The following is a 71,504-nucleotide window of genomic DNA, read 5'->3' as shown; positions in this document are numbered from 1 at the left end:
CTCGATACGCAGGATGGTTCCCAGAGCCAAGGTGGCACCACTGCCAAGTCGGGCTCTTTTTGTAGTACCAAGTGCGTCCTGCAATTTGCCATCCAGAAGAGGGGCAGTTGAGTTTTGTTTGCCAGAGGAAAGGGCCGAGGTTTGTGTTTGGGGGCATATGGCTGGGAATGACCGGCTGGCCCCTGAAAATCCACGATACGCCGGATGGTTCCCAGATCCAAGGTGGTACCATTACCAAGTCGGGCTGGTTTGATAGTCCCAAGTGGCTCCTGCAAACTGCCATCCAGAATCGGGGCAGCTGAGTTTTGTTTGCCAGGGAAATGGGCCGTTGTTTGTGTTTGGGTGCCTGTGGCTGGGAGTGTTCGGCTGGTTCCTGAATATGTACGATACGCAGGATTGTTCCCAGATCCAAGGTGGCAGCAGTGCCATGTTGTGCTGGTGTGATAGTCCCAAGTGGCTCCTGCAATCTGCCATCCAGAAGTGGGGCAGCTGATTTTTGTTTGCCAGAGAAAAGGTCCGTGGTTTGTTTTTGGGGGCATATGGCTGAGAGTGGCCGGCTGGCCCCTGAAAATCCACGATACACAGGATGGTTCCCAGATCCAAGGTGGCACCTGTGCCAAGTCGGGCTGATTTGATAGTACTAAGTAGCTCCTGCAATCTGCCATGCAGAAGCGGGGCAGCTTACTTTTGTTTGCCAGGGAAACGGGCCGAGGTTTGTGTTTGGGGGCCTATGGCTGAGAGTGACCGGCTGGCTCCTGAAAATCCATGATACGCAGCATGGTTCCCAGACCCAAGGTGGCACCAGTGCCAAGTGGGGCTGGTTTCACAGTGTCAAGTGCCTCCTGCAATCTCCCATCCAGAAGCGGGGCAGCTGAGTTTTGTTTGCCTGTGAAACGGGCCGTTGTTTTTAATTGGGGTCTGTGGCCGAGAGTGTTCGGCTGGCTCCTGACAACCCACAATACGCAGGATGGTTCCCAGACCCAAGGTGGCACCAGTGCCAAGTCGGGCTGTTTTTATAGTACCAAGTGCGTCCTGCAATTTGCCATCCAGAAGAGGGGCAGTTGAGTTTTGTTTGCCAGAGAATAGCGCCGTTGTTTGTGTTTGGGGGCTTGTGGCTGGGAGTGGCCGACTGGCTCCTTAGAATCTGTGTTACGCAGCATGGTTCCCAGACCCAAGGTGGCACCAGTGCCAAGTTGGGCTGGTTTGATAGTACCAAGTGGCTCCTGCAATCTGCCATCCAGAAGCGGGGCAGCTTACTTTTGTTTGCCAGGGAAACGGGCCGAGGTTTGTGACTGGGGACCTATGGCTGGGAGTGACCGGCTGGCTCCTGAAAAGCTACAATAGGCAGGATGGTTACCAGACCCATGGTGGCAGCAGTGCCAAGTTGGGCTGATTTGATAGTACCAAGTTGCTCCTGCAATCTGCCATCAAAAAGTTGGCAGGCGAGTTTTGTTTTCGAGGGAAAAGCGCCATTGTTTGTATTTGGGGGCCTGTGGCTGGGAGTGGCCGGCTGGCTCCTTTGAACCCACGATACGCAGGATGGTTCCCAGACCCAAGGTGGCACCAGTGCCAAGTCGGGCTGGTTTGATACTACCAAGTGCGTCCTGCAATCTGCCATCCAGAAGCGGGGCAGCTTACTTTTGTTTGCCAGGGAAACGGGCCGTGGGTTTTGATTGGGGGCATATAGCTGAGAGTGGCCGGCTGGCTCCTGAAAATCCACGCTAGGCAGCATGGTTCCCAGATGCAAGGTGGCACCAGTGCCAAGTCGGGCTGGTTTGATGGTGCAAAGTGGCTCCTGCAATCTGCCATCCAGAAGCGGGGCGGCTGATTTTTGTTTGCCAGAGAAAAATTCCGTGGATTGTTTTTGGGGGCATATTGCTGGGAGTGGCCGGCTGGCTCCTTAAAATGCTCGATACGCATGATGGTTCCCAGGCCCAAGGTGTCACCACTACCAAGTCGGCCTGCGGTTTTAGTATCAAGTTCATCCTGCAATTTGCCATCCAGAAGAGGGGCAGTTGAGTTTTGTTTGCCAGAGAAACGGGCCGAGGTTTCTGTTTGGGGACATATGGCTGAGAGTGGCCAGCTGGCCCCTGAATATCCACGATACACAGCATGGTTCCCAGATCCAAGGTGGCACCAGTGCCAAGTCGGGCTGGTTTGATAGTACCAAGTGTCTCCTGCAATCTGCCATCCAGAAGCAGGGCAGCTTACTTTTGTTTGCCAGAGAAATAGGCCTAGGTTTTTGTTTGGGGGTCTGTGGCTAGGAGTGGCCGGCTGGCTCCTAAGAATCCACGATACGCAGGATGTTTCCCAGACCCAAGGTGGCACCAGTGCCAAGTCGGGCTGGTTTGATAGTACCAAGTGGCTCCTGCAAACTCCATCAAAAAGTTGGCAGGCGTGTTTTGTTTTCCAGGGAACAGCGCCGTTGATTTTGTTTGGGGGCCTGTGGCTGGGAGTGGCCGGCTGGCTCCTTAGAATCCACGATACGCAGGATGGTTCCCAGACCCAAGGTGGCACCAGTGCCAAGTCGGGCTGGTTTGATTACACCAAGTGGCTCCTGCAATCTGCCATCCAGAAGTGAGGCAGCTAAGTTTTGTTTGCGAGAAAAAAGGGCCGTGGTTTTTGTTGGGGGCCTGTGGCTGGGAGTAGCCGGCTGGCTCCTTACAATCCACGATAGGCAGGATGGTTCCCAGACCAGAGGTGGCACCAGTGCCAAGTCGGGCTGGTTTGATAGTACCAAGTGGCTCCTGCAATCTGCCATCCAGAAGCGGGGCAGCTGAGTTTTGTTTGCCAGAGGAAAAGGCTGTGGTTTGTGTTTGGGGGCCTGTGGCTGGCAGTGGCCGGCTGGCTCCTGAAAATCCACGATACGCAGCATGGTTCCCAGACCCAAGGTGGCACCAGTGCCAAGTGGGGCTCGTTTGACAGTGTCAAGTGCCTCCTGCAATCTCCCATCCAGAAGCGGGGCAGCTGAGTTTTTTTTGCCAGGGAAACGGACCTTTGTTTTTGATTGGGCTCTGTGGCCGAGAGTGGTCGGCTGTCTCCGGACAATCCACAATACGCAGGATGGTTCCCAGACCCAAGGTGGCACCAGTGCCAAGTCGGGCTGGTTTGATAGTACCAAGTGTCTCCTGCAATCTGCCATCCAGAAGCGGGGCAGCTGAGTTTTGTTTGCCAGAGAAAAGGGCCGTGGGTTGTGTTTGGGGGCATATGGCTGGGAGTGGCCACCTGGCTCCTTAAAATGCACGATACGCCGCATGGTAACCAGACGCAAGGTGGCACCAGTGCCAAGTCAGGCTGTTTTTGTAGTACCCAGTGGCTCCTGCAATTTGCCATCCAGAAGCGGGGCAGTTGAATTTTGTTTGCTAGAGAAAAGGGCTGTGGTTTGTGTTTGGGGGCCTATGGCTGAGAGTGGCCGGCTGGCCCCTGAAAATCAACGATAGGCAGGATGGTTCCCAGATCCAAGGTGGCACCAGTGCCAAGTAAGGCTGGTTGTATGGTTCAAAGTGACTCCTGCAATCTGCCATCCAGAAGCGGGACAGCTGAGTTTTTTTTGCCAGAGAAAATGTCCATGGTCTCTTTTTGGGGCATACGGCTGGGAATTGCCGGCTGGCTCCTTAAAATGCTCGATACGCAGGATGGTTCCCAGAGCCAAGGTGGCACCACTGCCAAGTCGGGCTCTTTTTGTAGTACCAAGTGCGTCCTGCAATTTGCCATCCAGAAGAGGGGCAGTTGAGTTTTGTTTGCCAGAGGAAAGGGCCGAGGTTTGTGTTTGGGGGCATATGGCTGGGAATGACCGGCTGGCCCCTGAAAATCCACGATAGGAAGGATGGTTCCCAGATCCAAGGTGGTACCATTACCAAGTCGGGCTGGTTTGATAGTCCCAAGTGGCTCCTGCAAACTGCCATCCAGAAGCGGGGCAGCTGAGTTTTGTTTGCCAGGGAAATGGGCCGTTGTTTGTGTTTGGGGGCCTGTGGCTGGGAGTGTTCGGCTGGTTCCTGAATATGTACGATACGCAGGATTGTTCCCAGATCCAAGGTGGCAGCAGTGCCATGTTGTGCTGGTGTGATAGTCCCAAGTGGCTCCTGCAATCTGCCATCCAGAAGTGGGGCAGCTGATTTTTGTTTGCCAGAGAAAAGGTCCGTGGTTTGTTTTTGGGGGCATATGGCTGAGAGTGGCCGGCTGGCCCCTGAAAATCCACGATACACAGGATGGTTCCCAGATCCAAGGTGGCACCTGTGCCAAGTCGGGCTGATTTGATAGTACTAAGTAGCTCCTGCAATCTGCCATGCAGAAGCGGGGCAGCTTACTTTTGTTTGCCAGGGAAACGGGCCGAGGTTTGTGTTTGGGGGCCTATGGCTGAGAGTGACCGGCTGGCTCCTGAAAATCCATGATACGCAGCATGGTTCCCAGACCCAAGGTGGCACCAGTGCCAAGTGGGGCTGGTTTCACAGTGTCAAGTGCCTCCTGCAATCTCCCATCCAGAAGCGGGGCAGCTGAGTTTTGTTTGCCTGTGAAACGGGCCGTTGTTTTTAATTGGGGTCTGTGGCCGAGAGTGTTCGGCTGGCTCCTGACAACCCACAATACGCAGGATGGTTCCCAGACCCAAGGTGGCACCAGTGCCAAGTCGGGCTGTTTTTATAGTACCAAGTGCGTCCTGCAATTTGCCATCCAGAAGAGGGGAAGTTGAGTTTTGTTTGCCAGAGAATAGCGCCGTTGTTTGTGTTTGGGGGCTTGTGGCTGGGAGTGGCCGACTGGCTCCTTAGAATCTGTGTTACGCAGCATGGTTCCCAGACCCAAGGTGGCACCAGTGCCAAGTTGGGCTGGTTTGATAGTACCAAGTGGCTCCTGCAATCTGCCATCCAGAAGCGGGGCAGCTTACTTTTGTTTGCCAGGGAAACGGGCCGAGGTTTGTGACTGGGGACCTATGGCTGGGAGTGACCGGCTGGCTCCTGAAAAGCTACAATAGGCAGGATGGTTACCAGACCCATGGTGGCAGCAGTGCCAAGTTGGGCTGATTTGATAGTACCAAGTGGCTCCTGCAATCTGCCATCAAAAAGTTGGCAGGCGAGTTTTGTTTTCCAGGGAAAAGCGCCATTGTTTGTATTTGGGGGCCTGTGGCTGGGAGTGGCCGGCTGGCTCCTTTGAACCCACGATACGCAGGATGGTTCCCAGACCCAAGGTGGCACCAGTGCCAAGTCGGGCTGGTTTGATACTACCAAGTGCGTCCTGCAATCTGCCATCCAGAAGCGGGGCAGCTTAATTTTGTTTGCCAGGGAAACGGGCCGTGGGTTTTGTTTGGGGGCATATAGCTGAGAGTGGCCGGCTGGCTCCTGAAAATCCACGCTAGGCAGCATGGTTCCCAGATGCAAGGTGGCACCAGTGCCAAGTCGGGCTGGTTTGATGGTGCAAAGTGGCTCCTGCAATCTGCCATCCAGAAGCGGGGCAGCTGATTTTTGTTTGCCAGAGAAAAATTCCGTGGATTGTTTTTGGGGGCATATTGCTGGGAGTGGCCGGCTGGCTCCTTAAAATGCTCGATACGCATGATGGTTCCCAGGCCCAAGGTGTCACCACTACCAAGTCGGCCTGCGGTTTTAGTATCAAGTTCATCCTGCAATTTGCCATCCAGAAGAGGGGCAGTTGAGTTTTGTTTGCCAGAGAAACGGGCCGAGGTTTCTGTTTGGGGACATATGGCTGAGAGTGGCCAGCTGGCCCCTGAATATCCACGATACACAGCATGGTTCCCAGATCCAAGGTGGCACCAGTGCCAAGTCGGGCTGGTTTGATAGTACCAAGTGTCTCCTGCAATCTGCCATCCAGAAGCAGGGCAGCTTACTTTTGTTTGCCAGAGAAATAGGCCTAGGTTTTTGTTTGGGGGTCTGTGGCTAGGAGTGGCCGGCTGGCTCCTAAGAATCCACGATACGCAGGATGTTTCCCAGACCCAAGGTGGCACCAGTGCCAAGTCGGGCTGGTTTGATAGTACCAAGTGGCTCCTGCAAACTCCATCAAAAAGTTGGCAGGCGTGTTTTGTTTTCCAGGGAACAGCGCCGTTGATTTTGTTTGGGGGCCTGTGGCTGGGAGTGGCCGGCTGGCTCCTTAGAATCCACGATACGCAGGATGGTTCCCAGACCCAAGGTGGCACCAGTGCCAAGTCGGGCTGGTTTGATTACACCAAGTGGCTCCTGCAATCTGCCATCCAGAAGTGAGGCAGCTAAGTTTTGTTTGCGAGAAAAAAGGGCCGTGGTTTTTGTTGGGGGCCTGTGGCTGGGAGTAGCCGGCTGGCTCCTTAAAATCCACGATAGGCAGGATGGTTCCCAGACCCAAGGTGGCACCAGTGCCAAGTCGGGCTGGTTTGATAGTACCAAGTGGCTCCTGCAATCTGCCATCCAGAAGCGGGGCAGCTGAGTTTTGTTTGCCAGAGGAAAAGGCTGTGGTTTGTGTTTGGGGGCCTGTGGCTGGCAGTGGCCGGCTGGCTCCTGAAAATCCACGATACGCAGCATGGTTCCCAGACCCAAGGTGGCACCAGTGCCAAGTGGGGCTCGTTTGACAGTGTCAAGTGCCTCCTGCAATCTCCCATCCAGAAGCGGGGCAGCTGAGTTTTTTTTGCCAGGGAAACGGACCTTTGTTTTTGATTGGGCTCTGTGGCCGAGAGTGGTCGGCTGTCTCCGGACAATCCACAATACGCAGGATGGTTCCCAGACCCAAGGTGGCACCAGTGCCAAGTCGGGCTGGTTTGATAGTACCAAGTGTCTCCTGCAATCTGCCATCCTGAAGCGGGGCAGCTGAGTTTTGTTTGCCAGAGAAAAGGGCCGTGGGTTGTGTTTGGGGGCATATGGCTGGGAGTGGCCACCTGGCTCCTTAAAATGCACGATACGCCGCATGGTAACCAGACGCAAGGTGGCACCAGTGCCAAGTCAGGCTGTTTTTGTAGTACCCAGTGGCTCCTGCAATTTGCCATCCAGAAGCGGGGCAGTTGAATTTTGTTTGCTAGAGAAAAGGGCTGTGGTTTGTGTTTGGGGGCCTATGGCTGAGAGTGGCCGGCTGGCCCCTGAAAATCAACGATAGGCAGGATGGTTCCCAGATCCAAGGTGGCACCAGTGCCAAGTAAGGCTGGTTGTATGGTTCAAAGTGACTCCTGCAATCTGCCATCCAGAAGCGGGACAGCTGAGTTTTTTTTGCCAGAGAAAATGTCCATGGTCTCTTTTTGGGGCATACGGCTGGGAATTGCCGGCTGGCTCCTTAAAATGCTCGATACGCAGGATGGTTCCCAGAGCCAAGGTGGCACCACTGCCAAGTCGGGCTCTTTTTGTAGTACCAAGTGCGTCCTGCAATTTGCCATCCAGAAGAGGGGCAGTTGAGTTTTGTTTGCCAGAGGAAAGGGCCGAGGTTTGTGTTTGGGGGCATATGGCTGGGAATGACCGGCTGGCCCCTGAAAATCCACGATAGGAAGGATGGTTCCCAGATCCAAGGTGGTACCATTACCAAGTCGGGCTGGTTTGATAGTCCCAAGTGGCTCCTGCAAACTGCCATCCAGAAGCGGGGCAGCTGAGTTTTGTTTGCCAGGGAAATGGGCCGTTGTTTGTGTTTGGGGGCCTGTGGCTGGGAGTGTTCGGCTGGTTCCTGAATATGTACGATACGCAGGATTGTTCCCAGATCCAAGGTGGCACAAGTGCCATGTTGTGCTGGTGTGATAGTCCCAAGTGGCTCCTGCAATCTGCCATCCAGAAGTGGGGCAGCTGATTTTTGTTTGCCAGAGAAAAGGTCCGTGGTTTGTTTTTGGGGGCATATGGCTGAGAGTGGCCGGCTGGCCCCTGAAAATCCACGATACACAGGATGGTTCCCAGATCCAAGGTGGCACCTGTGCCAAGTCGGGCTGATTTGATAGTACTAAGTAGCTCCTGCAATCTGCCATGCAGAAGCGGGGCAGCTTACTTTTGTTTGCCAGGGAAACGGGCCGAGGTTTGTGTTTGGGGGCCTATGGCTGAGAGTGACCGGCTGGCTCCTGAAAAGCTACAATAGGCAGGATGGTGACCAGACCCATGGTGGCACCAGTGCCAAGTTCGGCTGGTTTGATAGTACCAAGTGGTTCCTGCAATCTGCCATCCAGAAGCAGGGCAGCTGAGTTTTGTTTGCCAGAGAAAAGGGCCTTGGTTTGTGTTTGGGGGCATATGGCTGGGTGTGGCCAGCTGGCTCCTTAAAATGCACGATATGCAACATGGCTCTCAGACCCAAGGTGGCACCAGTGCCAAGTTGGGCTGGTTTGATAGTACCAAGTGGCTCCTGCAATCTTCCATGATCACGTGGAGAAATACTTTCTGGTTTCAGCCTCATGCTCTTTCTTCTCTCCCTCAACTTCTCTATCACCTCTCATCTGGTTCACATGCGCTGTCTTCAAGGTCCACAGGCTACTTTTCACAGAATCTTCTGGCCTGATGAAGTAAGAATGATGAATAGAACAGAGCTGGGATCTATTTTCCAGTTTGGATAAAATGCATTCTGCACACAAATCCAAGGAGAACGGGCTGCCCCGATGCCCAGAAAATCTTTCACTCCTGCTAGTGTTCTACGTCAACCGCAACTTAGTCTGAAAGAAAAGCTTTTTCTCTGAGAGCATCTGAGAGGTTTGCATGAAGCACTGATATCTGACATATGCAATTTTGAATAGGAGAGGAAAAAGAAAATGGCAAGGAGTTTTTAATTTTAGTGGTTTCAATTTTAATTTCCGTGCACTTTTTCAAAACTTGTCAGCTCAAATGCCCATCAACATCTTTTAGTCATCTGTAAGTCAGTATTCATATAAAATGTGCTTCAAATCCAAAGAATTTCAAATTTGCACTCCAAGCTTCTATGCCTAGATTTATGATTTCCTACACATATTAGATGAAAGGAAGGCCTTTTTTACTGTGGGAGTGCTGGAACACTGGAACAGGTTGCCCAGAGAAGTTGTGGGTGTCCCATCCCTGAAAGTATTCAAGGTCACCTTGGACGGGGCTTGGAGCAGCAACAAAGGAGAAGCTTGATGGTAGAGAAACAAAGTTGGACTATAGAAGAAACTCGGATTGAAGTATAGGATCAAGTTTTCTCTCAGCTCTTGGGGTAAATTCAAAGTTGTACAAAATGACATTTATCTGTGCTATTCACTACTGTAACAGAAAGTTTCATGAAAACTGTACAGAAGATAGTAAATTTTAAAAGAGATAAGAATTACAGCATAAAATCCATGGGATAGGTTACAACATGAGACACTCTCTAAGAGAAAATCTCTGTGTTTCAGCACTTCATCGGGGTAAGATTTCATGAAGTGCCAAAGAAGGCGGCAAAATATCATTCGGGACATTATTTACTGGAATTCAGCCTGGCCATTAGTAGGAACTGCCTTTGAACATATCATGTAGATATACCACACACACTTTCCCTTCACTGAAAAATTACTGTTTACAACAAATAAGCAATTGACGATCAAAATTGATTGAAAGCATCTTAAACATGTCAAGTATTTCATTGTAGATGATCTGTGATCCAAATGCTTCTTCCACCTTCGAGAGGGACAGAAGAATTCTTCCATATCATGATGGTTTAAAATTGTATCAACCAATGTTTTCTGCTGAAAAGATATCATCTATTTTTTTCTATTTTTGGAAGAAAATATTCCTAGACATACAACAGGTGAGAACTAAGTAATTTTAAAGAAACAAATGAAATGAAAATATTCTGTAAATAGAATGAAATGAAAAGCTGTGTTTTAAATAGGAGCTAAATATTAAACAGAATTTTTGTACCAGGCATTTGAATTACTGCACCAGCTCTTTTGCCCATCAAGAGAGGCATTTAGCATTTCAGTCTTTTCCAAGGTGTTCATGATCTGCTATGCTGATCTCTGTGTGTGCCTAGGTGTGTGTGGAGGGGGGGGCATATGAAGGGGAGTGTGTATGTTTGCTTTACAATTGTTGTGGCAGATTCATGCCTCAGCTCCACATTTTGTTTTAAAAAGGTCACACCGAGTGGATATGAAGTTTACTATCAACAAGAGATCGATTCCCAAATCATCCATTTGACTCTCCCTTATAAATCATGTGCTTTGTTGCATATTTTATCAAATATACTTTCAAGCCAGATGGAGGAAGGAGGATGTGGGAATCCCTCCACCATCTTGCAACTTTTATGTAAGTAGGTTTTCAAGAAAATCATCATTTCTCTTTTAAATATGTCTGGAACAGGCATGATGGTAGTGTCAACCTGTTGGAGTTTTTGTTGCTGGAAGAAGTTGTACAAAAGGATTGGTTTTTACATTGACCAGTTACTGAATCAAGCGCAGGAATACATTGGAAATTTAGCTGGGGGTTCCTTTTCCCAGCAGACTACTTCTAGAACGAGCTTGTACACTGAAGCTGACTCTTTTGCTCTCTTTTTGTTTCTTTCCTATTTTCTTGGCTTCTTTGCCACTATCTAGACAATTTTGGAACTTTGTTCCCAACTAAAATGGTTTCAATAGTCTGATTGTGATCATACATTTTTACAAGGAATTTTTAAAATCTTTCCTCGAGTCCAGAAAGTCAAGGACTTAGATCTTTTTCTTCCCTTATCAATATTGCCATGAAATTGATAAATAAAGACCAACTCTTTATTTTTGTTTTTAACCCACGTAGATAATTCCCATCCATTAATCCATTTTGTGGACCAATAGCTGCCATTCTGATGGAAGCTGTCACTTCTTAACAATAGGCATTCTGTGACTATGTTGACAGCACTTTGGGTGAAGATCCTAACTGGTCTTAGATATACATAGGGAGAAATTTGCTCAGCCAGTGTCAGTCTTAAGCATGCGTATCAGAAGATCTTTCTAGAGCTGGGAATTTTCCCATGAAAGGGATTCAGTTAGGGAAGAGACACTTGTGCCAGAGTTTTACATTCTTCTTGAACACTGCTTAAGGAACTTAGATGCCATGTCCATTTGGATCTCTGTCTGCACAGAACTTTGTCATGCCAGTGCTTTGAAATGCATCTTGAAGAGAATTCACTAGCACAGAATGAAAGAGAGTGGAAGGGGTTGGTGGGGCTAACCAGGCCCAACCCCCCTGCCTAAACCAGGATACCTAGAGCCTCTTGCCCAGGATTCTATCTGGGTGTACTTTTAATGTCTTCAAAGATCCAGGCTCCACAATCTTTCTGGGCAGTCTGTGCCGTGGTTCAGTCACCCTGACAGTAAAGAAACATTTACTGATGTTCAAAGGCAATCTCCTGTATTTCAGTGTGTGCCCACTGCCTCTTGTCTTTACCCTCAGCATCACTGAAAAGACACTGATTCCCTCCCCTTTGCACTATTGCTTCCATATGTATGTGTGATGCCATGTAGAGGTATGTCAAAAACCTCCCTGAAGCCCAGGCAGATAATATTCCCTTCATCTACCAGTCAAGTTGATTCATCAGAGGAGTTTAAAGTGATGTTCAGCATGAAATTCCCCTGAAAAATCATGCTAACTACATTATTTGGTCATCTGTCATGTGCCTGGCAAGGATTTCCAGGAAGAGCTGCTTCATCAACTTCCTGGGGATAAAAAAGAGGCTGGCTGGTTTGTACTATGGCGAGTCCTCTTAATTGCCTTTTTTGAAGATGGGTGTCATATGCTAACATCCACTCTTTAGCCTCTCTTGTCGTCTACATCTTAGCAAAACGCTTTTCCACTATGTCTGGCTAGGAAAAACTGTGCCAGCACAGAAAACATCTCCCATCGTGTTCTAGAAGTTGCACGGATGTCTGCCAAGTGTTTGGCAGGAAGAAAAGAAAAGTTGTCCAAAACAGCTTCCAATCGAATGTTCCTGTGATTGGAAAAGTCAGGAGAGTGCAAAGGTACTGTTTTCTATCAGTTGGCAAGGTGCGCACACAATCCCAGTGTTGTACAGCTTGCTTCTTCACCTTCCCGAAGCTGCCGCTCTCGCCGGCTGCCGGAGCCCAAGAAGCGGCTTCTTCGCGCAAAGACGATTGTGCCGCTCACAGGGCTCTCCTTAGCGCGGCTTCTGCCGAAAGACGCCCGGCAGCGGCTCTTACCTCCGGAGAGCACCCTACCTTCGTCTTTAGCTCCTCTTCTCATCTACACCTCGGCAAAAAGCTTCTCCACTATGTCTGGCTAGGAAAAACTGTGCCAGCACAGAAAACATCTCCCATCGTGTTCTAGAAGTTGCACGGATGTCTGCCAAGTGTTTGGCAGGAAGAAAAGAAAAGTTGTCCAAAACAGCTTCCAATCGAATGTTCCTGTGATTGGAAAAGTCAGGAGAGTGCAAAGGTACTGTTTTCTATCAGTTGGCAAGGTGCGCACACAATCCCAGTGTTGTACAGCTTGCTTCTTCACCTTCCCGAAGCTGCCGCTCTCGCCGGCTGCCGGAGCCCAAGAAGCGGCTTCTTCGCGCAAAGACGATTGTGCCGCTCACAGTGCTCTCCTTAGCGCGGCTTCTGCCGAAAGACGCCCGGCAGCGGCTCTTACCTCCGGAGAGCATCCTACCTTCGTCTTTCGCGTCTTTTGTAGTCTACATCTTAGCAAAACGCTTTTCCACTATGTCTGGCTAGGAAAAACTGTGCCAGCACAGAAAACATCTCCCATCGTGTTCTAGAAGTTGCACGGATGTCTGCCAAGTGTTTGGCAGGAAGAAAAGAAAAGTTGTCCAAAACAGCTTCCAATCGAATGTTCCTGTGATTGGAAAAGTCAGGAGAGTGCAAAGGTACTGTTTTCTATCAGTTGGCAAGGTGCGCACACAATCCCAGTGTTGTACAGCTTGCTTCTTCACCTTCCCGAAGCTGCCGCTCTCGCCGGCTGCCGGAGCCCAAGAAGCGGCTTCTTCGCGCAAAGACGATTGTGCCGCTCACAGTGCTCTCCTTAGCGCGGCTTCTGCCGAAAGACGCCCGGCAGCGGCTCTTACCTCCGGAGAGCACCCTACCTTCGTCTTTAGCTCCTCTTCTCATCTACACCTCGGCAAAAAGCTTTTCCACTATGTCTGGCTAGGAAAAACTGTGCCAGCACAGAAAACATCTCCCATCGTGTTCTAGAAGTTGCACGGATGTCTGCCAAGTGTTTGGCAGGAAGAAAAGAAAAGTTGTCCAAAACAGCTTCCAATCGAATGTTCCTGTGATTGGAAAAGTCAGGAGAGTGCAAAGATACTGTTTTCTATCAGTTGGCAAGGTGCGCACACAATCCCAGTGTTGTACAGCTTGCTTCTTCACCTTCCCGAAGCTGCCGCTCTCGCCGGCTGCCGGAGCCGAAGAAGCGGCTTCTTCGCGCAAAGACGATTGTGCCGCTCACAGTGCTCTCCTTAGCGCGGCTCCTGCCGAAAGACGCCCGGCAGCGGCTCTTACCTCCGGAGAGCATCCTACCTTCGTCTTTCGCGTCTTTTGTAGTCTACATCTTAGCAAAACGCTTTTCCACTATGTCTGGCTAGGAAAAACTGTGCCAGCACAGAAAACATCTCCCATCGTGTTCTAGAAGTTGCACGGATGTCTGCCAAGTGTTTGGCAGGAAGAAAAGAAAAGTTGTCCAAAACAGCTTCCAATCGAATGTTCCTGTGATTGGAAAAGTCAGGAGAGTGCAAAGGTACTGTTTTCTATCAGTTGGCAAGGTGCGCACACAATCCCAGTGTTGTACAGCTTGCTTCTTCATCTTCCCGAAGCTGCCACTCTCAGGAGGTAAGAGCCGCTGCCGGGCGTCTTTCGGCAGAAGCTGCGCTAAGGAGAGCACTGTGAGCGGCACAATCGTCTTTGCGCGAAGAAGCCGCTTCTTGGGCTCCGGCAGCCGGCGAAAGCGGCTGCTTCGGGAAGGTGAAGAAGCAAGCTGTACAACACTGGGATTGTGTGCGCACCTTGCCAACTGATAGAAAACAGTACCTTTGCACTCTCCTGACTTTTCCAATCACAGGAACATTCGATTGGAAGCTGTTTTGGACAACTTTTCTTTTCTTCCTGCCAAACACTTGGCAGACATCCGTGCAACTTCTAGAACACGATGGGAGATGTTTTCTGTGCTGGCACAGTTTTTCCTAGCCAGACATAGTGGAAAAGCGTTTTGCTAAGATGTAGACTACAAAAGACGCGAAAGACGAAGGTAGGATGCTCTCCGGAGGTAAGAGCCGCTGCCGGGCGTCTTTCGGCAGAAGCCGCGCTAAGGAGAGCCCTGTGAGCGGCACAATCGTCTTTGCGCGAAGAAGCCGCTTCTTGGGCTCCGGCAGCCGGCGAGAGCGGCAGCTTCGGGAAGGTGAAGAAGCAAGCTGTACAACACTGGGATTGTGTGCGCACCTTGCCAACTGATAGAAAACAGTACCTTTGCACTCTCCTGACTTTTCCAATCACAGGAACATTCGATTGGAAGCTGTTTTGGACAACTTTTCTTTTCTTCCTGCCAAACACTTGGCAGACATCCGTGCAACTTCTAGAACACGATGGGAGATGTTTTCTGTGCTGGCACAGTTTTTCCTAGCCAGACATAGTGGAAAAGCGTTTTGCTAAGATGTAGACTACAAAAGACGCGAAAGACGAAGGTAGGATGCTCTCCGGAGGTAAGAGCCGCTGCCGGGCGTCTTTCGGCAGAAGCCGCGCTAAGGAGAGCACTGTGAGCGGCACAATCGTCTTTGCGCGAAGAAGCCGCTTCTTGGGCTCCGGCAGCCGGCGAGAGCGGCAGCTTCGGGAAGGTGAAGAAGCAAGCTGTACAACACTGGGATTGTGTGCGCACCTTGCCAACTGATAGAAAACAGTACCTTTGCACTCTCCTGACTTTTCCAATCACAGGAACATTCGATTGGAAGCTGTTTTGGACAACTTTTCTTTTCTTCCTGCCAAACACTTGGCAGACATCCGTGCAACTTCTAGAACACGATGGGAGATGTTTTCTGTGCTGGCACAGTTTTTCCTAGCCAGACATAGTGGAAAAGCGTTTTGCTAAGATGTAGACTACAAAAGACGAGAAAGACGAAGGTAGGATGCTCTCCGGAGGTAAGAGCCGCTGCCGGGCGTCTTTCGGCAGAAGCCGCGCTAAGGAGAGCACTGTGAGCGGCACAATCGTCTTTGCGCGAAGAAGCCGCTTCTTGGGCTCCGGCAGTCGGCGAGAGCGGCAGCTTCGGGAAGGTGAAGAAGCAAGCTGTACAACACTGGGATTGTGTGCGCACCTTGCCAACTGATAGAAAACAGTACCTTTGCACTCTCCTGACTTTTCCAATCACAGGAACATTCGATTGGAAGCTGTTTTGGACAACTTTTCTTTTCTTCCTGCCAAACACTTGGCAGACATCCGTGCAACTTCTAGAACACGATGGGAGATGTTTTCTGTGCTGGCACAGTTTTTCCTAGCCAGACATAGTGGAAAAGCGTTTTGCTAAGATGTAGACTACAAAAGACGCGAAAGACGAAGGTAGGATGCTCTCCGGAGGTAAGAGCCGCTGCCGGGCGTCTTTCGGCAGAAGCCGCGCTAAGGAGAGCCCTGTGAGCGGCACAATCGTCTTTGCGCGAAGAAGCCGCTTCTTGGGCTCCGGCAGCCGGCGAGAGCGGCAGCTTCGGGAAGGTGAAGAAGCAAGCTGTACAACACTGGGATTGTGTGCGCACCTTGCCAACTGATAGAAAACAGTACCTTTGCACTCTCCTGACTTTTCCAATCACAGGAACATTCGATTGGAAGCTGTTTTGGACAACTTTTCTTTTCTTCCTGCCAAACACTTGGCAGACATCCGTGCAACTTCTAGAACACGATGGGAGATGTTTTCTGTGCTGGCACAGTTTTTCCTAGCCAGACATAGTGGAAAAGCGTTTTGCTAAGATGTAGACTACAAAAGACGCGAAAGACGAAGGTAGGATGCTCTCCGGAGGTAAGAGCCCTGCCGGGCGTCTTTCGGCAGAAGCCGCGCTAAGGAGAGCACTGTGAGCGGCACAATCGTCTTTGCGCGAAGAAGCCGCTTCTTGGGCTCCGGCAGCCGGCGAGAGCGGCAGCTTCGGGAAGGTGAAGAAGCAAGCTGTACAACACTGGGATTGTGTGCGCACCTTGCCAACTGATAGAAAACAGTACCTTTGCACTCTCCTGACTTTTCCAATCACAGGAACATTCGATTGGAAGCTGTTTTGGACAACTTTTCTTTTCTTCCTGCCAAACACTTGGCAGACATCCGTGCAACTTCTAGAACACGATGGGAGATGTTTTCTGTGCTGGCACAGTTTTTCCTAGCCAGACATAGTGGAAAAGCGTTTTGCTAAGATGTAGACTACAAAAGACGCGAAAGACGAAGGTAGGATGCTCTCCGGAGGTAAGAGCCGCTGCCGGGCGTCTTTCGGCAGAAGCCGCGCTAAGGAGAGCACTGTGAGCGGCAGAATCGTCTTTGCGCGAAGAAGCCGCTTCTTGGGCTCCGGCAGCCGGCGAGAGCGGCAGCTTCGGGAAGGTGAAGAAGCAAGCTGTACAACACTGGGATTGTGTGCGCACCTTGCCAACTGATAGAAAACAGTACCTTTGCACTCTCCTGACTTTTCCAATCACAGGAACATTCGATTGGAAGCTGTTTTGGACAACTTTTCTTTTCTTCCTGCCAAACACTTGGCAGACATCCGTGCAACTTCTAGAACACGATGGGAGATGTTTTCTGTGCTGGCACAGTTTTTCCTAGCCAGACATAGTGGAAAAGCGTTTTGCTAAGATGTAGACTACAAAAGACGAGAAAGACGAAGGTAGGATGCTCTCCGGAGGTAAGAGCCGCTGCCGGGCGTCTTTCGGCAGAAGCCGCGCTAAGGAGAGCACTGTGAGCGGCACAATCGTCTTTGCGCGAAGAAGCCGCTTCTTGGGCTCCGGCAGTCGGCGAGAGCGGCAGCTTCGGGAAGGTGAAGAAGCAAGCTGTACAACACTGGGATTGTGTGCGCACCTTGCCAACTGATAGAAAACAGTACCTTTGCACTCTCCTGACTTTTCCAATCACAGGAACATTCGATTGGAAGCTGTTTTGGACAACTTTTCTTTTCTTCCTGCCAAACACTTGGCAGACATCCGTGCAACTTCTAGAACACGATGGGAGATGTTTTCTGTGCTGGCACAGTTTTTCCTAGCCAGACATAGTGGAAAAGCGTTTTGCTAAGATGTAGACTACAAAAGACGCGAAAGACGAAGGTAGGATGCTCTCCGGAGGTAAGAGCCGCTGCCGGGCGTCTTTCGGCAGAAGCCGCGCTAAGGAGAGCCCTGTGAGCGGCAGAATCGTCTTTGCGCGAAGAAGCCGCTTCTTGGGCTCCGGCAGCCGGCGAGAGCGGCAGCTTCGGGAAGGTGAAGAAGCAAGCTGTACAACACTGGGATTGTGTGCGCACCTTGCCAACTGATAGAAAACAGTACCTTTGCACTCTCCTGACTTTTCCAATCACAGGAACATTCGATTGGAAGCTGTTTTGGACAACTTTTCTTTTCTTCCTGCCAAACACTTGGCAGACATCCGTGCAACTTCTAGAACACGATGGGAGATGTTTTCTGTGCTGGCACAGTTTTTCCTAGCCAGACATAGTGGAAAAGCGTTTTGCTAAGATGTAGACTACAAAAGACGCGAAAGACGAAGGTAGGATGCTCTCCGGAGGTAAGAGCCCTGCCGGGCGTCTTTCGGCAGAAGCCGCGCTAAGGAGAGCACTGTGAGCGGCACAATCGTCTTTGCGCGAAGAAGCCGCTTCTTGGGCTCCGGCAGCCGGCGAGAGCGGCAGCTTCGGGAAGGTGAAGAAGCAAGCTGTACAACACTGGGATTGTGTGCGCACCTTGCCAACTGATAGAAAACAGTACCTTTGCACTCTCCTGACTTTTCCAATCACAGGAACATTCGATTGGAAGCTGTTTTGGACAACTTTTCTTTTCTTCCTGCCAAACACTTGGCAGACATCCGTGCAACTTCTAGAACACGATGGGAGATGTTTTCTGTGCTGGCACAGTTTTTCCTAGCCAGACATAGTGGAAAAGCGTTTTGCTAAGATGTAGACTACAAAAGACGCGAAAGACGAAGGTAGGATGCTCTCCGGAGGTAAGAGCCGCTGCCGGGCGTCTTTCGGCAGAAGCCGCGCTAAGGAGAGCCCTGTGAGCGGCACAATCGTCTTTGCGCGAAGAAGCCGCTTCTTGGGCTCCGGCAGCCGGCGAGAGCGGCAGCTTCGGGAAGGTGAAGAAGCAAGCTGTACAACACTGGGATTGTGTGCGCACCTTGCCAACTGATAGAAAACAGTACCTTTGCACTCTCCTGACTTTTCCAATCACAGGAACATTCGATTGGAAGCTGTTTTGGACAACTTTTCTTTTCTTCCTGCCAAACACTTGGCAGACATCCGTGCAACTTCTAGAACACGATGGGAGATGTTTTCTGTGCTGGCACAGTTTTTCCTAGCCAGACATAGTGGAAAAGCTTTTTGCCGAGGTGTAGATGAGAAGAGGAGCTAAAGACGAAGGTAGGATGCTCTCCGGAGGTAAGAGCCGCTGCCGGGCGTCTTTCGGCAGAAGCCGCGCTAAGGAGAGCCCTGTGAGCGGCACAATCGTCTTTGCGCGAAGAAGCCGCTTCTTGGGCTCCGGCAGCCGGCGAGAGCGGCAGCTTCGGGAAGGTGAAGAAGCAAGCTGTACAACACTGGGATTGTGTGCGCACCTTGCCAACTGATAGAAAACAGTACCTTTGCACTCTCCTGACTTTTCCAATCACAGGAACATTCGATTGGAAGCTGTTTTGGACAACTTTTCTTTTCTTCCTGCCAAACACTTGGCAGACATCCGTGCAACTTCTAGAACACGATGGGAGATGTTTTCTGTGCTGGCACAGTTTTTCCTAGCCAGACATAGTGGAGAAGCTTTTTGCCGAGGTGTAGATGAGAAGAGGAGCTAAAGACGAAGGTAGGATGCTCTCCGGAGGTAAGAGCCGCTGCCGGGCGTCTTTCGGCAGAAGCCGCGCTAAGGAGAGCCCTGTGAGCGGCAGAATCGTCTTTGCGCGAAGAAGCCGCTTCTTGGGCTCCGGCAGCCGGCGAGAGCGGCAGCTTCGGGAAGGTGAAGAAGCAAGCTGTACAACACTGGGATTGTGTGCGCACCTTGCCAACTGATAGAAAACAGTACCTTTGCACTCTCCTGACTTTTCCAATCACAGGAACATTCGATTGGAAGCTGTTTTGGACAACTTTTCTTTTCTTCCTGCCAAACACTTGGCAGACATCCGTGCAACTTCTAGAACACGATGGGAGATGTTTTCTGTGCTGGCACAGTTTTTCCTAGCCAGACATAGTGGAAAAGCGTTTTGCTAAGATGTAGACGACAAGAGAGGCTAAAGAGTGGATGTTAGCAAATGACACCCATCTTCAAAAAAGGCAATTAAGAGGACTCGCCATAGTACAAACCAGCCAGCCTCTTTTTTATCCCCAGGAAGTTGATGAAGCAGCTCTTCCTGGAAATCCTTGCCAGGCACATGACAGATGACCAAATAATGTAGTTAGCATGATTTTTCAGGGGAATTTCATGCTGAACATCACTTTAAACTCCTCTGATGAATCAACTTGACTGGTAGATGAAGGGAATATTATCTGCCTGGGCTTCAGGGAGGTTTTTGACATACCTCTACATGGCATCACACATACATATGGAAGCAATAGTGCAAAGGGGAGGGAATCAGTGTCTTTTCAGTGATGCTGAGGGAAAAGACAAGAGGCAGTGGGCACACACTGAAATACAGGAGATTGCCTTTGAACATCAGTAAATGTTTCTTTACTGTCAGGGTGACTGAACCACGGCACAGACTGCCCAGAAAGATTGTGGAGCCTGGATCTTTGAAGACATTAAAAGTACACCCAGATAGAATCCTGGGCAAGAGGCTCTAGGTATCCTGGTTTAGGCAGGGGGGTTGGGCCTGGTTAGCCCCACCAACCCCTTCCACTCTCTTTCATTCTGTGCTAGTGAATTCTCTTCAAGATGCATTTCAAAGCACTGGCATGACAAAGTTCTGTGCAGACAGAGATCCAAATGGACATGGCATCTAAGTTCCTTAAGCAGTGTTCAAGAAGAATGTAAAACTCTGGCACAAGTGTCTCTTCCCTAACTGAATCCCTTTCATGGGAAAATTCCCAGCTCTAGAAAGATCTTCTGATACGCATGCTTAAGACTGACACTGGCTGAGCAAATTTCTCCCTATGTATATCTAAGACCAGTTAGGATCTTCACCCAAAGTGCTGTCAACATAGTCACAGAATGCCTATTGTTAAGAAGTGACAGCTTCCATCAGAATGGCAGCTATTGGTCCACAAAATGGATTAATGGATGGGAATTATCTACGTGGGTTAAAAACAAAAATAAAGAGTTGGTCTTTATTTATCAATTTCATGGCAATATTGATAAGGGAAGAAAAAGATCTAAGTCCTTGACTTTCTGGACTCGAGGAAAGATTTTAAAAATTCCTTGTAAAAATGTATGATCACAATCAGACTATTGAAACCATTTTAGTTGGGAACAAAGTTCCAAAATTGTCTAGATAGTGGCAAAGAAGCCAAGAAAATAGGAAAGAAACAAAAAGAGAGCAAAAGAGTCAGCTTCAGTGTACAAGCTCGTTCTAGAAGTAGTCTGCTGGGAAAAGGAACCCCCAGCTAAATTTCCAATGTATTCCTGCGCTTGATTCAGTAACTGGTCAATGTAAAAACCAATCCTTTTGTACAACTTCTTCCAGCAACAAAAACTCCAACAGGTTGACACTACCATCATGCCTGTTCCAGACATATTTAAAAGAGAAATGATGATTTTCTTGAAAACCTACTTACATAAAAGTTGCAAGATGGTGGAGGGATTCCCACATCCTCCTTCCTCCATCTGGCTTGAAAGTATATTTGATAAAATATGCAACAAAGCACATGATTTATAAAGGAGAGTCAAATGGATGATTTGGGAATCGATCTCTTGTTGATAGTAAACTTCATATCCACTCGGTGTGACCTTTTTAAAACAAAATGTGGAGCTGAGGCATGAATCTGCCACAACAATTGTAAAGCAAACATACACACTCCCCTTCATATGCCCCCCCCTCCACACACACCTAGGCACACACAGAGATCAGCATAGCAGATCATGAACACCTTGGAAAAGACTGAAATGCTAAATGCCTCTCTTGATGGGCAAAAGAGCTGGTGCAGTAATTCAAATGCCTGGTACAAAAATTCTGTTTAATATTTAGCTCCTATTTAAAACACAGCTTTTCATTTCATTCTATTTACAGAATATTTTCATTTCATTTGTTTCTTTAAAATTACTTAGTTCTCACCTGTTGTATGTCTAGGAATATTTTCTTCCAAAAATAGAAAAAAATAGATGATATCTTTTCAGCAGAAAACATTGGTTGATACAATTTTAAACCATCATGATATGGAAGAATTCTTCTGTCCCTCTCGAAGGTGGAAGAAGCATTTGGATCACAGATCATCTACAATGAAATACTTGACATGTTTAAGATGCTTTCAATCAATTTTGATCGTCAATTGCTTATTTGTTGTAAACAGTAATTTTTCAGTGAAGGGAAAGTGTGTGTGGTATATCTACATGATATGTTCAAAGGCAGTTCCTACTAATGGCCAGGCTGAATTCCAGTAAATAATGTCCCGAATGATATTTTGCCGCCTTCTTTGGCACTTCATGAAATCTTACCCCGATGAAGTGCTGAAACACAGAGATTTTCTCTTAGAGAGTGTCTCATGTTGTAACCTATCCCATGGATTTTATGCTGTAATTCTTATCTCTTTTAAAATTTACTATCTTCTGTACAGTTTTCATGAAACTTTCTGTTACAGTAGTGAATAGCACAGATAAATGTCATTTTGTACAACTTTGAATTTACCCCAAGAGCTGAGAGAAAACTTGATCCTATACTTCAATCCGAGTTTCTTCTATAGTCCAACTTTGTTTCTCTACCATCAAGCTTCTCCTTTGTTGCTGCTCCAAGCCCCGTCCAAGGTGACCTTGAATACTTTCAGGGATGGGACACCCACAACTTCTCTGGGCAACCTGTTCCAGTGTTCCAGCACTCCCACAGTAAAAAAGGCCTTCCTTTCATCTAATATGTGTAGGAAATCATAAATCTAGGCATAGAAGCTTGGAGTGCAAATTTGAAATTCTTTGGATTTGAAGCACATTTTATATGAATACTGACTTACAGATGACTAAAAGATGTTGATGGGCATTTGAGCTGACAAGTTTTGAAAAAGTGCACGGAAATTAAAATTGAAACCACTAAAATTAAAAACTCCTTGCCATTTTCTTTTTCCTCTCCTATTCAAAATTGCATATGTCAGATATCAGTGCTTCATGCAAACCTCTCAGATGCTCTCAGAGAAAAAGCTTTTCTTTCAGACTAAGTTGCGGTTGACGTAGAACACTAGCAGGAGTGAAAGATTTTCTGGGCATCGGGGCAGCCCGTTCTCCTTGGATTTGTGTGCAGAATGCATTTTGTCCAAACTGGAAAATAGATCCCAGCTCTGTTCTATTCATCATCCTTACTTCATCAGGCCAGAAGATTCTGTGAAAAGTAGCCTGTGGACCTTGAAGACAGCGCATGTGAACCAGATGAGAGGTGATAGAGAAGTTGAGGGAGAGAAGAAAGAGCATGAGGCTGAAACCAGAAAGTATTTCTCCACGTGATCATGGAAGATTGCAGGAGCCACTTGGTACTATCAAACCAGCCCAACTTGGCACTTGTGCCACCTTGGGTCTGGGAGCCATGTTGCATATCGTGCATTTTAAGGAGCCAGCTGGCCACACCCAGCCATATGCCCCCAAACACAAACCAAGGCCCTTTTCTCTGGCAAACAAAACTCAGCTGCCCTGCTTCTGGATGGCAGATTGCAGGAACCACTTGGTACTATCAAACCAGCCCAACTTGGCACTGGTGCCACCATGGGTCTGGTCACCATCCTGCCTATTGTAGCTTTTCAGGAGCCAGCCGGTCACTCTCAGCCATAGGCCCCCAAACACAAACCTCGGCCCGTTTCCCTGGAAAACAAAAGTAAGCTGCCCCGCTTCTGGATGGCAGATTGCAGGAGCTACTTAGTACTATCAAATCAGCCCGACTTGGCACAGGTGCCACCTTGGATCTGGGAACCATCCTGTGTATCGTGGATTTTCAGGGGCCAGCCGGCCACTCTCAGCCATATGCCCCCAAAAACAAACCACGGACCTTTTCTCTGGCAAACAAAAATCAGCTGCCCCACTTCTGGATGGCAGATTGCAGGAGCCACTTGGGACTATCACACCAGCACAACATGGCACTGCTGCCACCTTGGATCTGGGAACAATCCTGCGTATTGTACATATTCAGGAACCAGCCGAACACTCCCAGCCACAGGCCCCCAAACACAAACAACGGCCCTTTTCTCTGGCAAACAAAACTCAACTGCCCCTCTTCTGGATGGCAAATTGCAGGACGCACTTGGTACTACAAAAAGAGCCCGACTTGGCAGTGGTGCCACCTTGGCTCTGGGAACCATCCTGCGTATCGAGCATTTTAAGGAGCCAGCCGGCAATTCCCAGCCGTATGCCCCAAAAAGAAACCATGGACCTTTTCTCTGGCAAAAAAAACTCAGCAGTCCCGCTTCTGGATGGCAGATTGCAGGAGTTACTTTGAACCATACAACCAGCCTTACTTGGCACTGGTGCCACCTTGGATCTGGGAAACATCCTGCCTATCGTTGATTTTCAGGGGCCAGCCGGCCACTCTCAGCCATAGGCCCCCAAACCAAAACCTAGGCCTATTTCTCTGGCAAACAAAAGTAAGCTGCCCTGCTTCTGGATGGCAGATTGCAGGAGACACTTGGTACTATCAAACCAGCCCGACTTGGCACTGGTGCGACCTTGGATCTGGGAACCATGCTCTGTATCGTGGATATTCAGGGGCCAGCCGGCCACTCTCAGCCATATGTCCCCAAACAGAAACCTCGGCCCGTTTCTCTGGCAAACAAAACTCAACTGCCCCTCTTCTGGATGGCAAATTGCAGGATGAACTTGATACTAAAACCGCAGGCCGACTTGGTAGTGGTGACACCTTGGGCCTGGGAACCATCATGCGTATCGAGCATTTTAAGGAGCCAGCCGGCCACTCCCAGCAATATGCCCCCAAAAACAATCCACGGAATTTTCCTCTGGCAAACAAAAATCAGCTGCCTCGCTTCTGGATGGCAGATTGCAGGAGCCACTTTGCACCATCAAACCAGCCCGACTTGGCACTGGTGCCACATTGCATCTGGGAACCATGCTGCCTAGCGTGGATTTTCAGGAGCCAGCCGGCCACTCTCAGCTATATACCCCCAAACAAAACCCACGGCCCGTTTCCCTGGCAAACAAAATTAAGCTGCCCCGCTTCTGGATGGCAGATTGCAGGACGCACTTGGTAGTATCAAACCAGCAAAACTTGGCACTGGTGCCACCTTGGGTCTGGGAACCATCCTGCGTATCGTGGGTTCAAAGGAGCCAGCCGGTCACTCCCAGCCACAGGCCCCCAAATACAAACAATGTCGCTTTTCCCTGGAAAACAAAACTCGCCTGCCAACTTTTTGATGGCAGATTGCAGGAGCCACTTGGTACTATCAAATCATCCCAACTTGGCACTGGTGCCACCATGGGTCTGGTAACCATCCTGCCTATTGTAGCTTTCCAGGAGCCAGCCGGTCACTCCCAGCCATAGGTCCCCAGTCACAAACCTCGGCCCGTTTCCCTGGCAAACAAAAGTAAGCTACCCCGCTTCTGGATGGCAGATTGCAGGAGCCACTTGGTACTATCAAACCAGCCCAACTTGGCACTGGTGCCACCTTGGGTCTGGGAACCATGCTGCGTAACACAGATTCTAAGGCGCCAGTCGGCCACTACGAGCCACAAGCCCCCAAACACAAACAACGGCGCTATTCTCTGGCAAACAAAACTCAACTGCCCCTCTTCTGGATGGCAAATTGCAGGACGCACTTGGTACTATAAAAACAGCCCGACTTGGCACTGGTGCCCCCTTGGGTCTGGGAACCATCCTGCGTATCGATCTTTTTAATGAGACAGCCGGCCACTCCCAGCCATATGCCCCCAAACACAACCCACGGCCCTTTTCTCTGGCAAACAAAACTCAACTGCACCGCTTCTGGATGGCAGATTGCAGGAGCCACTTGGTACTATCAAACCAGCCCGACTTGGCACTGGTGCCACCTTGGGTCTGGGAACCATCCTGCGTATTGTGGGTTGTCAGGAGCCAGCCGAACACTCTCGGCCACAGACCCCAATTAAAAACAACGGCCCGTTTCACAGGCAAACAAAACTCAGCTGCCCCGCTTCTGGATGGGAGATTGCAGGAGGCACTTGGTGTAATCAAACCAGCCCGACTTGGCACTGGTGCCACCTTGGGTCTGGGAACCATCCTGCGTATCGTGGATTCTAAGGAGCCAGCCGGCCACTCCTAGCCACAGGCCCCCAAACAAAAACCTAGGCCTATTTCTCTGGCAAACAAAAGTAAGCTGCCCTGCTTCTGGATGGCAGATTGCAGGAGACACTTGGTACTATCAAACCAGCCCGACTTGGCACTGGTGCCACCTTGGATCTGGGAACCATGCTCTGTATCGTGGATATTCAGGGGCCAGCCGGCCACTCTCAGCCATATGTCCCCAAACAGAAACCTCGGCCCGTTTCTCTGGCAAACAAAACTCAACTGCCCCTCTTCTGGATGGCAAATTGCAGGATGAACTTGATACTAAAACCGCAGGCCGACTTGGTAGTGGTGACACCTTGGGCCTGGGAACCATCATGCGTATCGAGCATTTTAAGGAGCCAGCCGGCCACTCCCAGCAATATGCCCCCAAAAACAATCCACGGAATTTTCCTCTGGCAAACAAAAATCAGCTGCCTCGCTTCTGGATGGCAGATTGCAGGAGCCACTTTGCACCATCAAACCAGCCCGACTTGGCACTGGTGCCACATTGCATCTGGGAACCATGCTGCCTAGCGTGGATTTTCAGGAGCCAGCCGGCCACTCTCAGCTATATGCCCCCAAACAAAACCCACGGCCCGTTTCCCTGGCAAACAAAATTAAGCTGCCCCGCTTCTGGATGGCAGATTGCAGGACGCACTTGGTAGTATCAAACCAGCAAAACTTGGCACTGGTGCCACCTTGGGTCTGGGAACCATCCTGCGTATCGTGGGTTCAAAGGAGCCAGCCGGTCACTCCCAGCCACAGGCCCCCAAATACAAACAATGTCGCTTTTCCCTGGAAAACAAATCTCGCCTGCCAACTTTTTGATGGCAGATTGCAGGAGCCACTTGGTACTATCAAACCAGCCCAACTTGGCACTGGTGCCACCATGGGTCTGGTCACCATCCTGCCTATTGTAGCTTTCCAGGAGCCAGCCGGTCACTCCCAGCCATAGGTCCCCAGTCACAAACCTCGGCCCGTTTCCCTGGCAAACAAAAGTAAGCTACCCCGCTTCTGGATGGCAGATTGCAGGAGCCACTTGGTACTATCAAACCAGCCCAACTTGGCACTGGTGCCACCTTGGGTCTGGGAACCATGCTGCGTAACACAGATTCTAAGGCGCCAGTCGGCCACTACGAGCCACAAGCCCCCAAACACAAACAACGGCGCTATTCTCTGGCAAACAAAACTCAACTGCCCCTCTTCTGGATGGCAAATTGCAGGACGCACTTGGTACTATAAAAACAGCCCGACTTGGCACTGGTGCCCCCTTGGGTCTGGGAACCATCCTGCGTATCGATCTTTTTAATGAGACAGCCGGCCACTCCCAGCCATATGCCCCCAAACACAACCCACGGCCCTTTTCTCTGGCAAACAAAACTCAACTGCACCGCTTCTGGATGGCAGATTGCAGGAGCCACTTGGTACTATCAAACCAGCCCGACTTGGCACTGGTGCCACCTTGGGTCTGGGAACCATCCTGCGTATTGTGGGTTGTCAGGAGCCAGCCGAACACTCTCGGCCACAGACCCCAATTAAAAACAACGGCCCGTTTCACAGGCAAACAAAACTCAGCTGCCCCGCTTCTGGATGGGAGATTGCAGGAGGCACTTGGTGTAATCAAACCAGCCCGACTTGGCACTGGTGCCACCTTGGGTCTGGGAACCATCCTGCGTATCGTGGATTCTAAGGAGCCAGCCGGCCACTCCTAGCCACAGGCCCCCAAACAAAAACCTAGGCCTATTTCTCTGGCAAACAAAAGTAAGCTGCCCTGCTTCTGGATGGCAGATTGCAGGAGACACTTGGTACTATCAAACCAGCCCGACTTGGCACTGGTGCCACCTTGGATCTGGGAACCATGCTCTGTATCGTGGATATTCAGGGGCCAGCCGGCCACTCTCAGCCATATGTCCCCAAACAGAAACCTCGGCCCGTTTCTCTGGCAAACAAAACTCAACTGCCCCTCTTCTGGATGGCAAATTGCAGGATGAACTTGATACTAAAACCGCAGGCCGACTTGGTAGTGGTGACACCTTGGGCCTGGGAACCATCATGCGTATCGAGCATTTTAAGGAGCCAGCCGGCCACTCCCAGCAATATGCCCCCAAAAACAATCCACGGAATTTTCCTCTGGCAAACAAAAATCAGCTGCCTCGCTTCTGGATGGCAGATTGCAGGAGCCACTTTGCACCATCAAACCAGCCCGACTTGGCACTGGTGCCACATTGCATCTGGGAACCATGCTGCCTAGCGTGGATTTTCAGGAGCCAGCCGGCCACTCTCAGCTATATGCCCCCAAACAAAACCCACGGCCCGTTTCCCTGGCAAACAAAATTAAGCTGCCCCGCTTCTGGATGGCAGATTGCAGGACGCACTTGGTAGTATCAAACCAGCAAAACTTGGCACTGGTGCCACCTTGGGTCTGGGAACCATCCTGCGTATCGTGGGTTCAAAGGAGCCAGCCGGTCACTCCCAGCCACAGGCCCCCAAATACAAACAATGTCGCTTTTCCCTGGAAAACAAATCTCGCCTGCCAACTTTTTGATGGCAGATTGCAGGAGCCACTTGGTACTATCAAACCAGCCCAACTTGGCACTGGTGCCACCATGGGTCTGGTCACCATCCTGCCTATTGTAGCTTTCCAGGAGCCAGCCGGTCACTCCCAGCCATAGGTCCCCAGTCACAAACCTCGGCCCGTTTCCCTGGCAAACAAAAGTAAGCTACCCCGCTTCTGGATGGCAGATTGCAGGAGCCACTTGGTACTATCAAACCAGCCCAACTTGGCACTGGTGCCACCTTGGGTCTGGGAACCATGCTGCGTAACACAGATTCTAAGGCGCCAGTCGGCCACTACGAGCCACAAGCCCCCAAACACAAACAACGGCGCTATTCTCTGGCAAACAAAACTCAACTGCCCCTCTTCTGGATGGCAAATTGCAGGACGCACTTGGTACTATAAAAACAGCCCGACTTGGCACTGGTGCCCCCTTGGGTCTGGGAACCATCCTGCGTATCGATCTTTTTAATGAGACAGCCGGCCACTCCCAGCCATATGCCCCCAAACACAACCCACGGCCCTTTTCTCTGGCAAACAAAACTCAACTGCACCGCTTCTGGATGGCAGATTGCAGGAGCCACTTGGTACTATCAAACCAGCCCGACTTGGCACTGGTGCCACCTTGGGTCTGGGAACCATCCTGCGTATTGTGGGTTGTCAGGAGCCAGCCGAACACTCTCGGCCACAGACCCCAATTAAAAACAACGGCCCGTTTCACAGGCAAACAAAACTCAGCTGCCCCGCTTCTGGATGGCAGATTGCAGGAGCCACTTGGTGTAATCAAACCAGCCCGACTTGGCACTGGTGCCACCTTGGGTCTGGGAACCATCCTGCGTATCGTGGATTCTAAGGAGCCAGCCGGCCACTCCTAGCCACAGGCCCCCAAACAAAAACCTAGGCCTATTTCTCTGGCAAACAAAAGTAAGCTGCCCTGCTTCTGGATGGCAGATTGCAGGAGACACTTGGTACTATCAAACCAGCCCGACTTGGCACTGGTGCCACCTTGGATCTGGGAACCATGCTCTGTATCGTGGATATTCAGGGGCCAGCCGGCCACTCTCAGCCATATGTCCCCAAACAGAAACCTCGGCCCGTTTCTCTGGCAAACAAAACTCAACTGCCCCTCTTCTGGATGGCAAATTGCAGGATGAACTTGATACTAAAACCGCAGGCCGACTTGGTAGTGGTGACACCTTGGGCCTGGGAACCATCATGCGTATCGAGCATTTTAAGGAGCCAGCCGGCCACTCCCAGCAATATGCCCCCAAAAACAATCCACGGAATTTTCCTCTGGCAAACAAAAATCAGCTGCCTCGCTTCTGGATGGCAGATTGCAGGAGCCACTTTGCACCATCAAACCAGCCCGACTTGGCACTGGTGCCACATTGCATCTGGGAACCATGCTGCCTAGCGTGGATTTTCAGGAGCCAGCCGGCCACTCTCAGCTATATACCCCCAAACAAAACCCACGGCCCGTTTCCCTGGCAAACAAAATTAAGCTGCCCCGCTTCTGGATGGCAGATTGCAGGACGCACTTGGTAGTATCAAACCAGCAAAACTTGGCACTGGTGCCACCTTGGGTCTGGGAACCATCCTGCGTATCGTGGGTTCAAAGGAGCCAGCCGGTCACTCCCAGCCACAGGCCCCCAAATACAAACAATGTCGCTTTTCCCTGGAAAACAAAACTCGCCTGCCAACTTTTTGATGGCAGATTGCAGGAGCCACTTGGTACTATCAAACCAGCCCAACTTGGCACTGGTGCCACCATGGGTCTGGTAACCATCCTGCCTATTGTAGCTTTCCAGGAGCCAGCCGGTCACTCCCAGCCATAGGTCCCCAGTCACAAACCTCGGCCCGTTTCCCTGGCAAACAAAAGTAAGCTACCCCGCTTCTGGATGGCAGATTGCAGGAGCCACTTGGTACTATCAAACCAGCCCAACTTGGCACTGGTGCCACCTTGGGTCTGGGAACCATGCTGCGTAACACAGATTCTAAGGCGCCAGTCGGCCACTACGAGCCACAAGCCCCCAAACACAAACAACGGCGCTATTCTCTGGCAAACAAAACTCAACTGCCCCTCTTCTGGATGGCAAATTGCAGGACGCACTTGGTACTATAAAAACAGCCCGACTTGGCACTGGTGCCCCCTTGGGTCTGGGAACCATCCTGCGTATCGATCTTTTTAATGAGACAGCCGGCCACTCCCAGCCATATGCCCCCAAACACAACCCACGGCCCTTTTCTCTGGCAAACAAAACTCAACTGCACCGCTTCTGGATGGCAGATTGCAGGAGCCACTTGGTACTATCAAACCAGCCCGACTTGGCACTGGTGCCACCTTGGGTCTGGGAACCATCCTGCGTATTGTGGGTTGTCAGGAGCCAGCCGAACACTCTCGGCCACAGACCCCAATTAAAAACAACGGCCCGTTTCACAGGCAAACAAAACTCAGCTGCCCCGCTTCTGGATGGGAGATTGCAGGAGGCACTTGGTGTAATCAAACCAGCCCGACTTGGCACTGGTGCCACCTTGGGTCTGGGAACCATCCTGCGTATCGTGGATTCTAAGGAGCCAGCCGGCCACTCCTAGCCACAGGCCCCCAAACAAAAACCTAGGCCTATTTCTCTGGCAAACAAAAGTAAGCTGCCCTGCTTCTGGATGGCAGATTGCAGGAGACACTTGGTACTATCAAACCAGCCCGACTTGGCACTGGTGCCACCTTGGATCTGGGAACCATGCTCTGTATCGTGGATATTCAGGGGCCAGCCGGCCACTCTCAGCCATATGTCCCCAAACAGAAACCTCGGCCCGTTTCTCTGGCAAACAAAACTCAACTGCCCCTCTTCTGGATGGCAAATTGCAGGATGAACTTGATACTAAAACCGCAGGCCGACTTGGTAGTGGTGACACCTTGGGCCTGGGAACCATCATGCGTATCGAGCATTTTAAGGAGCCAGCCGGCCACTCCCAGCAATATGCCCCCAAAAACAATCCACGGAATTTTCCTCTGGCAAACAAAAATCAGCTGCCTCGCTTCTGGATGGCAGATTGCAGGAGCCACTTTGCACCATCAAACCAGCCCGACTTGGCACTGGTGCCACATTGCATCTGGGAACCATGCTGCCTAGCGTGGATTTTCAGGAGCCAGCCGGCCACTCTCAGCTATATGCCCCCAAACAAAACCCACGGCCCGTTTCCCTGGCAAACAAAATTAAGCTGCCCCGCTTCTGGATGGCAGATTGCAGGACGCACTTGGTAGTATCAAACCAGCAAAACTTGGCACTGGTGCCACCTTGGGTCTGGGAACCATCCTGCGTATCGTGGGTTCAAAGGAGCCAGCCGGTCACTCCCAGCCACAGGCCCCCAAATACAAACAATGTCGCTTTTCCCTGGAAAACAAATCTCGCCTGCCAACTTTTTGATGGCAGATTGCAGGAGCCACTTGGTACTATCAAACCAGCCCAACTTGGCACTGGTGCCACCATGGGTCTGGTCACCATCCTGCCTATTGTAGCTTTCCAGGAGCCAGCCGGTCACTCCCAGCCATAGGTCCCCAGTCACAAACCTCGGCCCGTTTCCCTGGCAAACAAAAGTAAGCTACCCCGCTTCTGGATGGCAGATTGCAGGAGCCACTTGGTACTATCAAACCAGCCCAACTTGGCACTGGTGCCACCTTGGGTCTGGGAACCATGCTGCGTAACACAGATTCTAAGGCGCCAGTCGGCCACTACGAGCCACAAGCCCCCAAACACAAACAACGGCGCTATTCTCTGGCAAACAAAACTCAACTGCCCCTCTTCTGGATGGCAAATTGCAGGACGCACTTGGTACTATAAAAACAGCCCGACTTGGCACTGGTGCCCCCTTGGGTCTGGGAACCATCCTGCGTATCGATCTTTTTAATGAGACAGCCGGCCACTCCCAGCCATATGCCCCCAAACACAACCCACGGCCCTTTTCTCTGGCAAACAAAACTCAACTGCACCGCTTCTGGATGGCAGATTGCAGGAGCCACTTGGTACTATCAAACCAGCCCGACTTGGCACTGGTGCCACCTTGGGTCTGGGAACCATCCTGCGTATTGTGGGTTGTCAGGAGCCAGCCGAACACTCTCGGCCACAGACCCCAATTAAAAACAACGGCCCGTTTCACAGGCAAACAAAACTCAGCTGCCCCGCTTCTGGATGGGAGATTGCAGGAGGCACTTGGTGTAATCAAACCAGCCCGACTTGGCACTGGTGCCACCTTGGGTCTGGGAACCATCCTGCGTATCGTGGATTCTAAGGAGCCAGCCGGCCACTCCTAGCCACAGGCCCCCAAACAAAAACCTAGGCCTATTTCTCTGGCAAACAAAAGTAAGCTGCCCTGCTTCTGGATGGCAGATTGCAGGAGACACTTGGTACTATCAAACCAGCCCGACTTGGCACTGGTGCCACCTTGGATCTGGGAACCATGCTCTGTATCGTGGATATTCAGGGGCCAGCCGGCCACTCTCAGCCATATGTCCCCAAACAGAAACCTCGGCCCGTTTCTCTGGCAAACAAAACTCAACTGCCCCTCTTCTGGATGGCAAATTGCAGGATGAACTTGATACTAAAACCGCAGGCCGACTTGGTAGTGGTGACACCTTGGGCCTGGGAACCATCATGCGTATCGAGCATTTTAAGGAGCCAGCCGGCCACTCCCAGCAATATGCCCCCAAAAACAATCCACGGAATTTTCCTCTGGCAAACAAAAATCAGCTGCCTCGCTTCTGGATGGCAGATTGCAGGAGCCACTTTGCACCATCAAACCAGCCCGACTTGGCACTGGTGCCACATTGCATCTGGGAACCATGCTGCCTAGCGTGGATTTTCAGGAGCCAGCCGGCCACTCTCAGCTATATGCCCCCAAACAAAACCCACGGCCCGTTTCCCTGGCAAACAAAATTAAGCTGCCCCGCTTCTGGATGGCAGATTGCAGGACGCACTTGGTAGTATCAAACCAGCAAAACTTGGCACTGGTGCCACCTTGGGTCTGGGAACCATCCTGCGTATCGTGGGTTCAAAGGAGCCAGCCGGTCACTCCCAGCCACAGGCCCCCAAATACAAACAATGTCGCTTTTCCCTGGAAAACAAATCTCGCCTGCCAACTTTTTGATGGCAGATTGCAGGAGCCACTTGGTACTATCAAACCAGCCCAACTTGGCACTGGTGCCACCATGGGTCTGGTCACCATCCTGCCTATTGTAGCTTTCCAGGAGCCAGCCGGTCACTCCCAGCCATAGGTCCCCAGTCACAAACCTCGGCCCGTTTCCCTGGCAAACAAAAGTAAGCTACCCCGCTTCTGGATGGCAGATTGCAGGAGCCACTTGGTACTATCAAACCAGCCCAACTTGGCACTGGTGCCACCTTGGGTCTGGGAACCATGCTGCGTAACACAGATTCTAAGGCGCCAGTCGGCCACTACGAGCCACAAGCCCCCAAACACAAACAACGGCGCTATTCTCTGGCAAACAAAACTCAACTGCCCCTCTTCTGGATGGCAAATTGCAGGACGCACTTGGTACTATAAAAACAGCCCGACTTGGCACTGGTGCCCCCTTGGGTCTGGGAACCATCCTGCGTATCGATCTTTTTAATGAGACAGCCGGCCACTCCCAGCCATATGCCCCCAAACACAACCCACGGCCCTTTTCTCTGGCAAACAAAACTCAACTGCACCGCTTCTGGATGGCAGATTGCAGGAGCCACTTGGTACTATCAAACCAGCCCGACTTGGCACTGGTGCCACCTTGGGTCTGGGAACCATCCTGCGTATTGTGGGTTGTCAGGAGCCAGCCGAACACTCTCGGCCACAGACCCCAATTAAAAACAACGGCCCGTTTCACAGGCAAACAAAACTCAGCTGCCCCGCTTCTGGATGGCAGATTGCAGGAGCCACTTGGTGTAATCAAACCAGCCCGACTTGGCACTGGTGCCACCTTGGGTCTGGGAACCATCCTGCGTATCGTGGATTCTAAGGAGCCAGCCGGCCACTCCTAGCCACAGGCCCCCAAACAAAAACCTAGGCCTATTTCTCTGGCAAACAAAAGTAAGCTGCCCTGCTTCTGGATGGCAGATTGCAGGAGACACTTGGTACTATCAAACCAGCCCGACTTGGCACTGGTGCCACCTTGGATCTGGGAACCATGCTCTGTATCGTGGATATTCAGGGGCCAGCCGGCCACTCTCAGCCATATGTCCCCAAACAGAAACCTCGGCCCGTTTCTCTGGCAAACAAAACTCAACTGCCCCTCTTCTGGATGGCAAATTGCAGGATGAACTTGATACTAAAACCGCAGGCCGACTTGGTAGTGGTGACACCTTGGGCCTGGGAACCATCATGCGTATCGAGCATTTTAAGGAGCCAGCCGGCCACTCCCAGCAATATGCCCCCAAAAACAATCCACGGAATTTTCCTCTGGCAAACAAAAATCAGCTGCCTCGCTTCTGGATGGCAGATTGCAGGAGCCACTTTGCACCATCAAACCAGCCCGACTTGGCACTGGTGCCACATTGCATCTGGGAACCATGCTGCCTAGCGTGGATTTTCAGGAGCCAGCCGGCCACTCTCAGCTATATACCCCCAAACAAAACCCACGGCCCGTTTCCCTGGCAAACAAAACTAAGCTGCCCCGCTTCTGGATGGCAGATTGCAGGACGCACTTGGTAGTATCAAACCAGCAAAACTTGGCACTGGTGCCACCTTGGGTCTGGGAACCATCCTGCGTATCGTGGGTTCAAAGGAGCCAGCCGGTCACTCCCAGCCACAGGCCCCCAAATACAAACAATGTCGCTTTTCCCTGGAAAACAAAACTCGCCTGCCAACTTTTTGATGGCAGATTGCAGGAGCCACTTGGTACTATCAAACCAGCCCAACTTGGCACTGGTGCCACCATGGGTCTGGTAACCATCCTGCCTATTGTAGCTTTCCAGGAGCCAGCCGGTCACTCCCAGCCATAGGTCCCCAGTCACAAACCTCGGCCCGTTTCCCTGGCAAACAAAAGTAAGCTACCCCGCTTCTGGATGGCAGATTGCAGGAGCCACTTGGTACTATCAAACCAGCCCAACTTGGCACTGGTGCCACCTTGGGTCTGGGAACCATGCTGCGTAACACAGATTCTAAGGCGCCAGTCGGCCACTACGAGCCACAAGCCCCCAAACACAAACAACGGCGCTATTCTCTGGAAAACAAAACTCAACTGCCCCTCTTCTGGATGGCAAATTGCAGGACGCACTTGGTACTATAAAAACAGCCCGACTTGGCACTGGTGCCCCCTTGGGTCTGGGAACCATCCTGCGTATCGATCTTTTTACTGAGACAGCCGGCCACTCCCAGCCATATGCCCCCAAACACAACCCACGGCCCTTTTCTCTGGCAAACAAAACTCAACTGCACCGCTTCTGGATGGCAGATTGCAGGAGCCACTTGGTACTATCAAACCAGCCCGACTTGGCACTGGTGCCACCTTGGGTCTGGGAACCATCCTGCGTATTGTGGGTTGTCAGGAGCCAGCCGAACACTCTCGGCCACAGACCCCAATTAAAAACAACGGCCCGTTTCACAGGCAAACAAAACTCAGCTGCCCCGCTTCTGGATGGGAGATTGCAGGAGGCACTTGGTGTAATCAAACCAGCCCGACTTGGCACTGGTGCCACCTTGGGTCTGGGAACCATCCTGCGTATCGTGGATTCTAAGGAGCCAGCCGGCCACTCCTAGCCACAGGCCCCCAAACAAAAACCTAGGCCTATTTCTCTGGCAAACAAAAGTAAGCTGCCCTGCTTCTGGATGGCAGATTGCAGGAGACACTTGGTACTATCAAACCAGCCCGACTTGGCACTGGTGCCACCTTGGATCTGGGAACCATGCTCTGTATCGTGGATATTCAGGGGCCAGCCGGCCACTCTCAGCCATATGTCCCCAAACAGAAACCTCGGCCCGTTTCTCTGGCAAACAAAACTCAACTGCCCCTCTTCTGGATGGCAAATTGCAGGATGAACTTGATACTAAAACCGCAGGCCGACTTGGTAGTGGTGACACCTTGGGCCTGGGAACCATCATGCGTATCGAGCATTTTAAGGAGCCAGCCGGCCACTCCCAGCAATATGCCCCCAAAAACAATCCACGGAATTTTCCTCTGGCAAACAAAAATCAGCTGCCTCGCTTCTGGATGGCAGATTGCAGGAGCCACTTTGCACCATCAAACCAGCCCGACTTGGCACTGGTGCCACATTGCATCTGGGAACCATGCTGCCTAGCGTGGATTTTCAGGAGCCAGCCGGCCACTCTCAGCTATATGCCCCCAAACAAAACCCACGGCCCGTTTCCCTGGCAAACAAAATTAAGCTGCCCCGCTTCTGGATGGCAGATTGCAGGACGCACTTGGTAGTATCAAACCAGCAAAACTTGGCACTGGTGCCACCTTGGATCTGGGAACCATCCTTCCTATCGTGGATTTTCAGGGGCCAGCCGGTCACTCTCAGCCATAGGCCCCAAACACAAACCACGGCCCTTTTCTCTGGAAAACAAAACTCAACTGCCCCTCTTCTGGATGGCAGATTGCAGGAGCCACTGGGTACTATGAAACCAGCCCTACTTGGCACTGATGCCACCTTGGGTCTGGGAACCATGCTGCGTATCATGGATTTTCAGGAGCCAGCCGGCCACTGCCAGCCACAGGCCCCGAAACACAAACAACAGCCTTTTTCTCTGGCAAACAAAATTCAGCTGCCCCGCTTCTGGATGGCAGATTGCAGGAACCACTTGGTACTAACAAACCAGCCCGACTTGGCACTGATGCCACCTTGGGTCTGGGAACCATCCTGCGTATCGTGGATTCAAAGGAGCCAGCTGGCCACTCCCAGCCACAGGCCCCAAAACACACACAACGGTGCTTTTCCCTGGAAAACAAAACTCGCCTGCCAAACTTTTGATGGCAGATTGCAGGAGCCACTTGGTATTATCAAACCAGCCCAACTTGGCACTGGTGCCACCATGGGTCTGGTCACCATCCTGCCTATCGTAGCTTTTCAGGAGCCAGCCAGCCACCCCCAGCCAGAGGCCCCCAGACAAATATTTCGGCCCGTTTCCCTGGCAAACAAAAGTAAGCTGCCCCGCTTCTGGATGGCAGATTGCAGGAGCCACTTGGTACTATCAAACCAGCCCAACTTGGCACTGGTGCCAACTCAGGTCTGGGAACCATCCTGCGTATCGTGGGTTCTAAGGAGCCAGCTGGCCACTCCCAGCCACAGGCCCCCAAACACAAACAACGGCGCTTTTCCCTGGAAAACAAAACTCGCCTGCCAACTTTTTGATGGCAGATTGCAGGAGCCACTTGGTACTATCAAACCAGCCCAACTTGGCACTGGTGCCACCATGGGTCTGGTCACCATCCTGCCTATTGTAGCTTTCCAGGAGCCAGCCGGTCACTCCCAGCCATAGGTCCCCAGTCACAAACCTCGGCCCGTTTCCCTGGCAAACAAAAGTAAGCTACCCCGCTTCTGGATGGCAGATTGCAGGAGCCACTTGGTACTATCAAACCAGCCCAACTTGGCACTGGTGCCACCTTGGGTCTGGTAACCATGCTGCGTAACACAGATTCTAAGGCGCCAGTCGGCCACTACGAGCCACAAGCCCCCAAACACAAACAACGGCGCTATTCTCTGGCAAACAAAACTCAACTGCCCCTCTTCTGGATGGCAAATTGCAGGACGCACTTGGTACTATAAAAACAGCCCGACTTGGCACTGGTGCCACCTTGGGTCTCGGAACCATCCTGCGTATCGATCTTTTTAATGAGACAGCCGGCCGCTCCCAGCCATATGCCCCCAAACACAACCCACGGCCCTTTTCTCTGGCAAACAAAACTCAACTGCACCGCTTCTGGATGGCAGATTGCAGGAGCCACTTGGTACTATCAAACCAGCCCGACTTGGCACTGGTGCCACCTTGGGTCTGGGAACCATCCTGCGTATTGTGGGTTGTCAGGAGCCAGCCGAACACTCTCGGCCACAGACCCCAATTAAAAACAACGGCCCGTTTCACAGGCAAACAAAACTCAGCTGCCCCGCTTCTGGATGGGAGATTGCAGGAGGCACTTGGTGTAATCAAACCAGCCCGACTTGGCACTGGTGCCACCTTGGGTCTGGGAACCATCCTGCGTATCGTGGATTCTAAGGAGCCAGCCGGCCACTCCTAGCCACAGGCCCCCAAACAAAAACCTAGGCCTATTTCTCTGGCAAACAAAAGTAAGCTGCCCTGCTTCTGGATGGCAGATTGCAGGAGCCACTTGGTACTATCAAACCAGCCCGACTTGGCACTGGTGCCACCTTGGGTCTGGGAACCATCCTGCGTATTGTGGGTTGTCAGGAGCCAGCCGAACACTCTCGGCCACAGACCCCAATTAAAAACAACGGCCCGTTTCACAGGCAAACAAAACTCAGCTGCCCCGCTTCTGGATGGGAGATTGCAGGAGGCACTTGGTGTAATCAAACCAGCCCGACTTGGCACTGGTGCCACCTTGGGTCTGGGAACCATCCTGCGTATCGTGGATTCTAAGGAGCCAGCCGGCCACTCCTAGCCACAGGCCCCCAAACAAAAACCTAGGCCTATTTCTCTGGCAAACAAAAGTAAGCTGCCCTGCTTCTGGATGGCAGATTGCAGGAGACACTTGGTACTATCAAACCAGCCCGACTTGGCACTGGTGCCACCTTGGATCTGGGAACCATGCTCTGTATCGTGGATATTCAGGGGCCAGCCGGCCACTCTCAGCCATATGTCCCCAAACAGAAACCTCGGCCCGTTTCTCTGGCAAACAAAACTCAACTGCCCCTCTTCTGGATGGCAAATTGCAGGATGAACTTGATACTAAAACCGCAGGCCGACTTGGTAGTGGTGACACCTTGGGCCTGGGAACCATCATGCGTATCGAGCATTTTAAGGAGCCAGCCGGCCACTCCCAGCAATATGCCCCCAAAAACAATCCACGGAATTTTCCTCTGGCAAACAAAAATCAGCTGCCTCGCTTCTGGATGGCAGATTGCAGGAGCCACTTTGCACCATCAAACCAGCCCGACTTGGCACTGGTGCCACATTGCATCTGGGAACCATGCTGCCTAGCGTGGATTTTCAGGAGCCAGCCGGCCACTCTCAGCTATATGCCCCCAAACAAAACCCACGGCCCGTTTCCCTGGCAAACAAAATTAAGCTGCCCCGCTTCTGGATGGCAGATTGCAGGACGCACTTGGTAGTATCAAACCAGCAAAACTTGGCACTGGTGCCACCTTGGGTCTGGGAACCATCCTGCGTATCGTGGGTTCAAAGGAGCCAGCCGGTCACTCCCAGCCACAGGCCCCCAAATACAAACAATGTCGCTTTTCCCTGGAAAACAAATCTCGCCTGCCAACTTTTTGATGGCAGATTGCAGGAGCCACTTGGTACTATCAAACCAGCCCAACTTGGCACTGGTGCCACCATGGGTCTGGTCACCATCCTGCCTATTGTAGCTTTCCAGGAGCCAGCCGGTCACTCCCAGCCATAGGTCCCCAGTCACAAACCTCGGCCCGTTTCCCTGGCAAACAAAAGTAAGCTACCCCGCTTCTGGATGGCAGATTGCAGGAGCCACTTGGTACTATCAAACCAGCCCAACTTGGCACTGGTGCCACCTTGGGTCTGGGAACCATGCTGCGTAACACAGATTCTAAGGCGCCAGTCGGCCACTACGAGCCACAAGCCCCCAAACACAAACAACGGCGCTATTCTCTGGCAAACAAAACTCAACTGCCCCTCTTCTGGATGGCAAATTGCAGGACGCACTTGGTACTATAAAAACAGCCCGACTTGGCACTGGTGCCCCCTTGGGTCTGGGAACCATCCTGCGTATCGATCTTTTTAATGAGACAGCCGGCCACTCCCAGCCATATGCCCCCAAACACAACCCACGGCCCTTTTCTCTGGCAAACAAAACTCAACTGCACCGCTTCTGGATGGCAGATTGCAGGAGCCACTTGGTACTATCAAACCAGCCCGACTTGGCACTGGTGCCACCTTGGGTCTGGGAACCATCCTGCGTATTGTGGGTTGTCAGGAGCCAGCCGAACACTCTCGGCCACAGACCCCAATTAAAAACAACGGCCCGTTTCACAGGCAAACAAAACTCAGCTGCCCCGCTTCTGGATGGCAGATTGCAGGAGCCACTTGGTGTAATCAAACCAGCCCGACTTGGCACTGGTGCCACCTTGGGTCTGGGAACCATCCTGCGTATCGTGGATTCTAAGGAGCCAGCCGGCCACTCCTAGCCACAGGCCCCCAAACAAAAACCTAGGCCTATTTCTCTGGCAAACAAAAGTAAGCTGCCCTGCTTCTGGATGGCAGATTGCAGGAGACACTTGGTACTATCAAACCAGCCCGACTTGGCACTGGTGCCACCTTGGATCTGGGAACCATGCTCTGTATCGTGGATATTCAGGGGCCAGCCGGCCACTCTCAGCCATATGTCCCCAAACAGAAACCTCGGCCCGTTTCTCTGGCAAACAAAACTCAACTGCCCCTCTTCTGGATGGCAAATTGCAGGATGAACTTGATACTAAAACCGCAGGCCGACTTGGTAGTGGTGACACCTTGGGCCTGGGAACCATCATGCGTATCGAGCATTTTAAGGAGCCAGCCGGCCACTCCCAGCAATATGCCCCCAAAAACAATCCACGGAATTTTCCTCTGGCAAACAAAAATCAGCTGCCTCGCTTCTGGATGGCAGATTGCAGGAGCCACTTTGCACCATCAAACCAGCCCGACTTGGCACTGGTGCCACATTGCATCTGGGAACCATGCTGCCTAGCGTGGATTTTCAGGAGCCAGCCGGCCACTCTCAGCTATATACCCCCAAACAAAACCCACGGCCCGTTTCCCTGGCAAACAAAACTAAGCTGCCCCGCTTCTGGATGGCAGATTGCAGGACGCACTTGGTAGTATCAAACCAGCAAAACTTGGCACTGGTGCCACCTTGGGTCTGGGAACCATCCTGCGTATCGTGGGTTCAAAGGAGCCAGCCGGTCACTCCCAGCCACAGGCCCCCAAATACAAACAATGTCGCTTTTCCCTGGAAAACAAAACTCGCCTGCCAACTTTTTGATGGCAGATTGCAGGAGCCACTTGGTACTATCAAACCAGCCCAACTTGGCACTGGTGCCACCATGGGTCTGGTAACCATCCTGCCTATTGTAGCTTTCCAGGAGCCAGCCGGTCACTCCCAGCCATAGGTCCCCAGTCACAAACCTCGGCCCGTTTCCCTGGCAAACAAAAGTAAGCTACCCCGCTTCTGGATGGCAGATTGCAGGAGCCACTTGGTACTATCAAACCAGCCCAACTTGGCACTGGTGCCACCTTGGGTCTGGGAACCATGCTGCGTAACACAGATTCTAAGGCGCCAGTCGGCCACTACGAGCCACAAGCCCCCAAACACAAACAACGGCGCTATTCTCTGGAAAACAAAACTCAACTGCCCCTCTTCTGGATGGCAAATTGCAGGACGCACTTGGTACTATAAAAACAGCCCGACTTGGCACTGGTGCCCCCTTGGGTCTGGGAACCATCCTGCGTATCGATCTTTTTACTGAGACAGCCGGCCACTCCCAGCCATATGCCCCCAAACACAACCCACGGCCCTTTTCTCTGGCAAACAAAACTCAACTGCACCGCTTCTGGATGGCAGATTGCAGGAGCCACTTGGTACTATCAAACCAGCCCGACTTGGCACTGGTGCCACCTTGGGTCTGGGAACCATCCTGCGTATTGTGGGTTGTCAGGAGCCAGCCGAACACTCTCGGCCACAGACCCCAATTAAAAACAACGGCCCGTTTCACAGGCAAACAAAACTCAGCTGCCCCGCTTCTGGATGGCAGATTGCAGGAGCCACTTGGTGTAATCAAACCAGCCCGACTTGGCACTGGTGCCACCTTGGGTCTGGGAACCATCCTGCGTATCGTGGATTCTAAGGAGCCAGCCGGCCACTCCTAGCCACAGGCCCCCAAACAAAAACCTAGGCCTATTTCTCTGGCAAACAAAAGTAAGCTGCCCTGCTTCTGGATGGCAGATTGCAGGAGACACTTGGTACTATCAAACCAGCCCGACTTGGCACTGGTGCCACCTTGGATCTGGGAACCATGCTCTGTATCGTGGATATTCAGGGGCCAGCCGGCCACTCTCAGCCATATGTCCCCAAACAGAAACCTCGGCCCGTTTCTCTGGCAAACAAAACTCAACTGCCCCTCTTCTGGATGGCAAATTGCAGGATGAACTTGATACTAAAACCGCAGGCCGACTTGGTAGTGGTGACACCTTGGGCCTGGGAACCATCATGCGTATCGAGCATTTTAAGGAGCCAGCCGGCCACTCCCAGCAATATGCCCCCAAAAACAATCCACGGAATTTTCCTCTGGCAAACAAAAATCAGCTGCCTCGCTTCTGGATGGCAGATTGCAGGAGCCACTTTGCACCATCAAACCAGCCCGACTTGGCACTGGTGCCACATTGCATCTGGGAACCATGCTGCCTAGTGTGGATTTTCAGGAGCCAGCCGGCCACTCTCAGCTATATGCCCCCAAACAAAACCCACGGCCCGTTTCCCTGGCAAACAAAATTAAGCTGCCCCGCTTCTGGATGGCAGATTGCAGGACGCACTTGGTAGTATCAAACCAGCAAAACTTGGCACTGGTGCCACCTTGGATCTGGGAACCATCCTTCCTATCGTGGATTTTCAGGGGCCAGCCGGTCACTCTCAGCCATAGGCCCCAAACACAAACCACGGCCCTTTTCTCTGGAAAACAAAACTCAACTGCCCCTCTTCTGGATGGCAGATTGCAGGAGCCACTGGGTACTATGAAACCAGCCCTACTTGGCACTGATGCCACCTTGGGTCTGGGAACCATGCTGCGTATCATGGATTTTCAGGAGCCAGCCGGCCACTGCCAGCCACAGGCCCCGAAACACAAACAACAGCCTTTTTCTCTGGCAAACAAAATTCAGCTGCCCCGCTTCTGGATGGCAGATTGCAGGAACCACTTGGTACTAACAAACCAGCCCGACTTGGCACTGATGCCACCTTGGGTCTGGGAACCATCCTGCGTATCGTGGATTCAAAGGAGCCAGCTGGCCACTCCCAGCCACAGGCCCCAAAACACACACAACGGTGATTTTCCCTGGAAAACAAAACTCGCCTGCCAAACTTTTGATGGCAGATTGCAGGAGCCACTTGGTATTATCAAACCAGCCCAACTTGGCACTGGTGCCACCATGGGTCTGGTCACCATCCTGCCTATCGTAGCTTTTCAGGAGCCAGCCAGCCACCCCCAGCCAGAGGCCCCCAGACAAATATTTCGGCCCGTTTCCCTGGCAAACAAAAGTAAGCTGCCCCGCTTCTGGATGGCAGATTGCAGGAGCCACTTGGTACTATCAAACCAGCCCAACTTGGCACTGGTGCCAACTCAGGTCTGGGAACCATCCTGCGTATCGTGGGTTCTAAGGAGCCAGCTGGCCACTCCCAGCCACAGGCCCCCAAACACAAACAACGGCGCTTTTCCCTGGAAAACAAAACTCGCCTGCCAACTTTTTGATGGCAGATTGCAGGAGCCACTTGGTACTATCAAACCAGCCCAACTTGGCACTGGTGCCACCATGGGTCTGGTAACCATCCTGCCTATTGTAGCTTTCCAGGAGCCAGCCGGTCACTCCCAGCCATAGGTCCCCAGTCACAAACCTCGGCCCGTTTCCCTGGCAAACAAAAGTAAGCTACCCCGCTTCTGGATGGCAGATTGCAGGAGCCACTTGGTACTATCAAACCAGCCCAACTTGGCACTGGTGCCACCTTGGGTCTGGGAACCATGCTGCGTAACACAGATTCTAAGGCGCCAGTCGGCCACTACGAGCCACAAGCCCCCAAACACAAACAACGGCGCTATTCTCTGGCAAACAAAACTCAACTGCCCCTCTTCTGGATGGCAAATTGCAGGACGCACTTGGTACTATAAAAACAGCCCGACTTGGCACTGGTGCCACCTTGGGTCTCGGAACCATCCTGCGTATCGATCTTTTTAATGAGACAGCCGGCCGCTCCCAGCCATATGCCCCCAAACACAACCCACGGCCCTTTTCTCTGGCAAACAAAACTCAACTGCACCGCTTCTGGATGGCAGATTGCAGGAGCCACTTGGTACTATCAAACCAGCCCGACTTGGCACTGGTGCCACCTTGGGTCTGGGAACCATCCTGCGTATTGTGGGTTGTCAGGAGCCAGCCGAACACTCTCGGCCACAGACCCCAATTAAAAACAACGGCCCGTTTCACAGGCAAACAAAACTCAGCTGCCCCGCTTCTGGATGGGAGATTGCAGGAGGCACTTGACACTGTGAAACCAGCCCCACTTGGCACTGGTGCCACCTTGGGTCTGGGAACCATGCTGCGTATCATGGATTTTCAGGAGCCAGCCGGCCACTGCCAGCCACAGGCCCCCAAGCACAAACCACAGACTTTTTGTCTGGCAAACAAAATTCAGCTGCCCCGCTTCTGGATGGCAGATTGCAGGAGCCACTTGGGACTATCACACCAGCACAACATGGCACTGCTGCCACCTTGGATCTGGGAACCATCCTTCCTATCGTGGATTTTCAGGGGCCAGCCGGTCACTCTCAGCCATAGGCCCCAAACACAAACCACGGCCCTTTTCTCTGGAAAACAAAACTCAACTGCCCCTCTTCTGGATGGCAGATTGCAGGAGCCACTGGGTACTATGAAACCAGCCCTACTTGGCACTGATGCCACCTTGGGTCTGGGAACCATGCTGCGTATCATGGATTTTCAAGAGCCAGCCGGCCACTGCCAGCCACAGGCCCCGAAACACAAACAACAGCCTTTTTCTCTGGCAAACAAAATTCAGCTGCCCCGCTTCTGGATGGCAGATTGCAGGAACCACTTGGTACTAACAAAACAGCCCGACTTGGCACTGATGCCACCTTGGGTCTGGGAACCATCCTGCGTATCGTGGATTCAAAGGAGCCAGCTGGCCACTCCCAGCCACAGGCCCCAAAACACACACAACGGTGCTTTTCCCTGGAAAACAAAACTCGCCTGCCAAACATTTGATGGCAGATTGCAGGAGCCACTTGGTATTATCAAACCAGCCCAACTTGGCACTGGTGCCACCATGGGTCTGGTCACCATCCTGCCTATCGTAGCTTTTCAGGAGCCAGCCAGCCACCCCCAGCCAGAGGCCCCCAGACAAATATTTCGGCCCGTTTCCCTGGCAAACAAAAGTAAGCTGCCCCGCTTCTGGATGGCAGATTGCAGGAGCCACTTGGTACTATCAAACCAGCCCAACTTGGCACTGGTGCCAACTCAGGTCTGGGAACCATCCTGCGTATCGTGGGTTCTAAGGAGCCAGCTGGCCACTCCCAGCCACAGGCCCCCAAACACAAACAACGGCGCTTTTCCCTGGAAAACAAAACTCGCCTGCCAACTTTTTGATGGCAGATTGCAGGAGCCACTTGGTACTATCAAACCAGCCCAACTTGGCACTGCTGCCACCATGGGTCTGGTCACCATCCTGCCTATCGTAGCTTTTCAGGAGCCAGCCGGTCACTCCCAGCCATAGGCCCCCAGACACAAACCTCGGCCCGTTTCCCTGGCAAACAAAAGTAAGCTGCCCCGCTTCTGCATGGCAGATTGCAGGAGCTACTTAGTACTATCAAACCAGCCCGACTTGGCACTGGTGACACCTCTGGTCTGGGAACCATCCTGCCTATCGTGGATTTTCAGGGGCCAGCCGGCCACTCTCAGCCATATGCCCCAAAAACAAACCACGGCCCTTTTCTCTGGCAAACAAAACTCAACTGCCCCTCTTCTGGATGGCAAATTTTAGGACGCACTTTGTACTACGAAAACCGCCCGACGTGGCACTGGTGCCACCTTGTGTCAGGGAACCATCCTGCATATCGAGCTTTTTAAGGAGCCAGCCGGCCACGCCCAGCCATATACCCCCAAAAACAAACCACGGACCATTTCTCTTGGAAACAAAAATCCGCTGCCCCGCGTCTGTATGGCAGATTGCAGGAGCCACTTTGCACCATCAAACCAGCCCGACTTGGCACTGGTGCCACCTTGGGTCTGGGAACAATCCTGCATATCGTGGATTCTAAGGAGCCAGCCGGCCACTCCCTGCCACAGGCCCCCAAACACAAACAACGGCGCTTTTCCCTGGAAAACAAAATTCGCCTGCCAGCTTTTTGATGGCAGATTGCAGGAGCCACTTGGTACTATCAAATCATCCCAACTTGGCACTGGTGCCACTATGGGTCTGGGAACCATCCTGCCTATTGTAGCATTTCAGGAGCCAGCCGGTCACTCCCAGCCATAGGCCCCCAGACACAAACCTCGGACCGTTTCCCTGGCAAACAAAATTAAGCTGCCCCGATTCTGGATGGCAGATTGCAGGAGCCACTTGGTTGTGTCAAACCAGCCCGACTTGGCACTGGTGCCACCTTGGGTCTGGGAACCATCCTGCGTAACGTGGATTCTAAGCAGCCACCCGGCCACTCTGAGCCACAGGCCCCCAAACACAAACAACGGCGCTTTTCCCTGGAAAACAAAACTCGCCTGCCAACTTTTTGATGGCAGATTGCAGGAGCCACTTGGTACTATCAAACCAGCCCAACTTGGCACTGGTGCCACCTCTGGTCTGGGAACCATCCTGCCTATTGTAGCTTTTCAGGAGCCAGCCGGTCACTCCCAGCCATAGACCCCCAGACACAAAGCTCGGCCCGTTTCCCTGGAAAACAAAAGTAAGTTACCCCGATTCTGGATGGCAGATTGCAGGAGCCACTTGGTACTATCAAATCAGCCCAACTTGGCACTGGTGCCACCATGGGTCTGGTAAACATCCTGCCTATCGTAGCTTTTCAGGAGCCAGCCGGTCACTCCCTGCCATAGGCCCCCGGACACAAACCTCGGCCCGTTTCCCTGGCAAACAAAAGTAAGCTGCCCCGCTTTTGGATGGCAGATTGCAGGATGCACTTGGTACTTACAAACCAGCCCGACTTGGCCCTGGTGCCACCTTGGCTCTTGGAACCATGCTGCGTAACGTAGATTCTACGAGGACAGGCGGCCACTCCCAGCCACAGGCCTCTAAACAAAAACAACGGCGCTTTTCCCTGGAAAACAAAACTCGCCTGCCAACTTCTTGATGGCAGATTGCAGGAGCCACTTGGTACTATCAAACCAGCCCAACTTGGCACTGGTGCCACCATGGGTCTGGTCACCATCCTGCCTATCGTAGCTTTTCAGGAGCCAGCAGCTCACTCCCAGCCATAGGCCTCCAGACAAATACCTCGGCACGTTTCCCTGGCAAACAAAAGTAGGCTGCCCCGCTTCTGGATGGCAAATTGCAGGACGCACTTGGTACTACGAAAACAGCCCGACTTGGCACTGATGCCACCTTGGGTCAGGGAACAATCCTGCGTATAGAGCTTTTTAAGGAGCCAGCCGGCCACGTCCAGTCATATACCCCCAAAAAAAAAACCACGGAACTTTTCTCCAGCAAACAAAAATCCGCTGCCCCGCGTCTGGATGGCAGATTGCAGGAGCTATTTAGTATTATCAAAGCAGCCCGACTTGGCACTGGTGGCACCATGAGTCTGGTAACCATCCTGCCTATCGTAGCTTTTCAGTAGTCAGCCGGTCACTCCCAGCCATAGGCCCCCAGACAAATACCTCGGCCCGTTTCCCTGGGAAACAAAAGTAAGCTGTCCCGCTTCTGGATGGCAGATTGCAGGAGCCACTTGGTACTATCAAACCAGCCCAACTTGTTCCCAGACCCAAGGTGGCACCAGTGCCACGTGGGGCTGGTTTGATGGTGCAACGTGGCTCCTGCAATCTGCCATCCAAAAGCGGGGCAGCTTACTTTTGTTTGCCAGGGAAACGGGCCGAGGTTTGTGTCTGGGGGTCTATGGCTGGGAGTGACCGGCTGGCTCCTGAAAAGCTACGATAGGCAGGATGGTTCCCAGACCAGACGTGGCACCAGTGCCAAGTTGGGCTGGTTTGATAGTACCAAGTGGCTCCTGCAATCTGCCATCAAAAAGTTGGCAGGCGAGTTTTGTTTTCCAGGGAAAAGCACCGTAGTTTTTGTTTGGGGGCCTGTGGCTCAGAGTGGCCGGGTGGCTGCTTAGAATCCACGATACGCAGGATGGTTCCCAGACCCAAGGTGGCACCAGTGCCAAGTCGGGCTGGTTTGACACAACCAAGTGGCTCCTGCAATCTGCCATCCAGAATCGGGGCAGCTTAATTTTGTTTGCCAGGGAAACGGTCCGAGGTTTGTGTCTGGGGGCCTATGGCTGGGAGTGACCGGCTGGCTCCTGAAATGCTACAATAGGCAGGATGGTTCCCAGACCCATAGTGGCACCAGTGCCAAGTTGGGATGATTTGATAGTACCAAGTGGCTCCTGCAATCTGCCATCAAAAAGTTGGCAGGCGAATTTTGTTTTCCAGGGAAAAGCGCCGTTGTTTGTGTTTGGGGGCCTGTGGCTGGGAGTGGCCGGCTGGCTCCTTAGAATCCACGATATGCAGGATTGTTCCCAGACCCAAGGTGGCACCAGTGCCAAGTCGGGCTGGTTTGATGGTGCAAAGTGGCTCCTGCAATCTGCCATACAGACGCGGGGCAGCGGATTTTTGTTTCCAAGAGAAATGGTCCGTGGTTTGTTTTTGGGGGTTTATGGCTGGGCGTGGCCGGCTGGCTCCTTAAAAAGCTCGATATGCAGGATGGTTCCCTGACACAAGGTGGCACCAGTGCCACGTCGGGCGGTTTTCGTAGTACAAAGTGCGTCCTAAAATTTGCCATCCAGAAGAGGGGCAGTTGAGTTTTGTTTGCCAGAGAAAAGGGCCGTGGTTTGTTTTTGGGGGCATATGGCTGAGAGTGGCCGGCTGGCTCCTGAAAAGCTACGATAGGCAGGATGTTTACCAGACCCATGGTGGCACCAGTGCCAAGTTGGGCTGATTTGATAGTACCAAGTGGCTCCTGCAATCTGCCATCCAGAATCGGGGTAGCTTACTTTTGTTTTCCAGGGAAACGGGCCGAGGTTTGTGTCTGGGGGTCTATGGTTGGGAGTGGCCGGCTGGCTCCTTAGAAACCACGATACGCAGCATGGTTCCCAGACCAGAGGTGGCACCAGTGCCAAGTTGGGCTGGTTTGATACTACCAAGTGGTTCCTGCAATCTGCCATCCAGAAGCGGGGCAGCTTACTTTTGTTTGCCAGGGAAACGGACCGTTGTTTGTGTTTGGGGGCCTATGGCTGGGACTGACCGGCTGGCTCCATAAAATCCACGATACGCAGGATGGTTCCCAGACCAGAGGTGGCACCAGTGCCAAGTCGGGCTGGTTTGATAGTACCAAGTGGCTCCTGCAATCTGCCATCCAGAAGCGGGGCAGCTTACTTTTGTTTGCCAGGGAAACGGGCCGAGGTTTGTGTCTCGGGGCCTATGGCAGGCAGTGACCGGCTGGCTCCTGAAAGCTACGATAGGCAGGATGGTGACAAGACCCATGGTGGCACCAGTGCCAAGTTGGGCTGGTTTGATAGTACCAAGTGGCTCCTGCAATCTGCCATCAAAACGTTGGCAGGCGAGTTTTGTTTTCCAGGGAAAAGCGCCGTTGTTTGTGTTTGGGGGCCTGTGGTTGGGAGTGGCCGGCTGGCTCCTTAGAAACCACAATACGCAGGATGGTTCCCAGACCAGAGGTGGCACCAGTGCCAAGTCGGGCTGGTTTGATAGTACCAAGTGGCTCCTGCAATCTGCCATCCAGAAGCGGGGCAGCTTACTTTTGTTTGCCACGGAAACGGGCCGTTGTTTGTGTTTGGGGGCCTGTGGCTGGGAGTGGCCGACTGGCTCCTTAGAATCCACGATACGCAGGATGGTTCCCAGACCAGAGGTGGCACCAGTGCCAAGTCGGGCTGGTTTGATAGTACCAAGTGGCTCCTGCAATCTGCCATCCAGAAGCGGGGCAGCTTAATTTCCTTTGCCAGGGAAACGGGCCGAGCTTTGTGTCTGGGGGCCTATGGCTGGGAGTGACCGGCTGGCTCCTGAAAAGTTACGATAGGCAGGATGGTGACCAGACCCATGGTGGCACCAGTGCCAAGTTGGGCTGGTTTGATAGTACCAAGTGGCTCCTGAAATCTGCCATCAAAACGTTGGTAGGCGAGTTTTGTTTTCCAGGGAAAAGCGCCGTTGTTTTTGTTTGGGGGCCTGTGGCTGGGAGTGGCCGGCTGGCTCCTTAGAATCCACGATACGCACCATGGTATCCAGACCCAAGGTGGCACCAGTGCCAAGTTTTGCTGGTTTGATAGTACCAAGTGGTTCCTGCAATCTGCCATCCAGAAGCAGGGCAGCTTACTTTTGTTTGCCAGGGAAACGGGCCGAGGTTTGTGTCTGGGGGCCTATGGCTGGGAGTGACCGGCTGGCTCCTGAAAAGCTACGATAGCCAGGATGGTGACCAGACCCATGGTGGCACCAGTCCCAAGTTGGGCTGGTTTGATAGTACCAAGTGGCTCCTGCAATCTGCCATCAAAATTTGGCAGGCGAGTTTTGTTTTCCAGGGAAAAGCGCCGTTGATGTGTTTAGGGGCCTGTGGCTGGGAGTGGCCGGCTGGCTCCTTAGAATCCACCATACGCAGGATGGTTCCCAGACCCAAGGTGGCACCAGTGCCTAGTCGGGATAGTTTGATGGTGCAAAGTGGCTCCTGCAATCTGCCATCCAGAAGCGGGGTAGATTACTTTTGTTTGCCAGGGAAACGGGCCGAGGTTTGTGTCTGGGGGCCTATGGCTGGGAGTGACCGGCTGGCTCCTGAAAAGCTACGATAGGCAGGATGGTGACCAGACCCATGGTGGCACCAGTGCCAAGTTGGGCTGGTTTGATGGTACCAAGTGGTTCCTGCAATCTGCCATCAAAAAGTTGGCAGGCGAGTTTTGTTTTCCAGGGAAAAGCGCTGTTGTTTTTGTTTGGGGGCCTGTGGCTGGGAGTGGCCGGCTGGCTCATTAGTATCCACGATACGCAGGATGGTTCCCAGACTTGTCGTGGCACCAGTGCCAAGTCGGGCTGGTTTGATAGTACCAAGTGGATCCTGCAATCTGCCATCCAGAAGCGGGGCAGCTTACTTTTGTTTGCCAGGGAATCGGGCCGAGGTTTTTGTCTGGGGGCCTATGGCTGGGAGTGACCGGCTGGCTCCTGAAAAGCTACGATAGGCAGGATGGTGACCAGACCCATCGTGGCAGCAGTGCCAAGTTGGGCTGGTTTGATAGTACCAAGTGGCTCCTGCAATCTGCCATCAAAAAGTTGGCAGGCGAGTTTTGTTTTCCAGGGAAAAGTGCCGTTGTTTGTGTATGGGTGCCTGTGGCTGGGAGTGGCCGGCTGGCTCTTTAGAATCCACGATACGCAGGATGGTTCCCAGACCAGTGGTGGCACCAGTGCCAAGTCGGGCGGGTTTGATAGTAACAAATGCGTCCTACAATCTGCCATCCAGAAGCGGGGCAGCTTACTTTTGTTTTCCAGGGAAACGGGCCGAGGTTTTTGTCTGGGGTCCTATGGCTGGGAGTGACCGGCTGGCTCGTGAAAAGCTACGATAGGCAGGAGGGTGACAAGACCCATGGCGGCACCAGTGCCAAGTTGGGCTGGTTTGATAGTACCAAGTGGCTCCTGCAATCTGCCATCAAAAAATTGGCAGGCGAGTTTTGTTTTCCAGGGAAAAGCGCCGTTGTTTGTGTTTGGGGGCCTGTGGCTGGGAGTGGCCAGCTGGCTCCTTAGAATCCACGATACGCAGGATGGTTCCCAGACCAGAGGTGGCACCAGTGCCAAGTCGGGCTGGTTTGATAGTACCAAGTGGTTCCTGCAATCTGCCATCCAGAAGCGGGGCAGCTTACTTTTTTTTGCCAGGGAAACGGGCCGAGCTTTGTGTCTGGGGGCCTATGGCTGGGAGTGACCGGCTGGCTCCTGAAAAGCTACGATAGGCAGGATGGTGACCAGACCCATGGTGGCACCAGTGCCAAGTTGGGCTGGTTTGATAGTACCAAGTGGCTCCTGCAATCTGCCATCAAAAAGTTGGCAGGCAAGTTTTCTTTACCAGGGAAAAGCGCCGTTGTTTTTGTTTAGAGGCCTATGGCTGGGAGTGGCAGGCTGGCTCCTTAGAATCCACGATACGCAGGATGGTTCCTAGACTTGACGTGGCACCAGTGCCAAGTTGGGCTGGTTTGATAGTACCAAGTGCGTCCTGCAATCTGCCATCCAGAAGTGGGGTAGATTACTTTTGTTTGCCAGGGAAACGGGCCGAGGTTTGTGTCCGGGGGCCTATGGCAGGGAGTGACCGGCTGGCTCCTGAAAAGCTACGATAGGCAGGATGTTTACCAGACCCATGGTGGCACCAGTGCCAAGTTGGGCTGATTTGATAGTACCAAGTGGCTCCTGCAATCTGCCATCCAGAATCGGGGTAACTTACTTTTGTTTTCCAGGGAAACGGGCCGAGGTTTGTGTCTGGGGGTCTATGGCTGGGAGTGACCGGCTGGCTCCTGAAAAGCTACGATATGCAGGATGGTTCCCAGACCAGACGTGGCACCAGTGCCAAGTTGGGCTGGTTTGATAGTACCAAGTGGCTCCTGCAATCTGCCATCAAATTTGGCAGGCGAGTTTTGTTTTCCAGGGAAAAGCGCCGTTGTTTGTGTTTGGGGGCCTGTGGCTCAGAGTGGCCGGGTGGCTGCTTAGAATCCACGTTACGCAGGATGGTTCCCAGACCCAAGGTGGCACCAGTGCCAAGTCGGGCTGGTTTGACACAACCAAGTGGCTCCTGCAATCTGCCATCCAGAATCGGGGCAGCTTAATTTTGTTTGCCAGGGAAACGGTCCGAGGTTTGTGTCTGGGGGCCTATGGCTGGGAGTGACCGGCTGGCTCCTGAAATGCTACAATAGGCAGGATGGTTCCCAGACCCATAGTGGCACCAGTGCCAAGTTGGGATGATTTGATAGTACCAAGTGGCTCCTGCAATCTGCCATCAAAAAGCTGGCAGGCGAATTTTGTTTTCCAGGGAAAAGCGCCGTTGTTTGTGTTTGGGGACCTGTGGCAGGGAGTGGCCGGCTGGCTCCTTAGAATCCACGATATGCAGGATTGTTCCCAGACCCAAGGTGGCACCAGTGCCAAGTCGGGCTGGTTTGATGGTGCAAAGTGGCTCCTGCAATCTGCCATACAGACGCGGGGCAGCGGATTTTTGTTTCCAAGAGAAATGGTCCGTGGTTTGTTTTTGGGGGTATATGGCTGGGCGTGGCCGGCTGGCTCCTTAAAAAGCTCGATATGCAGGATGGTTCCCTGACACAAGGTGGCACCAGTGCCACGTCGGGCGGTTTTCGTAGTACAAAGTGCGTCCTAAAATTTGCCATCCAGAAGAGGGGCAGTTGAGTTTTGTTTGCCAGAGAAAAGGGCCGTGGTTTGTTTTTGGGGCATATGGCTGAGAGTGGCCGGCTGGCCCCTGAAAATCCACGATAGGCAGGATGGTTCCCAGACCAGAGGTGTCACCAGTGCCAAGTCGGGCTGGTTTGATAGTACTAAGTAGCTCCTGCAATCTGCCATGCAGAAGCGGGGCAGCTTACTTTTGTTTGCCAGGGAAACGGGCCGAGGTTTGTGTCTGGGGGCCTATGGCTGGGAGTGACCGGCTGGCTCCTGAAAAGCTACGATAGGCAGGATGGTGACCAGACCCATGGTGGCACCAGTGCCAAGTTGGGCTGGTTTGATAGTACCAAGTGGCTCCTGCAATCTGCCATCAAAAAGTTGGCAGGCGAGTTTTGTTTTCCAGGGAAAAGCGCCGTTGTTTGTGTTTGGGGGCCTGTGGTTGGGAGTGGCCAGCTGGCTCCTTAGAACCCACGATACGCAGGATGGTTCCCAGACCTGAGTTGGCACCAGTGCCAAGTTGGGCTGGTTTGATGGTGCAAAGTGGCTCCTGCAATCTGCCATCCAGAAGCGGGGCAGCTTACTTTTGTTTGCCAGGGAAACGGGCCGAAATATTTGTCTGGGGGCCTCTGGCTGGGGGTGGCTGGCTGGCTCCTGAAAAGCTACGATAGGCAGGATGGTGACCAGACCCATGGTGGCACCAGTGCCAAGTTGGGCTGGTTTGATAATACCAAGTGGCTCCTGCAATCTGCCATCAAAAGTTTGGCAGGCGAGTTTTGTTTTCCAGGGAAAAGCACCGTTGTGTGTGTTTTGGGGCCTGTGGCTGGGAGTGGCCAGCTGGCTCCTTTGAATCCACGATACGCAGGATGGTTCCCAGACCCAAGGTGGCATCAGTGCCAAGTCGGGCTGGTTTGTTAGTACCAAGTGGTTCCTGCAATCTGCCATCCAGAAGCGGGGCAGCTGAATTTTGTTTGCCAGAGAAAAAGGCTGTTGTTTGTGTTTCGGGGCCTGTGGATGGCAGTGGCCGGCTGGCTCCTGAAAATCCATGATACGCCGCATGGTTCCCAGACCCAAGGTGGCATCAGTGCCAAGTAGGGCTGGTTTCATAGTACCCAGTGGCTCCTGCAATCTGCCATCCAGAAGAGGGGCAGTTGAGTTTTGTTTTCCAGAGAAAAGGGCCGTGGTTTGTGTTTGGGGACATATGGCTGAGAGTGGCCGGCTGGCCCCTGAAAATCCACGATAGGAAGGATGGTTCCCAGATCCAAGGTGGCAGCAGTGCCATGTTGTGCTGGTGTGATAGTCCCAAGTGGCTCCTGCAATCTGCCATCCAGAAGCGGGGCAGCTGAATTTTGTTTGCCAGACAAAAAGTCTGTGGTTTGTGTTTGGGGGCCTGTGGCTGGGAGTGGCCGGCTGGCTCCTGAAAATCCATGATACGCAGCATGGTTCCCAGACCCAAGGTGGCACCAGTGCCAAGTGGGGCTGGTTTCACAGTGTCAAGTGGCTCCTGCAATCTGCCATCCAGAAGCGGGGCATCTGAGTTTTGTTTGCCTGTGAAACGGGCCGTTGTTTTTAATTGGGGTCTGTGGCCGAGAGTGTTCGGCTGGCTCCTGACAACCCACAATACGCAGGATGGTTCCCAGACCCAAGGTGGCACCAGTGCCAAGTCGGGCTGGTTTGATAGTACCAAGTGGCTCCTGCAATCTGCCATCCAGAAGCGGTGCAGTTGAGTTTTGTTTGCCAGAGAAAAGGGCCGTGGGTTGTGTTTGGGGGCATATGGCTGGGAGTGGCCGGCTGTCACATTAAAAAGATCGATACGCAGGATGGTTCCCAGACCCAAGGGGGCACCAGTGCCAAGTCGGGCTGTTTTTATAGTACCAAGTGCGTCCTGCAATTTGCCATCCAGAAGAGGGGCAGTTGAGTTTTGTTTGCCAGAGAATAGCGCCGTTGTTTGTGTTTGGGGGCTTGTGGCTCGTAGTGGCCGACTGGCGCCTTAGAATCTGTGTTACGCAGCATGGTTCCCAGACCCAAGGTGGCACCAGTGCCAAGTTGGGCTGGTTTGATAGTACCAAGTGGCTCCTGCAATCTGCCATCCAGAAGCGGGGTAGCTTACTTTTGTTTGCCAGGGAAACGGGCCGAGGTTTGTGACTGGGGACCTATGGCTGGGAGTGACCGGCTGGCTCCTGGAAAGCTACAATAGGCAGGATGGTTACCAGACCCATGGTGGCACCAGTGCCAAGTTGGGCTGGTTTGATAGTACCAAGTGGCTCCTGCAATCTGCCATCAAAAAGTTGGCAGGCGAGTTTTGTTTTCCAGGGAAAAGCGACATTGTTTGTATTTGGGGGCCTGTGGCTGGGAGTGACCGGCTGGCTCCTTTGAACCCACGATACGCAGGATGGTTCCCAGACCCAAGGTGGCACCAGTGCCAAGTTTTGCTGGTTTGATACTACCAAGTGCGTCCTGCAATCTGCCATCCAGAAGCGGGGCAGCTTAATTTTGTTTGCCAGGGAAACGGGCCGTGGGTTTTGTTTGGGGGCATATAGCTGAGAGTGGCCGGCTGGCTCCTGAAAATCCACGCTAGGCAGCATGGTTCCCAGATGCAATGTGGCACCAGTGCCAAGTCGGGCTGGTTTGATGGTGCAAAGTGGCTCCTGCAATCTGCCATCCAGAAGCGAGGCAGCTGATTTTTGTTTGCCAGAGGAAAATTCCGTGGATTGTTTTTGGGGGCATATTGCTGGGAGTGGCCGGCTGGCTCCTTAAAATGCTCGATACGCATGATGGTTCCCAGGCCCAAGGTGTCACCACTACCAAGTCGGCCTGCGGTTTTAGTATCAAGTTCATCCTGCAATTTGCCATCCAGAAGAGGGGCAGTTGAGTTTTGTTTGCCAGAGAAACGGGCCGAGGTTTCTGTTTGGGGACATATGGCTGAGAGTGGCCGGCTGGCCCCTGAATATCCACGATACAGAGCATGGTTCCCAGATCCAAGGTGGCACCAGTGCCAAGTCGGGCTGGTTTGATAGTACCAAGTGTCTCCTGCAATCTGCCATCCAGAAGCAGGGCAGCTTACTTTTGTTTGCCAGAGAAATAGGCCTAGGTTTTTGTTTGGGGGCCTGTGGCTAGGAGTGGCCGGCTGGCTCCTTAGAATCCACGATACGCAGGATGGTTCCCAGACCCAAGGTGGCACCAGTGCCAAGTCGGGCTGGTTTGATTACACCAAGTGCCTCCTGCAATCTCCCATCCAGAAGCGGGGCAGCTGAGTTTTGTTTGCCTGTGAAACGGGCCGTTGTTTTTAATTGGGGTCTGTGGCCGAGAGTGTTCGGCTGGCTCCTGACAACCCACAATACGCAGGATGGTTCCCAGACCCAAGGTGGCACCAGTGCCAAGTCGGGCTGGTTTGATAGTACCAAGTGGCTCCTGCAATCTGCCATCCAGAAGCGGTGCAGTTGAGTTTTGTTTGCCAGAGAAAAGGGCCGTGGGTTGTGTTTGGGGGCATATGGCTGGGAGTGGCCGGCTGTCTCATTAAAAAGATCGATACGCAGGATGGTTCCCAGACCCAAGGGGGCACCAGTGCCAAGTCGGGCTGTTTTTATAGTACCAAGTGCGTCCTGCAATTTGCCATCCAGAAGAGGGGCAGTTGAGTTTTGTTTGCCAGAGAATAGCGCCGTTGTTTGTGTTTGGGGGCTTGTGGCTCGTAGTGGCCGACTGGCGCCTTAGAATCTGTGTTACGCAGCATGGTTCCCAGACCCAAGGTGGCACCAGTGCCAAGTTGGGCTGGTTTGATAGTACCAAGTGGCTCCTGCAATCTGCCATCCAGTAGCGGGGCAGCTGAATTTTGTTTGCCAGAGAAAAAGGCTGTTGTTTGTGTTTCGGGGCCTGTGGCTGGCAGTGGCCGGCTGGCTCCTGAAAATCCATGATACGCAGCATGGTTCCCAGACCCAAGGTGGCATCAGTGCCAAGTAGGGCTGGTTTCATAGTACCCAGTGGCTCCTGCAATCTGCCATCCAGAAGAGGGGCAGTTGAGTTTTGTTTTCCAGAGAAAAGGGCCGTGGTTTGTGTTTGGGGCCTATGGCTGAGAGTGACCGGCTGGCCCCTGAAAATCCACGATAGGAAGGATGGTTCCCAGATCCAAGGTGGCAGCAGTGCCATGTTGTGCTGGTGTGATAGTCCCAAGTGGCTCCTGCAATCTGCCATCCAGAAGCGGGGCAGCTGAATTTTGTTTGCCAGACAAAAAGGCTGTGGTTTGTGTTTGGGGGCCTGTGGCTGGCAGTGGCCGGCTGGCTCCTGAAAATCCATGATACGCAGCATGGTTCCCAGACCCAAGGTGGCACCAGTGCCAAGTGGGGCTGGTTTCACAGTGTCAAGTGCCTCCTGCAATCTCCCATCCAGAAGCGGGGCAGCTGAGTTTTGTTTGCCTGTGAAACGGGCCGTTGTTTTTAATTGGGGTCTGTGGCCGAGAGTGTTCGGCTGGCTCCTGACAACCCACAATACGCAGGATGGTTCCCAGACCCAAGGTGGCACCAGTGCCAAGTCGGGCTGGTTTGATAGTACCAAGTGGCTCCTGCAATCTGCCATCCAGAAGCGGTGCAGTTGAGTTTTGTTTGCCAGAGAAAAGGGCCGTGGGTTGTGTTTGGGGGCATATGGCTGGGAGCGGCCGGCTGTCTCATTAAAAAGATCGATACGCAGGATGGTTCCCAGACCCAAGGGGGCACCAGTGCCAAGTCGGGCTGTTTTTATAGTACCAAGTGCGTCCTGCAATTTGCCATCCAGAAGAGGGGCAGTTGAGTTTTGTTTGCCAGAGAATAGCGCCGTTGTTTGTGTTTGGGGGCTTGTGGCTCGTAGTGGCCGACTGGCGCCTTAGAATCTGTGTTACGCAGCATGGTTCCCAGACCCAAGGTGGCACCAGTGCCAAGTTGGGCTGGTTTGATAGTACCAAGTGGCTCCTGCAATCTGCCATCCAGAAGCGGGGTAGCTTACTTTTGTTTGCCAGGGAAACGGGCCGAGGTTTGTGACTGGGGACCTATGGCTGGGAGTGACCGGCTGGCTCCTGGAAAGCTACAATAGGCAGGATGGTTACCAGACCCATGGTGGCACCAGTGCCAAGTTGGGCTGGTTTGATAGTACCAAGTGGCTCCTGCAATCTGCCATCAAAAAGTTGGCAGGCGAGTTTTGTTTTCCAGGGAAAAGCGACATTGTTTGTATTTGGGGGCCTGTGGCTGGGAGTGACCGGCTGGCTCCTTTGAACCCACGATACGCAGGATGGTTCCCAGACCCAAGGTGGCACCAGTGCCAAGTTTTGCTGGTTTGATACTACCAAGTGCGTCCTGCAATCTGCCATCCAGAAGCGGGGCAGCTTAATTTTGTTTGCCAGGGAAACGGGCCGTGGGTTTTGTTTGGGGGCATATAGCTGAGAGTGGCCGGCTGGCTCCTGAAAATCCACGCTAGGCAGCATGGTTCCCAGATGCAATGTGGCACCAGTGCCAAGTCGGGCTGGTTTGATGGTGCAAAGTGGCTCCTGCAATCTGCCATCCAGAAGCGAGGCAGCTGATTTTTGTTTGCCAGAGGAAAATTCCGTGGATTGTTTTTGGGGGCATATTGCTGGGAGTGGCTGGCTGGCTCCTTAAAATGCTCGATACGCATGATGGTTCCCAGGCCCAAGGTGTCACCACTACCAAGTCGGCCTGCGGTTTTAGTATCAAGTTCATCCTGCAATTTGCCATCCAGAAGAGGGGCAGTTGAGTTTTGTTTGCCAGAGAAACGGGCCGAGGTTTCTGTTTGGGGACATATGGCTGAGAGTGGCCGGCTGGCCCCTGAATATCCACGATACAGAGCATGGTTCCCAGATCCAAGGTGGCACCAGTGCCAAGTCGGGCTGGTTTGATAGTACCAAGTGTCTCCTGCAATCTGCCATCCAGAAGCAGGGCAGCTTACTTTTGTTTGCCAGAGAAATAGGCCTAGGTTTTTGTTTGGGGGCCTGTGGCTAGGAGTGGCCGGCTGGCTCCTAAGAATCCACGATACGCAGGATGTTTCCCAGACCCAAGGTGGCACCAGTGCCAAGTCGGGCTGGTTTGATAGTACCAAGTGGCTCCTGCAAACTCCATCAAAAAGTTGGCAGGCGTGTTTTGTTTTCCAGGGAACAGCGCCGTTGATTTTGTTTGGGGGCCTGTGGCTGGGAGTGGCCGGCTGGCTCCTTAGAATCCACGATACGCAGGATGGTTCCCAGACCCAAGGTGGCACCAGTGCCAAGTCGGGCTGGTTTGATAGTACCAAGTGGCTCCTGCAATCTGCCATCCAGAAGTGAGGCAGCTAAGTTTTGTTTGCGAGAAAAAAGGGCCGTGGTTTTTGTTGGGGGCCTGTGGCTGGGAGTAGCCGGCTGGCTCCTTAAAATTCACGATAGGCAGGATGGTTCCCAGACCCAAGGTGGCACCAGTGCCAAGTCGGGCTGGTTTGATAGTACCAAGTGGCTCCTGCAATCTGCCATCCAGAAGCGGGGCAGCTGAGTTTTGTTTGCCAGAGAAAAAGGCTGTGGTTTGTGTTTGGGGGCCTGTGGCTGGCAGTGGCCGGCTGGCTCCTGAAAATCCACGATACGCAGCATGGTTCCCAGACCCAAGGTGGCACCAGTGCCAAGTGGGGCTCGTTTGACAGTGTCAAGTGCCTCCTGCAATCTCCCATCCAGAAGCGGGGCAGCTGAGTTTTTTTTGCCAGGGAAACGGACCTTTGTTTTTGATTGGGCTCTGTGGCCGAGAGTGGTCGGCTGTCTCCTGACAATCCACAATACGCAGGATGGTTCCCAGACCCAAGGTGGCACCAGTGCCAAGTCGGGCTGGTTTGATAGTACCAAGTGTCTCCTGCAATCTGCCATCCAGAAGCGGGGCAGCTGAGTTTTGTTTGCCAGAGAAAAGGGCCGTGGGTTGTGTTTGGGGGCATATGGCTGGGAGTGGCCACCTGGCTCCTTAAAATGCACGATACGCCGCATGGTAACCAGACGCAAGGTGGCACCAGTGCCAAGTCAGGCTGTTTTTGTAGTACCCAGTGGCTCCTGCAATTTGCCATCCAGAAGCGGGGCAGTTGAATTTTGTTTGCTAGAGAAAAGGGCTGTGGTTTGTGTTTGGGGGCCTATGGCTGAGAGTGGCCGGCTGGCCCCTGAAAATCAACGATAGGCAGGATGGTTCCCAGATCCAAGGTGGCACCAGTGCCAAGTAAGGCTGGTTGTATGGTTCAAAGTAACTCCTGCAATCTGCCATCCAGAAGCGGGACAGCTGAGTTTTTTTTGCCAGAGAAAAGGTCCATGGTTTCTTTTTGGGGCATACGGCTGGGAATTGCCGGCTGGCTCCTTAAAATGCTCGATACGCAGGATGGTTCCCAGAGCCAAGGTGGCACCACTGCCAAGTCGGGCTCTTTTTGTAGTACCAAGTGCGTCCTGCAATTTGCCATCCAGAAGAGGGGCAGTTGAGTTTTGTTTGCCAGAGAAAAGGGCCGTTGTTTGTGTTTGGGGGCCTGTGGCTGGGAGTGTTCGGCTGGTTCCTGAATATGTACGATACGCAGGATTGTTCCCAGATCCAAGGTGGCAGCAGTGCCATGTTGTGCTGGTGTGATAGTCCCAAGTGGCTCCTGCAATCTGCCATCCAGAAGTGGGGCAGCTGATTTTTGTTTGCCAGAGAAAAGGTCCGTGGTTTGTTTTTGGGGGCATATGGCTGAGAGTGGCCGGCTGGCCCCTGAAAATCCACGATACACAGGATGGTTCCCAGATCCAAGGTGGCACCTGTGCCAAGTCGGGCTGATTTGATAGTACTAAGTAGCTCCTGCAATCTGCCATGCAGAAGCGGGGCAGCTTACTTTTGTTTGCCAGGGAAACGGGCCGAGGTTTGTGTTGGGGGCCTATGGCTGAGAGTGACCGGCTGGCTCCTGAAAAGCTACAATAGGCAGGATGGTGACCAGACCCATGGTGGCACCAGTGCCAAGTTGGGCTGGTTTGATAGTACCAAGTGGTTCCTGCAATCTGCCATCCAGAAGCAGGGCAGCTGAGTTTTGTTTGCCAGAGAAAAGGGCCTTGGTTTGTGTTTGGGGGCATATGGCTGGGTGTGGCCAGCTGGCTCCTTAAAATGCACGATATGCAACATGGCTCCCAGACCCAAGGTGGCACAAGTGCCAAGTTGGGCTGGTTTGATAGTACCAAGTGGCTCCTGCAATCTTCCATGATCACGTGGAGAAATACTTTCTGGTTTCAGCCTCATGCTCTTTCTTCTCTCCCTCAACTTCTCTATCACCTCTCATCTGGTTCACATGCGCTGTCTTCAAGGTCCACAGGCTACTTTTCACAGAATCTTCTGGCCTGATGAAGTAAGGATGATGAATAGAACAGAGCTGGGATCTATTTTCCAGTTTGGATAAAATGCATTCTGCACACAAATCCAAGGAGAACGGGCTGCCCCGATGCCCAGAAAATCTTTCACTCCTGCTAGTGTTCTACGTCAACCGCAACTTAGTCTGAAAGAAAAGCTTTTTCTCTGAGAGCATCTGAGAGGTTTGCATGAAGCACTGATATCTGACATATGCAATTTTGAATAGGAGAGGAAAAAGAAAATGGCAAGGAGTTTTTAATTTTAGTGGTTTCAATTTTAATTTCCGTGCACTTTTTCAAAACTTGTCAGCTCAAATGCCCATCAACATCTTTTAGTCATCTGTAAGTCAGTATTCATATAAAATGTGCTTCAAATCCAAAGAATTTCAAATTTGCACTCCAAGCTTCTATGCCTAGATTTATGATTTCCTACACATATTAGATGAAAGGAAGGCCTTTTTTACTGTGGGAGTGCTGGAACACTGGAACAGGTTGCCCAGAGAAGTTGTGGGTGTCCCATCCCTGAAAGTATTCAAGGTCACCTTGGACGGGGCTTGGAGCAGCAACAAAGGAGAAGCTTGATGGTAGAGAAACAAAGTTGGACTATAGAAGAAACTCGGATTGAAGTATAGGATCAAGTTTTCTCTCAGCTCTTGGGGTAAATTCAAAGTTGTACAAAATGACATTTATCTGTGCTATTCACTACTGTAACAGAAAGTTTCATGAAAACTGTACAGAAGATAGTAAATTTTAAAAGAGATAAGAATTACAGCATAAAATCCATGGGATAGGTTACAACATGAGACACTCTCTAAGAGAAAATCTCTGTGTTTCAGCACTTCATCGGGGTAAGATTTCATGAAGTGCCAAAGAAGGCGGCAAAATATCATTCGGGACATTATTTACTGGAATTCAGCCTGGCCATTAGTAGGAACTGCCTTTGAACATATCATGTAGATATACCACACACACTTTCCCTTCACTGAAAAATTACTGTTTACAACAAATAAGCAATTGACGATCAAAATTGATTGAAAGCATCTTAAACATGTCAAGTATTTCATTGTAGATGATCTGTGATCCAAATGCTTCTTCCACCTTCGAGAGGGACAGAAGAATTCTTCCATATCATGATGGTTTAAAATTGTATCAACCAATGTTTTCTGCTGAAAAGATATCATCTATTTTTTTCTATTTTTGGAAGAAAATATTCCTAGACATACAACAGGTGAGAACTAAGTAATTTTAAAGAAACAAATGAAATGAAAATATTCTGTAAATAGAATGAAATGAAAAGCTGTGTTTTAAATAGGAGCTAAATATTAAACAGAATTTTTGTACCAGGCATTTGAATTACTGCACCAGCTCTTTTGCCCATCAAGAGAGGCATTTAGCATTTCAGTCTTTTCCAAGGTGTTCATGATCTGCTATGCTGATCTCTGTGTGTGCCTAGGTATGTGTGGAGGGGGGGGCATATGAAGGGGAGTGTGTATGTTTGCTTTACAATTGTTGTGGCAGATTCATGCCTCAGCTCCACATTTTGTTTTAAAAAGGTCACACCGAGTGGATATGAAGTTTACTATCAACAAGAGATCGATTCCCAAATCATCCATTTGACTCTCCCTTATAAATCATGTGCTTTGTTGCATATTTTATCAAATATACTTTCAAGCCAGATGGAGGAAGGAGGATGTGGGAATCCCTCCACCATCTTGCAACTTTTATGTAAGTAGGTTTTCAAGAAAATCATCATTTCTCTTTTAAATATGTCTGGAACAGGCATGATGGTAGTGTCAACCTGTTGGAGTTTTTGTTGCTGGAAGAAGTTGAACAAAAGGATTGGTTTTTACATTGACCAGTTACTGAATCAAGCGCAGGAATACATTGGAAATTTAGCTGGGGGTTCCTTTTCCCAGCAGACTACTTCTAGAACGAGCTTGTACACTGAAGCTGACTCTTTTGCTCTCTTTTTGTTTCTTTCCTATTTTCTTGGCTTCTTTGCCACTATCTAGACAATTTTGGAACTTTGTTCCCAACTAAAATGGTTTCAATAGTCTGATTGTGATCATACATTTTTACAAGGAATTTTTAAAATCTTTCCTCGAGTCCAGAAAGTCAAGGACTTAGATCTTTTTCTTCCCTTATCAATATTGCCATGAAATTGATAAATAAAGACCAACTCTTTATTTTTGTTTTTAACCCACGTAGATAATTCCCATCCATTAATCCATTTTGTGGACCAATAGCTGCCATTCTGATGGAAGCTGTCACTTCTTAACAATAGGCATTCTGTGACTATGTTGACAGCACTTTGGGTGAAGATCCTAACTGGTCTTAGATATACATAGGGAGAAATTTGCTCAGCCAGTGTCAGTCTTAAGCATGCGTATCAGAAGATCTTTCTAGAGCTGGGAATTTTCCCATGAAAGGGATTCAGTTAGGGAAGAGACACTTGTGCCAGAGTTTTACATTCTTCTTGAACACTGCTTAAGGAACTTAGATGCCATGTCCATTTGGATCTCTGTCTGCACAGAACTTTGTCATGCCAGTGCTTTGAAATGCATCTTGAAGAGAATTCACTAGCACAGAATGAAAGAGAGTGGAAGGGGTTGGTGGGGCTAACCAGGCCCAACCCCCCTGCCTAAACCAGGATACCTAGAGCCTCTTGCCCAGGATTCTATCTGGGTGTACTTTTAATGTCTTCAAAGATCCAGGCTCCACAATCTTTCTGGGCAGTCTGTGCCGTGGTTCAGTCACCCTGACAGTAAAGAAACATTTACTGATGTTCAAAGGCAATCTCCTGTATTTCAGTGTGTGCCCACTGCCTCTTGTCTTTTCCCTCAGCATCACTGAAAAGACACTGATTCCCTCCCCTTTGCACTATTGCTTCCATATGTATGTGTGATGCCATGTAGAGGTACGTCAAAAACCTCCCTGAAGCCCAGGCAGATAATATTCCCTTCATCTACCAGTCAAGTTGATTCATCAGAGGAGTTTAAAGTGATGTTCAGCATGAAATTCCCCTGAAAAATCATGCTAACTACATTATTTGGTCATCTGTCATGTGCCTGGCAAGGATTTCCAGGAAGAGCTGCTTCATCAACTTCCTGGGGATAAAAAAGAGGCTGGCTGGTTTGTACTATGGCGAGTCCTCTTAATTGCCTTTTTTGAAGATGGGTGTCATTTGCTAACATCCACTCTTTAGCCTCTCTTGTCGTCTACATCTTAGCAAAACGCTTTTCCACTATGTCTGGCTAGGAAAAACTGTGCCAGCACAGAAAACATCTCCCATCGTGTTCTAGAAGTTGCACGGATGTCTGCCAAGTGTTTGGCAGGAAGAAAAGAAAAGTTGTCCAAAACAGCTTCCAATCGAATGTTCCTGTGATTGGAAAAGTCAGGAGAGTGCAAAGGTACTGTTTTCTATCAGTTGGCAAGGTGCGCACACAATCCCAGTGTTGTACAGCTTGCTTCTTCACCTTCCCGAAGCTGCCGCTCTCGCCGGCTGCCGGAGCCCAAGAAGCGGCTTCTTCGCGCAAAGACGATTGTGCCGCTCACAGTGCTCTCCTTAGCGCGGCTTCTGCCGAAAGACGCCCGGCAGCGGCTCTTACCTCCGGAGAGCGCCCTACCTTCGTCTTTAGCTCCTCTTCTCATCTACACCTCGGCAAAAAGCTTCTCCACTATGTCTGGCTAGGAAAAACTGTGCCAGCACAGAAAACATCTCCCATCGTGTTCTAGAAGTTGCACGGATGTCTGCCAAGTGTTTGGCAGGAAGAAAAGAAAAGTTGTCCAAAACAGCTTCCAATCGAATGTTCCTGTGATTGGAAAAGTCAGGAGAGTGCAAAGGTACTGTTTTCTATCAGTTGGCAAGGTGCGCACACAATCCCAGTGTTGTACAGCTTGCTTCTTCACCTTCCCGAAGCTGCCGCTCTCGCCGGCTGCCGGAGCCCAAGAAGCGGCTTCTTCGCGCAAAGACGATTGTGCGGCTCACAGTGCTCTCCTTAGCGCGGCTTCTGCCGAAAGACGCCCGGCAGCGGCTCTTACCTCCGGAGAGCATCCTACCTTCGTCTTTCGCGTCTTTTGTAGTCTACATCTTAGCAAAACGCTTTTCCACTATGTCTGGCTAGGAAAAACTGTGCCAGCACAGAAAACATCTCCCATCGTGTTCTAGAAGTTGCACGGATGTCTGCCAAGTGTTTGGCAGGAAGAAAAGAAAAGTTGTCCAAAACAGCTTCCAATCGAATGTTCCTGTGATTGGAAAAGTCAGGAGAGTGCAAAGGTACTGTTTTCTATCAGTTGGCAAGGTGCGCACACAATCCCAGTGTTGTACAGCTTGCTTCTTCACCTTCCCGAAGCTGCCGCTCTCGCCGGCTGCCGGAGCCCAAGAAGCGGCTTCTTCGCGCAAAGACGATTGTGCCGCTCACAGTGCTCTCCTTAGCGCGGCTTCTGCCGAAAGACGCCCGGCAGCGGCTCTTACCTCCGGAGAGCATCCTACCTTCGTCTTTCGCGTCTTTTGTAGTCTACATCTTAGCAAAACGCTTTTCCACTATGTCTGGCTAGGAAAAACTGTGCCAGCACAGAAAACATCTCCCATCGTGTTCTAGAAGTTGCACGGATGTCTGCCAAGTGTTTGGCAGGAAGAAAAGAAAAGTTGTCCAAAACAGCTTCCAATCGAATGTTCCTGTGATTGGAAAAGTCAGGAGAGTGCAAAGATACTGTTTTCTATCAGTTGGCAAGGTGCGCACACAATCCCAGTGTTGTACAGCTTGCTTCTTCACCTTCCCGAAGCTGCCGCTCTCGCCGGCTGCCGGAGCCCAAGAAGCGGCTTCTTCGCGCAAAGACGATTGTGCCGCTCACAGTGCTCTCCTTAGCGCGGCTTCTGCCGAAAGACGCCCGGCAGCGGCTCTTACCTCCGGAGAGCATCCTACCTTCGTCTTTCGCGTCTTTTGTAGTCTACATCTTAGCAAAACGCTTTTCCACTATGTCTGGCTAGGAAAAACTGTGCCAGCACAGAAAACATCTCCCATCGTGTTCTAGAAGTTGCACGGATGTCTGCCAAGTGTTTGGCAGGAAGAAAAGAAAAGTTGTCCAAAACAGCTTCCAATCGAATGTTCCTGTGATTGGAAAAGTCAGGAGAGTGCAAAGGTACTGTTTTCTATCAGTTGGCAAGGTGCGCACACAATCCCAGTGTTGTACAGCTTGCTTCTTCACCTTCCCGAAGCTGCCGCTCTCGCCGGCTGCCGGAGCCCAAGAAGCGGCTTCTTCGCGCAAAGACGATTGTGCCGCTCACAGTGCTCTCCTTAGCGCGGCTTCTGCCGAAAGACGCCCGGCAGCGGCTCTTACCTCCGGAGAGCATCCTACCTTCGTCTTTCGCGTCTTTTGTAGTCTACATCTTAGCAAAACGCTTTTCCACTATGTCTGGCTAGGAAAAACTGTGCCAGCACAGAAAACATCTCCCATCGTGTTCTAGAAGTTGCACGGATGTCTGCCAAGTGTTTGGCAGGAAGAAAAGAAAAGTTGTCCAAAACAGCTTCCAATCGAATGTTCCTGTGATTGGAAAAGTCAGGAGAGTGCAAAGATACTGTTTTCTATCAGTTGGCAAGGTGCGCACACAATCCCAGTGTTGTACAGCTTGCTTCTTCACCTTCCCGAAGCTGCCGCTCTCGCCGGCTGCCGGAGCCCAAGAAGCGGCTTCTTCGCGCAAAGACGATTGTGCCGCTCACAGTGCTCTCCTTAGCGCGGCTTCTGCCGAAAGACGCCCGGCAGCGGCTCTTACCTCCGGAGAGCATCCTACCTTCGTCTTTCGCGTCTTTTGTAGTCTACATCTTAGCAAAACGCTTTTCCACTATGTCTGGCTAGGAAAAACTGTGCCAGCACAGAAAACATCTCCCATCGTGTTCTAGAAGTTGCACGGATGTCTGCCAAGTGTTTGGCAGGAAGAAAAGAAAAGTTGTCCAAAACAGCTTCCAATCGAATGTTCCTGTGATTGGAAAAGTCAGGAGAGTGCAAAGGTACTGTTTTCTATCAGTTGGCAAGGTGCGCACACAATCCCAGTGTTGTACAGCTTGCTTCTTCACCTTCCCGAAGCTGCCGCTCTCGCCGGCTGCCGGAGCCGAAGAATCGGCTTCTTCGCGCAAAGACGATTGTGCCGCTCACAGTGCTCTCCTTAGCGCGGCTTCTGCCGAAAGACGCCCGGCAGCGGCTCTTACCTCCGGAGAGCATCCTACCTTCGTCTTTCTCGTCTTTTGTAGTCTACATCTTAGCAAAACGCTTTTCCACTATGTCTGGCTAGGAAAAACTGTGCCAGCACAGAAAACATCTCCCATCGTGTTCTAGAAGTTGCACGGATGTCTGCCAAGTGTTTGGCAGGAAGAAAAGTTGTCCAAAACAGCTTCCAATCGAATGTTCCTGTGATTGGAAAAGTCAGGAGAGTGCAAAGGTACTGTTTTCTATCAGTTGGCAAGGTGCGCACACAATCCCAGTGTTGTACAGCTTGCTTCTTCACCTTCCCGAAGCTGCCGCTCTCGCCGGCTGCCGGAGCCCAAGAAGCGGCTTCTTCGCGCAAAGACGATTGTGCCGCTCACAGGGCTCTCCTTAGCGCGGCTTCTGCCGAAAGACGCCCGGCAGCGGCTCTTACCTCCGGAGAGCATCCTACCTTCGTCTTTCGCGTCTTTTGTAGTCTACATCTTAGCAAAACGCTTTTCCACTATGTCTGGCTAGGAAAAACTGTGCCAGCACAGAAAACATCTCCCATCGTGTTCTAGAAGTTGCACGGATGTCTGCCAAGTGTTTGGCAGGAAGAAAAGAAAAGTTGTCCAAAACAGCTTCCAATCGAATGTTCCTGTGATTGGAAAAGTCAGGAGAGTGCAAAGGTACTGTTTTCTATCAGTTGGCAAGGTGCGCACACAATCCCAGTGTTGTACAGCTTGCTTCTTCACCTTCCCGAAGCAGCCGCTTTCGCCGGCTGCCGGAGCCCAAGAAGCGGCTTCTTCGCGCAAAGACGATTGTGCCGCTCACAGTGCTCTCCTTAGCGCAGCTTCTGCCGAAAGACGCCCGGCAGCGGCTCTTACCTCCTGAGAGTGGCAGCTTCGGGAAGGTGAAGAAGCAAGCTGTACAACACTGGGATTGTGTGCGCACCTTGCCAACTGATAGAAAACAGTACCTTTGCACTCTCCTGACTTTTCCAATCACATGAACATTCGATTGGAAGCTGTTTTGGACAACTTTACTTTTCTTCCTCCCAAACACTTGGCAGACATCCGTGCAACTTCTAGAACACGATGGGAGATGTTTTCTGTGCTGGCACGGGTTTTCCTAGCCAGACATAGTGGAAAAGCGTTTTGCTAAGATGTAGACTACAAAAGACGCGAAAGACGAAGGTAGGATGCTCTCCGGAGGTAAGAGCCGCTGCCGGGCGTCTTTCGGCAGAAGCCGCGCTAAGGAGAGCCCTGTGAGCGGCACAATCGTCTTTGCGCGAAGAAGCCGCTTCTTGGGCTCCGGCAGCCGGCGAGAGCGGCAGCTTCGGGAAGGTGAAGAAGCAAGCTGTACAACACTGGGATTGTGTGCGCACCTTGCCAACTGATAGAAAACAGTACCTTTGCACTCTCCTGACTTTTCCAATCACAGGAACATTCGATTGGAAGCTGTTTTGGACAACTTTTCTTTTCTTCCTGCCAAACACTTGGCAGACATCCGTGCAACTTCTAGAACACGATGGGAGATGTTTTCTGTGCTGGCACAGTTTTTCCTAGCCAGACATAGTGGAAAAGCGTTTTGCTAAGATGTAGACTACAAAAGACGAGAAAGACGAAGGTAGGATGCTCTCCGGAGGTAAGAGCCGCTGCCGGGCGTCTTTCGGCAGAAGCCGCGCTAAGGAGAGCCCTGTGAGCGGCACAATCGTCTTTGCGCGAAGAAGCCGCTTCTTGGGCTCCGGCAGCCGGCGAGAGCGGCAGCTTCGGGAAGGTGAAGAAGCAAGCTGTACAACACTGGGATTGTGTGCGCACCTTGCCAACTGATAGAAAACAGTACCTTTGCACTCTCCTGACTTTTCCAATCACAGGAACATTCGATTGGAAGCTGTTTTGGACAACTTTTCTTTTCTTCCTGCCAAACACTTGGCAGACATCCGTGCAACTTCTAGAACACGATGGGAGATGTTTTCTGTGCTGGCACAGTTTTTCCTAGCCAGACATAGTGGAAAAGCTTTTTGCCGAGGTGTAGATGAGAAGAGGAGCTAAAGAGGAAGGTAGGATGCTCTCCGGAGGTAAGAGCCGCTGCCGGGCGTCTTTCGGCAGAAGCCGCGCTAAGGAGAGCACTGTGAGCGGCACAATCGTCTTTGCGCGAAGAAGCCGCTTCTTGGGCTCCGGCAGCCGGCGAGAGCGGCAGCTTCGGGAAGGTGAAGAAGCAAGCTGTACAACACTGGGATTGTGTGCGCACCTTGCCAACTGATAGAAAACAGTACCTTTGCACTCTCCTGACTTTTCCAATCACAGGAACATTCGATTGGAAGCTGTTTTGGACAACTTTTCTTTTCTTCCTGCCAAACACTTGGCAGACATCCGTGCAACTTCTAGAACACGATGGGAGATGTTTTCTGTGCTGGCACAGTTTTTCCTAGCCAGACATAGTGGAAAAGCGTTTTGCTAAGATGTAGACTACAAAAGACGCGAAAGACGAAGGTAGGATGCTCTCCGGAGGTAAGAGCCGCTGCCGGGCGTCTTTCGGCAGAAGCCGCGCTAAGGAGAGCACTGTGAGCGGCACAATCGTCTTTGCGCGAAGAAGCCGCTTCTTGGGCTCCGGCAGCCGGCGAGAGCGGCAGCTTCGGGAAGGTGAAGAAGCAAGCTGTACAACACTGGGATTGTGTGCGCACCTTGCCAACTGATAGAAAACAGTACCTTTGCACTCTCCTGACTTTTCCAATCACAGGAACATTCGATTGGAAGCTGTTTTGGACAACTTTTCTTTTCTTCCTGCCAAACACTTGGCAGACATCCGTGCAACTTCTAGAACACGATGGGAGATGTTTTCTGTGCTGGCACAGTTTTTCCTAGCCAGACATAGTGGAAAAGCTTGTTGCCGAGGTGTAGATGAGAAGAGGAGCTAAAGAGGAAGGTAGGATGCTCTCCGGAGGTAAGAGCCGCTGCCGGGCGTCTTTCGGCAGAAGCCGCGCTAAGGAGAGCACTGTGAGCGGCACAATCGTCTTTGCGCGAAGAAGCCGCTTCTTGGGCTCCGGCAGCCGGCGAGAGCGGCAGCTTCGGGAAGGTGAAGAAGCAAGCTGTACAACACTGGGATTGTGTGCGCACCTTGCCAACTGATAGAAAACAGTACCTTTGCACTCTCCTGACTTTTCCAATCACAGGAACATTCGATTGGAAGCTGTTTTGGACAACTTTTCTTTTCTTCCTGCCAAACACTTGGCAGACATCCGTGCAACTTCTAGAACACGATGGGAGATGTTTTCTGTGCTGGCACAGTTTTTCCTAGCCAGACATAGTGGAAAAGCGTTTTGCTAAGATGTAGACGACAAGAGAGGCTAAAGAGTGGATGTTAGCAAATGACACCCATCTTCAAAAAAGGCAATTAAGAGGACTCGCCATAGTACAAACCAGCCAGCCTCTTTTTTATCCCCAGGAAGTTGATGAAGCAGCTCTTCCTGGAAATCCTTGCCAGGCACATGACAGATGACCAAATAATGTAGTTAGCATGATTTTTCAGGGGAATTTCATG

This window comes from Melospiza melodia, chromosome 3 (assembly GCF_035770615.1).
Source record: "Melospiza melodia melodia isolate bMelMel2 chromosome 3, bMelMel2.pri, whole genome shotgun sequence".
Classification (NCBI taxonomy): domain Eukaryota; kingdom Metazoa; phylum Chordata; class Aves; order Passeriformes; family Passerellidae; genus Melospiza; species Melospiza melodia.
The sequence above is the reverse complement of the archived record's forward strand: the minus strand, read 5'-3'. Positions refer to the sequence as shown.